The 72,089-nt window shown below is 41.6% G+C and overlaps 3 protein-coding genes across 11 annotated transcripts in view; 1 reads left to right on the forward strand and 2 right to left on the reverse strand.

Moving 5' to 3' along the window:
• The first annotated feature begins 2,496 nt into the window (after nt 1–2,496).
• rnf223 (ring finger protein 223) lies at nt 2,497–9,463 on the forward strand. Its single transcript, XM_072697146.1, has 2 exons — nt 2,497–2,667; nt 6,992–9,463. Exon 2 carries the CDS (start codon nt 7,038–7,040, stop codon nt 7,677–7,679), a length of 642 nt encoding a protein of 213 aa, XP_072553247.1. The 5' UTR covers nt 2,497–2,667; nt 6,992–7,037; the 3' UTR covers nt 7,680–9,463.
• A 2,137-nt stretch (nt 9,464–11,600) lies between these two features.
• Nucleotides 11,601–55,824, reverse strand: ptpn11b (protein tyrosine phosphatase non-receptor type 11b). 3 transcript variants are annotated; one of them, XM_072696629.1, is made up of 16 exons: nt 55,634–55,824; nt 38,151–38,273; nt 25,086–25,280; nt 22,778–22,970; nt 21,345–21,461; nt 21,095–21,208; nt 20,616–20,712; nt 20,407–20,486; nt 19,951–20,106; nt 19,464–19,595; nt 19,203–19,357; nt 18,322–18,389; nt 17,997–18,148; nt 16,330–16,430; nt 15,747–15,864; nt 11,601–14,322 (listed from the first exon to the last, which is right to left on the reverse strand). In XM_072696629.1, exons 1-15 carry the CDS (start codon nt 55,645–55,647, stop codon nt 15,780–15,782), a joined length of 1,782 nt encoding a protein of 593 aa, XP_072552730.1. In that variant the 5' UTR covers nt 55,648–55,824; the 3' UTR covers nt 11,601–14,322; nt 15,747–15,779. The 3 variants fall into 3 exon arrangements, with proteins under 3 accessions (XP_072552730.1, XP_072552731.1, XP_072552732.1); XM_072696630.1 differs by lacking the exon at nt 55,634–55,824 and adding an exon at nt 45,150–45,172; XM_072696631.1 differs by lacking the exon at nt 38,151–38,273.
• A 6,934-nt stretch (nt 55,825–62,758) lies between these two features.
• Nucleotides 62,759–72,089, reverse strand: part of agrn (agrin) — a 292,247-nt gene continuing 282,916 nt past the window's right edge. For all 7 annotated transcript variants that reach the window (XM_072656450.1, XM_072656453.1, XM_072656449.1 and 4 more), the window contains 3 exons: nt 70,186–70,410; nt 69,056–69,159; nt 62,759–65,686 (listed from right to left, as the gene is read on the reverse strand). In XM_072656450.1, the coding sequence (XP_072512551.1) occupies nt 65,529–65,686; nt 69,056–69,159; nt 70,186–70,410 (487 nt within the window). In that variant the 3' untranslated portion in view covers nt 62,759–65,528. The remainder of the gene's footprint in view (nt 65,687–69,055; nt 69,160–70,185; nt 70,411–72,089) is intronic.

A 72,089-nucleotide genomic window follows, 5' to 3' on the forward strand; every position in this document is an offset into this window, starting at 1 on the left:
ATTCACCAAAACCTGATTGATTTGGTTGTAAACTTATTTGTCCTCTATGTCGTCACGTCAGTGTCCTACGAGTGACCATGTGGGCTTTCATGTGTTAGATCATGCATGACTTCCAGAGTATCGGCGAGGCATACTTCACATTCTTGTGAAATGAGATTCGGGGCAGTGAAGGGTAACCTGAAACTGAGTGGCCTGTCATTAGACTAAAAGGCTGGATTATATTGGATTAACCGATTATGACCTGTTTGGCCTGCTTAGTTGCCTATTTACAGTCACTTTGTTTACATCCTGAACCGGCTGATTCAGTTTTAACGGAAGAGTGGAGAGACTGAGGTTTTTATGGCTGTTGATCAGAGGTTGAGGGGGAGTGGTGCTCTGTGCTAGTCTTTGTTACCCTGCTTACCGTATGTCTCTCTCTCTTTCTCTCTCTCTCTCCCACATGTGCACCATGTAGCTTCCTTATTTGACTAACTGACAGTGCTGGCAGTTTAACATCCTCCCAATGTCTCATCGGTGTGTAATCACTCAATCACATAGTCTATTCTGTGAGTAAAGAAGTAGGAATAATGGCAAGGTGGTCGTCCACCTCCTCAGTGGCTCCTCGCGTCCCTTCATTGCTCGATAAATGTCACGGCTAATATGATACTGCAGTATTTGTGCTGGAGTTACTCAGTAACCCACGCTGAGCAGCAGTTGATATCAGCAGTCGCTGGTGTTGTTAATGCTTCCAGCTCAGTCTGTCATAAAACACGTAAACAAACAGAGTAGGCTTGTGATTCCTGGCTTAGAATGAGGGAGTTCCAACCAGTGATGAGTGACTTCAAGGTCAAGTACAATTATGTCTGGCTTATAGGTTGTCTTAGAAGTGGACCGCCCATGGAGTACTGGGGAGGGATTGCGAAAAAAGGAAGGAAAAGATATTGAGATATTAAGATCATATACTGTGTTCTCGAACAAACGAACAAAGAAAGTAAACACCATTTACGTAGAAAAGACAAAAGGCTGGTTTATAGATCTTCTCTCCATCTTCTCCGCTTTAGATCTTGCCGATGATTGGACTGGAAAGATACAAACAGTTGACCTATTCTTCTTCTACCCTACTAAAGCATACAGGCACCGAATGGGAGTTCTTTTCCACAGAAGAACCACTTTTCCCCTATAAATATATGGTTCAATAAAGGGTTCTTTAAAATATCATCTGTGGAAAAATTAAGGAACCTGTTCTACTACAGCATTTCTCAGAGAACCCTTTGTGGATTAACTGGTGCACTGTGGCACTTCACTTGCTCTGTACCACTCACTGGAGTTATCACTCCCCTCTGGCAGCAATGACTCATGGGGCACCACTGTTATGTGGTTGCAAGGCACTCAATGTGCGATCATCTCAGAAAATGCAAATTTTAGGATGTTCTAGAGCCGCCGTAGCGAAGGTGTACCTAGAATGGACTTATCGCACATTGAGCGCCTCCCAACAGCACAATAGTGGTTCCTATGGGCTACTGATGTTAGAGAGGGGAACAACGACCCTTGGTTGGTTCTTTGAACTAAAAATGTTCTTAGATCAACATAAATAATTCTGTGGAAAGGATCTTTAAGGAACCTGTAGGTGCTCCTGTATCTTCACTCCGAAGAACATTTTGTGGCAGTTGCTCAACCAACACATGTTTGATTCCTGATGTTTGCTTCCAGTTTAGCACAAGGATAAGCTAACTGCACGGCTGAATGAAAGGTTTCTAAATAGTTCTAGTCTTAAACATATGGTTCTAGACAGAAACGCAACATTTTTGTTGTGTGGACATTCTTACAATTCTTACAAACAATTCTTGAATGAAGCATCTGTTTTAAAAGTGGATCTTCTGTAGCATCCCTCCAAGGAACCGTCCTGGTTAAAAAAATAAAAAAAACATAGACAAACTTTTAAACTTTTAAAACAGACTTTTAAAGGCTGGAACTTGACTGTTTGCATGTTGGTACGCACCAACTGTCCATGTGGCTTTACTTTGGATAGGCAAACTTCCTTTGTGTCCTCAATGTTTGCTCAGACAGCGCTTGCAGCTCCTGGCTTGTCAGTTCAGGTTTGCATACTGAAGCGACAGCAGCACCTTTGCAGTCAAAGAGAGAAGGAATGGCATCTACATGTACGTTTCAATTTGCCTAAAACGGGTGATGGAGGAGCTCTAATCAGAAAAGTAATAAATAAAAAGAAAAGCAAGGCCATTTTACCCAGAACAGACTGACCACGAAATGGGGAAAAGAAAGAAAAGGAAAAGAGGGATAGGGATAGACCAGAGAGAGGGATTGGAAATGTTACACTCTAAAATTCCCCTGTCCTTCATCCTGGCCCTCCACCTCTCCAACCCTCCCCCCCCCCACCCAACACTCCCTCAAGGCTACGTTATTGTTCCTGCCTATCAGTGTCATTTCCACAGGCAGCGCTGACTGAAAAGGGAGAGAGGAAAGTGAGGCAGGTGAGAGAGGAGACGAGATAGGGGCAGAGCAGGAACGTGAAGGGCAGACGGAACAGCCTTTGTACCTTCAGCCCAGCTTGAGCTTTACTTCACATAAGAGGACACTGCACTGTAGAATCTGTAGATCTGAGAATGCCATCCCGTACCACAAGGGGCTAAAACAGGAGGTGGAGAACTGAACTCAGCACAGTACACACAGGTGAGTGCTGCTACAACCTGTACTGCTCTGGAACAGTGTGTGGGACTGATGTCTCTTACAGCTGGGACAGGAAGGAAAGGAAAGATAGACGAGGACACAAAACCTGAACAGAAAGCGTTGACATTACGACTTTGCAGTAAGACTAGTCTGACATGTTGGACGACTGTTGGACGACCGTTAGAGATCACACAGACCAAACATTCAAGAATTACCTGTGCTGAACAGGTAGGGTACACAGTTCCTTATGGACCTGAAGTTAACTCCTTAAACACTAAAAACCTTCACAGTAGGTATATTCTATTCTAGTTTCATAAAGAAACAATCAGGTTTAGGGTTAGTAACTGTAAGTTAAGTAATTATTAACTTTTCTCTGAAAAATTTCCCCTAAATGGTTCTTGGTTTGGATGTATGGTTCTAGACATGTTCTAGACACTTTTTAATACTGAAATAACCCTCACATCATGTAAAAGCTCTGGAAAGAACCCTTAACTTTCAATAGAAACCTTTTGATGGGTAGTTCTTTAATAATCTGATGATTGTTCAAAGAACCTTCACATCATGTAAAGGTTCTGGGGAGAACCCTTAACTGTCAATAGAAACCTTTTGATGGATGGTTCTTTGATAATCTGGTGATTGTTCAAAGAACCTCCACATCATGTAAAGGTTCTGGGAAGAACCCCTAACTTTCAATAGAAACCTTTTGATGGATGGTTCTTTAATAATCTGATGATTGTTCAAAGAACCTTCACATCATGTAAAGGTTCTGGGGAGAACCCTTAACTTTCAATAGAAACCTTTTGAGGGATGGTTCTTTGATAATCTGGTGATTGTTCAAAGAATCTCCACATCATGTAAAGGTTCTATTTCTAAACTGTATTGTATTAGGTTTAGGTTCGTTAAACATTAAACAGTAAGGTTCTCCACTCTCACTCATCAAACACACTCAAACACATGGTTTGTCAGGAAACCAAAGGTGGTTCTTCCATATCTTCACTCCAAATAACTCTTTAGTGGAACCTATTTAAGAGTATGTGGAGGTTATTTACACTTAATAAAATGTTCTTTACACTAAATGTTACATTAAATGAACCATCCTCTGACATGTTCTTAAATGTTCCTGAAGATGTTCTTCTGCATCTCTACACTGATAGCTGATTGTAATTAATGGGGTATGTATGTATGGGTGATGTGTATTGCTGGGGAGCTAACCCATAAAATTAGGCATGTTTCCCACATTTCTTTTCAGCCTAGGATTTTAATCAAGCAAATCATTTACAAAATACAGTACGTTATGGTTAGGATCTGGTTCGGAGATTAGGAGAGCGTCTCAGCACTGGTGTGGGGGAATCAGGTCACGTGCACTGTTTTACCCATAGCATGGGTCAGAGATTGGAGGAACTCCAAGGCAGTTGGGTTAATGTGTAGCATACATGGCCAAGCGCCATGCTCCTCAGGCTGAGGCAGAGTAATGCTGAGTGTGAGAGAGCTGCAGGTGCTGTTAGAGGATCTGTTCCCAACCCCGCAGGCTCTGTCTGTCATTGTGCTGCCCGGGCACCGGCCTGCTGTCCAGGAATGCCAAGGGGAGAGTAATAAGACTGAGAACAAACAGGAGCATTGTGCACTGGAGGCAAGAGTGAGAGGAGCACACAGCCAGACAGACAGACGTACATACACACACATGGGTTTGTTTTCATACAGTGTCAGGATTTGGAGTATATATAGTATATGTATACTTATACATAGTTTTTGACTTTTGACGTAATATGAATCTGGCAGTTGTTCTTTACATTGTATCCAAATAAAGGACCAACAGAAATGCTCCAAAATGACTTGGAATAAAGTCTTTTTACATTGACATGGGGTTTTCTTCTCCTGTAATATTTGGCCTTTATGAGAAACTGGGTTTTTCCTTCACCTTCCCGTCTATCATTTCCATTCAAAATGTACTAAACATATATTTATCAGGAAATGACAAAGGCCTCCACAACTAAATTTGATGCATCAGCGTTTAGCTTTATTACAGCAGGGAGATGTTTCCACACCTCCAAAATTCTTCAAAAGTCTTAGAAGTTGGAGCATTTGGGTTGAGCCTATTGATCTGAGAGCAGTAGAAGCTCCTTAATCAGCTCCAAAACCTCTAAGAACCACAGCATTGAGAAGTCTTCTCACAGTGGAAAGATGGAGAGACACAACTGAACACATGGAGAATTTGTTAGCTCTCATTGGCTGTCTAATTAAATTCAATGTTGTGTGCAAAAAGCATTAACTGATACCAGATCAGCAGTGTTGCTCTCAGGCGTTTGATAAATATGGGCCATTGTTTCTGGAGATCTGGCATGAGAGTAAAGCTTGATCTTCTCTTGATCCTCTCTCTCAAATATGAAGGTCTATCAGGTCTTGCACGGTTGTTAGGAGTCCCCTTTTCTGAGTATCTTTCGATTATTTTATAAACTTCAGTTTTAGAAGCACCTCTTTTTTCTTTTTGTTTTCTTTGACGTTCTCCTTTCTTCTGCAGGTGGACTGTATTAAGTCTAACCTCCTCAGAAAAATCCTGGGTGGTCTCTGACTTATGCACAGTACTGTATGTCCAGTATTTACATACTCAGTCAGCCCTTATTTGCTGCTACAGACATAGTAGGTTAATAAAACAGTCCTGAAAATGTATGAAAACAAACACAAACACACACAGAGGTGATCCCTACAGGCCTGTGTGAATAGGCCATCTGCTCTCAGACAAATCCTTGGTCTTATCCTTGGTCTGCAAATACGTACACACACACACACACACACAGACACACACTTTTATACACATAGGTTCGGAAAATGGATTCAGTGCAAACACTAAGGATTCTTTGTAGTAGAATAAACATACACACAGTACAGGGCAGGGCAGTATGATCAGACGGCCCAGATCCGCAGCGTTCAAAGCCGGACTTAAACTTTTAAAACTTTGTGTTTAAACTGATAACCTACCATTTCACTGCCACCTTTGTTCCACAGCATTCATGTGCTGGTTATTAAAGCCCTGTTGCTCATATCTAGTTGTTTTAGACACCCTACTTTAGCTTTACAGCTACCCGCACTTAAAGGTCATCATTGCGGCCTATCTGTGCGGCAGGTCTAGTAAGGCGGAGACTCTGAGAGTGTGCGAGCGTGCTGAGAAGGTTTCTGAAGGGCACTCATGCTGACAGCGCTGCAAAAACAGTGACAACAAAGCCGTCTGTGTCTGTGCCATGCTGTTAGCGAGAGAAACCCACAGAACCAGCCCACATGCTACAGCATGATGACCAAGACGCTGAAATGACTCAGCATAAAGCGCCGTAATGTGAGACTGATGACACGGGAGAATGTTCCAACGCGCATCAGTGGTTTCGAAGCTTTTGTGGAAATGTTAACATGTCAAGTGAAAGCAGCTGTAGTAGCTAGTTGCAGGATTTGTCCTTCTCTTCAGCAGAACACTAGATATTCTGTATAATGAAAGAAGAACTAGCATCAACTTCTGCCAGAACCCTAAACCTTTTCCTTTGGCATGGTCAGACCCTGTGTACCGTTGCTATAGTCACTTGGCCAGTCATGTCAACACCAGTGTGTGTCCTTAGAGCTGGTGCAGAGTGCTACACAGAGTCATAAATCCAGAACACAGCACATTTAACCTCACATTTAACCAGGCCAGCCTAGTTTTGCAGGTCCGCCACTGGCTGCATAGAATCCCAGTTTGGACAGCTTAGCGGACATAGGTATTGAACCCACAACCCTGTGATCAATAACCAAGGACTTTATCCCCTTAGACAATTACAGTATATTATTTTTCATTAGGATTAAAAGAGGATTAAGTGCTCTGCTCAAGGGTCCAACAGAAGCAGCTTGGCTGACATGGGTATTGAACCCACAACCCTGTAAACAAGAATCCAGGGAAAACAGTGACAGCTTAGCAGACATGGGTATTGAACCCACAACCCCATGATTAGTAACCCAGGACTTTAACCCCTGAGCCAATTACAGTACATTATTTATCATTAGGATGGAAAAAAAGCCCAAGAGTGGCAGCTTTAGCGCATGTGGGTATTAAACCCATAACCATGTGATTAGTAACCAGGCCCTCTAGCTTCTAGTTGCCAATTACAGCATATAATTTATCTTTTAGTAGCTACTTGGTGTTATTAATAAAGATACAATGTTTAGTGTGATCAACCAATTAGATATTTAAGCTTCACAAGCTGTAAAGGTTCTGTAATGGTGACTAAAACATCATCCACAACCCATGATGTTGTAAAGTATGAATTTAAAGCTAAAGTCTGATCATCTGTTACTTTTCTCTTCTCAGCCTGTTGGACATCAAAAAGGTAAAAACGAGAGGACGTACCAGCAAAATGGACTCTGGTCCGACAGTGTGGCACACCCAGGTGGCTCCGCTGGAAGCAGACGTGGAGAAGGGCCCTGAGCTGCAGTGCTCCATTTGCTTCACCACTTACGACAACGTCTTCAAAACTCCCAAGCAGCTGGACTGCACCCACACCTTCTGCCTGGAGTGTCTGTCCCGCCTCATGGCCATCTCCATGGACCCTCAGGAGACCAAGATCTCCTGCCCGTTCTGCCGGCACCTCACGCCCATCCCCAAAAAGGGTCCCCCGGCCCTCACCACCAGTCAAGAGGTGCTGTGTCGCCTGCCCAGCCACCAGCAGCAGGAAGAGCCTGTGTGGCTTGACGGTGAGAAGCTGTGCTACAAGCGGCCGTTAGATACCGGCAAGACAGCCTTCTGCATCTGCATTGACATTGGAGCAAGCGGGCAGACCGGGGGCCCTCCTGTCCAAACCCGGCCCAGGCCGGGCCTTCTGGAGCGGCTGACTGACTGGAGGAAGCTGCTGCTCTTCATCATCATCATGGTGCTGCTGGTGGTGATCGTGCTTTGGCCCTTGCAGTGTATCGTAACAACGGGCTCCATGCGTTGTGTACCTCGGCCCCAGCGGCCCTCGACCAGCACAGTGACCCCTTTCACGCTGAACCAACCGTGAGAAAAACGCAAGTAACCAAAAGAACATCAAGAACATTCTCATAATGACCAGACAGTACGAGAAATCCCCACTGAAACTGCTCATCTCACACTCCTAAGACTTCGACCCTAAACCAGTCATGGACAAAGTATAAACTGTGGGTATTGAGAGAAGGCTTTTGGTGCTACGTTCTAAAGGTATCTGTCATGTCAAGGTGTTTTCTAGAGAACCTAAGCTGTGATGACCCAATATGGTATCTCATAAGTACTTGTTGTATCATACTGGCTGCTGTAACCCAACAACCTTCCCATCATGAGACACTATACAACCAATGGACTTACTTGTGTGTACATGAAGACATGGACTCCTGGAGAGCAGACTGGGAACAAACCAGACTTAGTTGATAACATAGGACAAATGAGATGATGTCTGATAGGAGTTCTTTTCTGAGAGATGTACACTAGGCTATGAACATATGATGAGAAGGTGGCCTAAGAATAATGCTAATTTACGATCTACACACCAATGAACTTTTGCACTTTCCAAAAGTATTCATGTTTCTTTATGACTAAATCATACTGCTTGATTTAAAAAATGAATGTGACTTAGGTGGCACAGTTGCAAAATTGTCTGACCATTATACCAGGGGTCTCTGGTAGCTAAGTGATTATTTTTACACACTTTTAGAAATATAGTAGCTACAGTATTCAACAAGTGGCTCTTTAAAATGGAAATCGGTAAGACTTTGTTTTGAGTGGTCCCATGTAATCAGTAACACATCAACACCAGTACATATCCTGGAGATGCTCTGTTGATGCTTTACTGACATTAAGTAGATTTACCATTCCATTGATTTACCATACATTAAGTAGACTTGATATGTTACTTCCGTTAAGAACAACCAAACCCAGCCTTACCCCAAACCTAACCCTAACCCTGACTCAAAACCTAATCCTAACCCTGATTGTGGTCCTGATTTCGGACCCTAACCTCAACCTAAATCTTAATCTTTATCCTACATCCTGTCCCTAATCCAAATGCAAACCTTAACCTTAATTTATTCCCAACCCTTAACCTCGCCCTAATCCTAACCTTAACCAACATCCAGGCCATAGTCTTAACCTTAACCTCAACCCGAAACCTATTATCAACCCTCAACCTGGCCCTGGCCCTAGTCCTAACCTTGACCTCAACCCGAAATCTATCCCTAACCATCACCCTGGCCATAGTCTTAACCTTAACCTCAACCCAAAACCTAATCCCAGCTCTCATCCTGGTCCTAATCCAAACCTTAACCTTAACCTCAACCCAAAACCTATTATCAACCCTCAACCTGGCCCTAGTCCTAACCTTAAACTCCCTAACCTTAAACCCAAAATCTATCCCTAACCATCATCCTGGCCACAGTCTTAACCTTAACCTCAACCCAAAACCTAACCCCAACACTAACCATCATCCCGGTCTGTATTAGACCAAGATATACTGAAGATAGTCATTTCTAATCTACTGAATGGTCAGATGATACTACGTCACTGAGAGGTTGTTGAGACGGTACGGAGAGTCGGATGAGTGTTATTTTAATCTAAAAAAGGACCACTCTGAATGATGTGTCACCAGGAAATCTATGCCAACATCTGTTAAAAAGTTATATTAACTTTTTAGTAACTATTCTATGAATGTCTTAACATGCAGTTTTTTGATAAACCAATTGTGATCCCCTTTTTTATTGTATATATCTTGTATATAGTGTATTGGGCTGCTCTGTCTTATGGAACACATTCTATTTTTTTTTACAAAAAATAAAAGCTGAGTAAATATGAACCCCTTCAGGAAGTTTCACATTACTGAAATCTCCGACTGGGGAGTTTCCTCTGATTCCTGATGGTGAAATATTAACATCACTGCAGATAATCACAGGTGACGCAGACGCTATGACGGAAAACCTAGACATTTTCTTTTACAACTTCCCGCTGCACTGTAGTTATGGGAGCAGGACCCCAACAAGTGTTGTCCAGCTGAAACCTTAAGCTTGAGGCAGCTACAGGCTGAAAACATGAGCGCACACCCATGTAAACCAATCTGCCCCTGCCTGAATGACAGTGCAAAACCAAAGTGTTTGTGGGGATTAACCACCTGCCCCCTTCCTCCTGGGCATTTTTACCATCCATGAGACACCAATTAAAGTAGTTCATTACAAAAAAAAAACCTGCTGTGGGAATGAGGTTAAAAGTCAAAGAACAGTGTAACTGTATCCGCCCCCTTGTATGCAGTCTCAAACACGGTATGTTCATGAGGAAATTTAGGAACCTTCACCATTTCCCGTTCCAAAAAGTTGGCCACACACACAAGGAAGCTCGCCGAAAAAGAGAGGTCAAATTTCCCAGAAGCATTGTAGTGAGAAGATGATCATACTGCAGGAGGGAGATCTTTTCAGATCTAACCGTTCAGATAGCTTTAAGTGTTTTTGTTGGGACGCCTGTAACTGAGGTGATGAGGACACAAAGGGCTGTAGCGATACAGCCAGCTCTTCATTCTGGAATAAAGGAAATGATGCTGCATCCATGCCATTGTTCATTAAACCATTAAAACCCCCTGCCTAATTAAATATATTGCATTGCAATATACACTGACCTGGACAAATGATTAAAACCACCTTCTTGTTTCTACACTCAGCTCCTCTTAACATATAGGAGCACTCCATAGTTCTAGAATTGCAGACCGTAGGCCATCTGTTTCTCTGCATTCTTAATTAGCTTCCATTCAGCCTGTTTGTCAGTGGTCAGGACCCCACAGATTGTAATTTGTTGTTTTTGGGTGGTGAGTCATTCTCAGCACTGCACTGTGGTGGTCAGTCCTGTGAGGTGCTGACCATTGATGAACAGGGTGAAAGGAGGCTAACAAAGTATGCAGAGAACTACCAAGTACGCCTGTAACTGAGGTGATGAGGACGCAAAGGGTTGTAGCGATACAGCCAGCTCTTAATTCTGGAATAAAGGAAATGATACTGCATTAATGCTATTGTTCAATAAACCATTACAACCACCTGCCTAATAGTCCAAACAGTTCTGACCTGTTGAAGCATGGACTCCACATGACCTTTAAAAACATTGTCATGTGGAATCAGGAACCAAGATGTTCTGGCCAAGCAGATGCATGGATTGCATCAATGAGACTTGGGCACTCATTAACCACCGGTTGTCTTTCTATAGAGTACTTTTGGTAGGTTCTAAGCACTGCACACCACGAACACCCCACAAGACCTGCCGTTTTTAGATGCTCTGACCCAGTCATCTAGACATAACAGTTTAAATCATCCCAATATCCAAAACATCAACTGCTATGCAATGCTATTCACTTCACCCTTGTGTTTTAATGTCATAGCTGATTGGTGTGATAATGTGTATGAAACTGTGGGGTGCCCCCTAGAGGAGTGTAAAGAAATTACACTCATTCACATACATGTACCATGCACTATACATACATCACCATCATCTCCATGATACACATTGTCACACTGTTGCATTGCATTATACACTGACCGGTAAATTATTAAAACTACCTTCTTGTTTCTACACTCAGCTTCTCTTACCATATAGGAGCACTCCATAGTTCTAGCATTCCAGACCGTAGCCCATCTGTTTCTCTGCATACTTAATTAGCTTCCTTTCAGCCTGTTTGTCAGTGGTCAGGACCCCACAGGACCACCACAGATTGTAATTTGTCGTTTTTTTGGGTGGTGAGTCATTCTCAGCACTGCACTGTGGTGGTCAGTCCTGTGAGGGGCTGACCATCGATGAACAGGGTGAAAGGAGGCTAACAAAGTATGCAGAGAACTACCAAGTGCTCCGACGTGAGAAGTGGAGCTGAATATAGCATGGAGCAAGTGGCTGATTGGCGTATAGTGTCACAAAAGTGTTAGGAAAGAAAATCAGCATTGACATGTTTGTCTTTTATCATCACTTTATTATTATTATCATTTGAGACAGTCATCGCATCAGCTGTGTTTGCCAGGACAGAAGGCTTTTTAGGCTGAGCCAGTGCAAGAGGGTAAACAGTCTTCACACAAGGACAGTCAGCACACACCACTACTCAGATCAGGCATAGTTCATCCACCAGAGAAACAGGGATAAAAAAAAAAATCGAATAAAAATAATAGACCAAAGTAATGTTCAAGTACATTGAAAAAGCAAAATAACATTTCTGATATACCTTACAATAATCAACACCATAATAATAATAATAATAATAATAATAATAATAATCAACAGTGAATAGCCAATAAATTCTAAAACAAAATACAAAAGCCATCAGTGAATATGTCAATATTTCATCACAGATTTGAAACATAAAATTTAAAATGAATCAAAAATGTAAAATCCAACACTGATGGCAAAACATCTAAAACGACAAAAACAAAGTCATGTACTCGTCAACACTCACAGGACATTCTGACACTAGCCTGCCGCTAGGATTCAGCAGTTCATACAGAAGTTCAAGTATTAAAAGTCTCAGTATCTCAGCAAATCGCCAAAGATTGACCCCTTAGCAAAGTGAGGAAACAAACAAACAACAAATTCAACAAGAGATAAACCATCTTCCATCCTAAAAGAATTAAGATACAATAAATAGAGCTCTATTCATTCAGTGTGGTACAGGACAGGGAAGAAGCGTGAGCACTGCAACAGGATTTCTAGCATTCTAACTTCAGTGTTCAGTTATTTGTAGCACAGGACGCTAATCTCCACCCACACTCTAAAAGCCCCACATGCTTAGTGACACAATTTTGGGCTTTGAAAGTCATTCAAAGGACAGCAAATTCACAGGTTAATGACCCCTAAAAACAGAGAGCAACCTTTAGACTGCTGCCTAATTGTTGACGTGAGGGGGATCAACTCTGCAACATCTGTCCGATCACAGTAAAAAAAAAAAAAATCAGGGTGGATCAGCCTTAAACACTGAAAACCACAGTGGAGTCGCGCCCAAATAAAGCACATACCCTCGGTTCTTCCACTCATGACATCGCACGCTCCTGATTTAGCCCTGGGTAAAACCACATTCACGCTCATAGACAGTGATTAATCAGACCCATCGTGACCTGGGTTATTTTCAGCCCGTCGCATATGTCCGACCATGCCGTCTACGCAAGATCGCCTGTCTTCTGACATCACCAGTGATGCTGCCTTCTTCCAATCATCATGTCTGGATTAAAGCCGTCTTTCAAATTGCTTTTTTTTTTCCTAGACAAATCTATTCTTTAATCTTGGGCTGGGGCCATCTGGCCTGCTGCTGTTTAGCTTAAGTCTGCGCTGAAGGCTGTTCACGTCAATGACACGGGCCAGCACGCCAAGTCGGCCTCTGTGCCTGGACGCATTTAGCAACATGACGACTTTCATCTACCAATCTATAATACCCAGATAAAAAAAATCTCAATCTGCGCTTGAAACGTAAAGTAGAGCGCCATCCCTGAATGTCTGTTTGCAGTTCACAAATCACCCTGAATATCGATCAAAGAAGGTTCTACATTCCTCCTCTGAGGAACACGTGGAATAACACAAAACGCACATCTTCTCAACCCTGGTCAGCGATTTCACACGTTCATCAAAAACCTGCATATGTGCTGTACACCGTAAAACCACATCCACAAAGATCACAAGAGAGAAAACGCTGAAGGAATCATAGATGTTGGAAATAAAAACACCTCTAGTCCTGAAGGCGTGCCCGTTGTTCAGGAAGGAGAAGAGGCCTAAGCTCTAGTGGGGAAGAGCCCACTGTGCACGCAGGCTGATTGGTCGACGAGCCCGCCAGTAGCCGTAACATGCGACCCCGTACGTCTCTGTAAAGGGTGAAGCTTCTGTAAAGCAGCAGCGAAGCAGACACATCTGCACGAAGCACAAAAATGCAGGCTGCTCATTGGCACGAATGAATCTTGCTGCGCTCTAATTTCTATTGCAGACCTACAGCACACGTCCCACTCACTACTACCCGTTTAGCACTGTTAGCTACCAATAAACAGCAGGAGAGAGTCAGCTAACGGGACATATCTTCGCTAATCCCCGAGGCCCGGCACAGGTGCTGCAGTTCTACCTGTTGTTCTGGTGTACGTCTTTTCTAAGATCCCCCGTTGAGATCCAGATTGCTTCAGTGTGCCGCGCTCGCTCATCCCTCAGCGAAGCACAGATTACTGCCGCTAGTGAGAAATATGAAATACAGTGAGAAATATACAAAAAGTCTTTGGTTACAGTAGACCACATCCGGCGGACAGCAGGCGTAGATTGGAAAGAACGCGGCATTGCCCTGCTGAAGCTTGCATCGCTTAGCGCAGAGAAGTCCTGTTTCAACAGACATGGTGTAGAAGTGTGTAGGATTGTGTAGCTGAGTGGTGTACTGTGCAGGCTTATCATCAGACTGGAGGGAGAAGCACCATGTCAGGTGTGCTCTGGCTGTTTCGCTGCACATCAGGCACTTGGACTGTGAGTAAGATACTCACGGAGAGTCAGTCAGTCAGTCAGTCAGTGAGTGAGTGAGTGAGTGAGTGAGTGAGGAAGGAGTGGAGGAGCTGGCCAGGGCCGGTCCAGGGCCAGAGGCCAGGGCCAGCACACAGGCGTCCACTCAATGCCAAAGCTCCAGAGCCAAACCCAAAGCCAAACACTTCCGCACAGCGCCTCTGTGGAAGTGAAAGAAAATGAAGACATAAGGGGAAGAAAGAAAACAGTGGTCTGCAATTACTGGAAAACCCTACCTTGTTGGTCCACCCCACTGGGGCATAGTTAGAGATCCCAGGTTATGTAAGATTTTTTCACCCATTTTCGCCAATTACCCAACCTGTTCGCACTCTCCTCCTCCACTGAACGTGATGCCCCCAACACTAGTGAGGACAGACCAACACACGCCCCCTATGGCGCATGAGCCTCATACCTGGCTTCAACGCTCCAGTCCGCAGACGCCAGTGGTGGCCGGCACCGCAGCAAAGCAATGTGGGGAGAGAGCGCCATCTACCCACCCTAGAGAGAGCAAGGCCAATTGTGTTCTCTCGGGCCTCGGCTGCCGATGGCTAAATTCAAACCAGCGACAACCAACAACAGCGCATTAGTCTGCTGGACCTCTCTTGGCCCCTTAGATGGATCTTTTTGAATGGAAGGCCTCTTTCCACTCAGTAGTGACACTGATAGGCATCACACTGTACCCAGTTCATTTCACTGCTATGTCCATCACCCAAAAACTCTACATAATAATACAGTTTTGTTATGTATATAAAATATACATATTCATATCAATATTCATTGTGTTGTTTGGTGCAGGGGATAGTGACTAGGGCACAGTTTTGCTTTGGATTCTGTTTTAGATTCTGTTGTTTTTTAAACAACTCTGGTAATCACATATGTCTAATGTTCATATGCCCAGTAAAAAAATCTACCTCAAGTTATGCAGTAATAATTTTAAATATTTATACTAGGCTATCCTATACTATACTGTACTACATAACACCATTCAATTGACAAAAGTATCTGAACACCTGCTCATTTTTCTAAAATCAAGTGCACTCAGAAAGTGTCCAGTGAAAGGCTTCTGGAGCATTGCTGTGAGGATTTTTTATGGCAAAAACAGCATTAGTGGCATCAAGATTTCTTTTTCTTTACTAAACTCAGGCACCGTCTTTAAGTGGTTAGCAGTTGCCAACAGCACCAACTAGTGGATATATTAGTAGAGTAGAATTATCCAACTAGACATACATTATATGACATGGTTTACCACTGTTTGATGTTCATAGAAAAGTCAAGGCCAAGCTCTACATAACCAATTCTGTATCTTCTCAGTAGACCAGAACTTACTGGGGGCATCCAGCTAAAGCTCCTTTGTCTTGGTAAGTCAATACTAATGCTTTGTATCAGACAAAGGCTTTGAAGACTTAGACAAAAGGCACAGTCCCTCCACATCCTCTCACTCTCTTTCTATTTTGCAGCTTTCCAGTTTTCACACCCCTGACACCACCACCTGTGCAAGCACCTGTGTGTATGTGTGCATGCTGCAAACTGCAGCGCAGCGTGTAGTACAGTGTGTGTGTGTGCGTAAACAGAAAAGCAAACTCACACAGAGACAGTGTGAGGCTGCAGCCCACATGGTCTATCTCCTGGTGTTGGTGCAGGCGGAGCTCTTTGGGTTTTTGATGTTTAGGTTCTCGTACACACCGGATGAGTCGTCATTCATTCTGGTGAAACAGGACAGGATGTTTCAGGCGGGGTGAACAGTCACAGAGTTATAGGCCAAACACATCTCCGCAGTAAACTAACAGAGATAGCGTCCGGTTTACAATACACTATTGCCTAACGTACGTTTCACAACCGAGCGGAGGAACCGCCTGTGACCTCACGTTTTACGTCATAGATTCAAACAGTAAACAGTGTCACGTAAGTCAACCATACGTCTGAGTCACGCACAGTTTACATAGACTAAAAAAAAAACCTCATTAGACCCCACAGTGTCCTCAAACAGTATGGAAAATCACTCCTCCTGGCTCATTTGACTCATGCAGTTGCTCAAGGTCTTCTCACTAGGACAAGTAAATTCACTACGGGAACTCAAAAGTGCCAAAGCAATTACTCCATGTCTCATAAACCGTGTGCATACATTAAACGTCTTTGCGTGTGATGGGAAGAAGTTAAGCAGTACTCACACAGATGAAGAGCGAGAGGAGCTCATGTTGGGATTGGCTCTAGCATTCGTCATCTGAGGGTACTTGATATTGGAGTACTCTCTTTCCTTTGTCTTATTCCTCTGCAAATGGTAATAAACAGCATGACAAACGCCCACCAGCAACATAAAGGCTGTACTGTGAAACAGGCCTGTTATGATAATAGTGTTGATTTGTTGAAGTGTATGCATCAATAATTAAAAACAATAGTATTGCATACTGTCTGAACACCAACTGTTTACTGGATTGTACAAATAAATGTATTTTTTACAGCTTAATTAAAATTTTAAAATTAAAATTACCTTTAAAAGTAATGTAATCAACTATTGACAGTATTGTCCAGGGATGTCCCGGTCAGGTTACATTGTCCTCCATTCCAATCAATTTTCACAGACTCAAAAGTAAATGGACAAACTACCAAATTCTTCCTGCTACTTCTATTAGCAGTCACAGCACCAGTGACTCAGTTCCATTTGCAGTCATACATGCCCATGCTGTAACCCAGTGCCTTCACTGTGTTTGACAGATGATGGCGGATGGATCGTGAACCACCAAGCAGTTTAATCCGGCCTTTCTTTTCATGCGTGCTACCAGTCTTGAAGTAAACCTACTGTATTTACATTCCTGACGGTGTCTCTTGGTTGTACTTTGACAAGGACATGCCCACCTCCTCGGGAGTGTTCTTGACACCAAAGAAAACATTTTTACTCATCTACTTTAGTTATCTTCTGTGTTCGTTCAGGCCTTTCTCTCCCAGCATTAACTTGTTGGAAAGATGACCTTGCACAATTGTTATTTGGTGAAAAGGCGCCTTTTTCAGACCGACGAAAAGATGTCTAGAAAAACAGTCCCTCTACGTTTAGATGAAACATGCTGCATTCGATGGCGGTCCTTCACTGCCGCACGAGCAACCATCAAAAGCTTGTATTAAATTTCATAAGTATTATGGTTTGAACAGCAGCGATTATGTTCACTGACTGGTTTGGGTTTCATCAAATGATTTTCATGGCTATATTGGGGCTATACGTGGAAAAAAAGGGCTGTAAAAAGTCCTATTTGAGTTGAATTTGGACCAAATCAGGTTTTAAATCACACAGCCCAATACACAATTGATGTAACTTTTTGGGCTAAATGAAGTCCAGGACAGGCCACTGAGAAAACAACGTGCTGGGTGGCTTTGGTGTTGCTGAGCTTGCCAGTGCATTCCTTTTTTTATCAAATGTACCAAACTGTTGAATTTGCCTTTTTTTTTTTTCATTTTTCAACTATTCATTTAATTTAATAAAAATATAAAAAGCACTGCAAAAACTGTCTCATCTTTAAATGTGGCATTGAAATATTAAACTTGGGCTTAGAAACAGAATTTCTAAGTTTGTCTCAGTGAGCTACAAGAGAGAAACACTTCATATCCAAATGCACTATGGTAACTGCAACTTCTAAGGGTTATCCTCAAAGCGCCAGACTGCCCTGGATGGTAATACTACGGCAATGGAACAACATTTAGACCACATTTATAGTGGGGTGAGCCCATGAAACACAATGTAGTACAATCTCATCAACTGTGCTCTATTAATAGTCCTGAAATCCTTCGTCCTTTGTAATTCCCTTACTGTTTGTGATTGTAAGATAAATCCCGTCTGTGTGCGTACCTGCTCCTCCTCCAGTCTCTTCTGCGCTGTGTCGATATACTGCTGCACAGCCATGTAGATAAACTTGTACTGCGCTTCAGTCTGGACCATGCCTGACCGCTGCTGACGCACTCTCTGAATGGTCTTTGGGATATCAATGTCACAGTCGAGCCCTAAAGGGAATAGATTTACATAGGAATAAAACAGATACACTGTATGTTGCCCTTTCCAATTACAGCTTTGCAATCCCTTTCAGTCATCTAAAAAAGGAAATCATAGGTCATTGACAAAAAAAGCAAGGAAAATTATATAAATATCTAAGTCATGAGGTGATGGAAGAGCATACCTTGTCTGTTTATGATGTCAATGAGGATGTCGATCACAATTATTGTGCCTGTCCTTCCTATCCCTGCACTGTAAAAAAGCAAAAAAAAAAAAAAAAAAACTATGAAGAACACAGGAAACGCTAAACAACAGGATGAGCTTCTTGAATTATGCCAGGAATAAAATAAAAAATGACCTAATAAAAATAATAAAAGGTGAATTATGATAAAGCCCAACAAAAAGATTAGTAGAATGCATCATACACAGATAATACTATACGCTATACACAACAGAGATGTCACTAAGTTGAGCACGGCCAATTGCGCTCTCTCAGACTCCAGACACTGATGGCAAAGTTGCACAGCTTGGGATTTGAACTTGTGACCTCCAGGCCATAGTGGTAGCACATCAGACCGCTGAGCCCATAGAAAAAAAAAACCTTCTTAACTTTCAATAAAAGTCAATGTAAAAAAATTATTCCAGGTCATTGTTAACATTTCTATTGGTCCAATTATCATGAACTTTTTGCACAATGTAAAGAACAAATAAGAACAATCAATAAGTAAAAAACGAAAATGTAAAAAAAGAACACAACACAAGAACTATTTATTTAGTCTAAATTTGTATGTATTTATAAGCTGTAGGTTACATATCTGTAACGAATCAAAAACAACCTGTGTTTTTCTACGTAAAGCTGATGGTATCATACAACACCCAACTGTTCAGTTTACAGTCTCAGCACTGCCATCTTTAATATCGTCACTGTCATGCAAAGAGACCTTGTATCTCCATTTTTAGAATCTTTTTACACTGACTTCCTTTTAGCGTAAAGATGGATTCCACACCATATGTTTTATGTAGTTGTGTACCATATATGAGCAGCTGAGTTGCACTGTGTACTACCTGCAGTGGACCACAACAGGTCCAGTATCTGGAATGGCACTCTGTGTTCTGTTGACCTGTTCCAGAAAGTTGAGAACTCCCCCTGGTTCATTGGGCACACCGTGGTCAGGCCAGCTCAGGTACTGGTAGTGCCAAATATACCTGGTATGCTCTTTCTACGAACAGCCACACCAAACACACATTCAGTGATGACGTCAGTAAATACTGCTGGTTTCAAATGGTAGAAAAATTGTAGCAAAACAATTATGTGGAGGGTCTTACCCGATCTGTACATGTCACCTCCAGCTCTCTGAGAATGTAGTCCTGAGCAGTGTGCTCCTCAATGTTCCTCACGCACACCTTCCCAAACTCCTTCGTTGCACCAATGTCTGGCCAGTACCGCACACACTTATTCTGTGGACAGGCAGAATTCAATTCAAGATCCGAAAAAAAGCCCATATTAATTAAGCTACCAGGACACAATGTACTGCAATTCCGGGCACGGCAGTCAAGTCAGTGTGGTTCACTACACCAGATGTAACTCACAAAGGGCCCGCTATGTAGCTGATGAGTTCAAGCAGTTGTGTTAGACCAGGCAATACGCTAAAGTATGCAGTGCAGGACTGTGAAGAGCGCCGCTGTACTGCGCAATATCTGTAGGCCTCCCATGAGCAGAATAAAGCCTGATTGTGCTCTGAACTCATGATCTGAACGGTTTCTGTACAGCAGCTGAAAATAAAGCGCAGAGGCCTCTAGGGCCAGCCCTTACCCTGCCCCGTTCCATCTCCTTGGTCGTCATGACGATAACATGAGTGTTTTCTTGGTAGACCATTTTCCAGAAGTCTAGCACTGTGTTCTGAAGGCAGCCCTGAGTAGCGATGAACACTTTGCCTTCGTCCACATGACGACCCTCTTCATGCTTACTCTGTGGAAGAACAAACTTTTCATAATCAGTTAAGCTAAATGCACAGAGGCAACTCTGAGTAATTACACTCGTTTATGAACATTTTAACTGTAACTGCTTCAACCCGCAATTATCATTGGCGATAATAAAGAAACATGGAAATTTTGTATCAATTACTTTTTCATTTAAAGCTAAAGTGGAGAAATTCTGTTAAAACAACATCCAGGGTTAACTGCCATGTTAACACTAGTGGCTCAAGATACACTGTTGCTAACCTCAGTATCTATCCAGTATGTGTTAGCAGCAGAGAAGTGGACTCACTCTGATATAGTTGGCGTTGATGTAGTCAGAGCCAGGCACATCCGGATCTGCTTCTCTGATCTCCACTCGAGTGGTGTCAACTGAAACACACAGGATCTAAGATCAGTCTACAGGTAACGTGTAGGATCTAATTCTCAGCTGATGAAAAAAATAGAAGAAGAAGGTGGTGGTGGCTGCATGTGGATGTGGAGGTGTTGGTGTGAACTCACAGGGTAGAATGTTTTTGTATCTGTTTTTGCTCTTATTCTCGGCTCTCTGACCCTCTTTCCTGGGGTAGAGGAGTTTACATTCCTGCTGCTGTAACACCTAAGATAAAAAACATTGGAGAAGAGAAAGGTCTGTAAGAGGACTAATAGAAGATGTAAGATATGATATAACCCTGTTATGGAAGGGAAACTGTACTCATAGACGTATTTAAAGACAAAATGGCTCAGCCATGGCTTTGTGTCCAGCCTGCGCCCCCTGGAGGATGGGCACTGATACTTGACACCCAGTCATGCAGGAAGCCTTCTGTTCAAACCTCTCTTAACAAACAGAGATTTCAACAAACTAGAGAGTTAATATGTAAAAGTACAGACAAGTGAAATGCTCAGCATTCTTGGCCCCAATGAAAAAGAAATAATCTTGTCTGCAGGGTATTGCAACATTCCACAGTGAAAAGAAAGCGAATGACTAGGTGGTCTACTACCTCAAATTCTTCCCAGAAGCCTTGCTTGGGTTTCTCTGAGTTGTCTGCCACTTTGTTTAATTCTCGCACCCTGTTCTCAATGTTGGCTGCATTTATCCGGGTGGCATTGAACGGCTGCCATTTGTAAAGAGAGAAAACACATCAGTCACGATGCTTCGATACAAACAGAAGAAAGCAGCTGCTCTGAAAATCAGAGTCAGGTTAAGGTCGCAATCATCGGGAAAGACAGTGAAGCCGTTACGTAACTGACCTGTTTAAGGTGCACTACAATCCCACTCTTCTCCACCATTGGGTTTTTTTTATAGTGCTCCACTAAGTCTGCCAGTGTGTCAAACCTCTCCCCTCCACCCACATCATACTTTCCATCCTGCAGAAATAAAAAAACACAAACAAAATGTCATGTCACAGAAATACAGCAAGACCATCATTTTCTCAGGTGTCTGGGTGCATTCACACACCACTGTTAAAACTTCAACTTCAAGTTCCTTAAAGTTACAGCTGGGCAATATGACGATATTTTATCGTATTGTGATAAATTGTATTATCGTGATATGCAATATGCTTTTCTAAGCATATCGAGGATACTGTTAGCGCTTAATAAACACTAATCAGCTGCAGGTTTCATCACTAACAGTGTCATTAGACTGGTTTAATGAGATGAAGTGCAGCAGATATTAAATATAAATCACTGTATTCAGTACAGGGGAGGATCTGAATAGCAGTTTATAAGAATCTGTCGCTACTGATGTATTTAGTCTGTGATTACATTTATTGTTATAAATATTGTGTATCACGAAAAAGTCTTATAGTATACCATATTGCCCAGCCCTACTTGAGTTTTTTTTAAGGGGTTCTTCAATTTGAAACCTCTTAAGGTTTTTTACGGAACCTTCAAGTAACCTTTTTTCGAAGGATTCTCAAAGCACTTTAACCCCTTAACACTTACTTTGAGACTTATGACACACTATGATGTATTACTCAGTAACTACAAGGACTTCTGTACAAACTGGTGGGGCTATTCTTTGGTAATGGAGGTTTGTAGGTTAGGTTCTAGGTGTTTCAAGGGGTTAAGAGGTTCCTCCACAGTTTTAAAGTAAAGAACCTCCAGAAGCTGCCTGCATCACATTTAAAACTCTTGTGACGTTGGTCACAAAGCCAAGAATGGACCAGCCCCTCCATACTTGATGGCAATGGTCGAAAGCCAATCTGTACCAAGAGGCCTTTGAGCTTCAAGTACGGCTCGGCTTGAGCCGCCATCCTTTAAGATCCATGGAAGACAAGCGTCCAGGCTTTTTTTTTTGTCCCGGCACTGAAGTGGTGAAACGAACTTCCCCAGGGGGTTCGACTGGCCGTCTTCAAATGCTGACTGAAGACCCAGCTCTTTCAAGAGTATGTAAATCAGCACTTACTAAGGCTACGATTGTACTCATGTCTTACTTGACACTACACTCAGACAAAGTGTAGGATATGGTGCGTGTTGTGTATCTAGGTGTCCACATTGACGTTTATATTTGGCAGCATCCAGCTGGAGCTATCTTGGATTCTAGCCTATACAAACTAGCTAAAGGTATTTTCTGAGTAAACAGTGAAGCTCTTTCGGAAGTCACTCTGGATAAGAGTGTCTGCTAAATGCTAAATGTAAATAAATACTAATCAAATTCATTTTTTTACTCTATTCCATACCTGGAATCGGATCATGACGTGGGTGACTTTCGTCTTGCGGTCCACATTTTCATGCTTCTCCTCATTAGTGAGAACAGACAGCACAAAATCTCCAGGCTTGCTCTGACTCTCTCTCACCAGAAAGCTGCCAGGTTTGCCCTTGTCCGTGAGGAGCTTCTCAGCATCCCTCCCTGAGAGATGCCCATGGTACCACCTGAAAGAACAGGTAACAGGGTAGAGGTATGGATGGATCTATTCTATAAGGCCATGTAGACAACCCGTTTCACTCACAGTTATGCCAACATAAGATTAGGGTCATTAAATTAACATATTGATTATGTTATTATTGAGTAATCTATTGATTTTTTTGAGGACTAATTTAGGTAATACATTTTTTAAAGGCCAGACAAAAATGGACTTAACAGAACAATAACAAACCATATATGGACAGATTTCTTTAACAATTTATTAAAAAATAACATACACTACCGGTCAAAAGTTTTAAGACACCCCCAATGTTTTTAGGCTGTACATAACGAGGCTTCAGCTTATATTACCGAGCTTTTATGTCCACTTAATAATGTAAGATCACTGAGGTCCTCCACTCAAGGGTTATTGATTGTTCCACAAATTAAACTAAAGTTAAAGGGTGATCAGGCTTTTGCAGCTTATGCTCCCAGACTGTGGAAAGATCTCCCTACTGACATCAGACTTTTTAAAGAAACGTTTAAAGACTCATTTTCATTCTCTTGCTTTTAGTAGTGTCTGAGTTTGTGATATTGACTTTTTGATTCCCTGATCTTGTTTTTGATTATTTTATGTACTTTTATACATGTATTTATTTTATTTTGCCTGTAAAGCACTTTGTGAGATGCTCTGGAAAAGTGCTATATAAATAAAGATGACTTACTTTAGTAGCCCACTGGCAGCGTTTAATGGCTATGGCAAGCCTGCTTTTCTTTTTTTGCCGTTTTAGCAATGGCTTTCTTACTGATACTCCACCTGTCAAACCTGCAAGTCCTCTCTTCACAATGGAAACTGGACATGGTCCAGTGTTAATCTGTGCTACAAGATGTTGCCATGTGAGCCGCCTATCACACAAGCTGTCTTAAACGTATCTTCTGATGCTGTTGTGGATTTGGGTCAGTAAGACGTCACATTTCTTTTTTGATGGTGTATGATGGTGGGTTCACAACGCTCTGGCTTTATCTGGAATTTCTCTAAAGGAAAGAGCTCCACCTTTAAGAGTAAGAATGCTCTATCTGTGTTTCTTGGTTAATTGATTTTGCCAGTCAGTATGACAGAAGTTCAGACATGTAGTGCTGTGTAAATACTGCAGTAAAGAGAGCAGTAACACAGTCTGTTCCAACACTGCTTTTCCACAGACCCCTAAAATGAAAGGAACCCTTTTTTTTTACAGTTTACAGTATTTTCAGTTTGTAGTTATTTGCACCCCCAGCAGTTTACGGCTTACATTTGTACCATCTAAGGTCACTGGACTTTGTACCATCAGAGGTTAGAAACTTCACTTGAAGAGCTTATATGTCAACAAAATCTGGAAAATAAGGGTGTTCAGACTCAGGTAAACAGGTAATTTGTAATAAGTAAGTTTATTCAAGTAATTCTGAGAAATGTTGAGGGCAAACAACTGAGAACTGGTTCTCATAAATACACAGTGAATACTGTACACCCATGAGAACCAACCTCAAGCCTATTCTTTTCAGTGGATTAAGAGAAGGCTGAAGAGCTTTGCCATGCGGTGTACATTTCAGCCGTGCACGGTGGTGAATATACGTTTGTGGTTGGAAAACTGACAAGTGTTTGTAGACAGCTCGCCTACATTATGCGACAGATTTGTTCATGCGGAAAAGTGAATGTATGTGTGGGTGGCTGGCCTGGTTGTTTTCATTTAAAGGAAAAACCACAAAACCCGAGCTACCATAAATTGTGAGCATTTTAGACCAGAAAGAAAAGATAACCGAGGCACCTCCGGGGCTTAGAAGCAAACCCAAACATTTCTGCATGCTAGTGGAAGTCACTCAGAGCAGAGATTCTGAAGTAAAAATAGCCGGCCTACATGTAAACATGGCATGCAAACACTCTGAAATGCAGATAAGTACAAGCTTGAAGGGAGCTCAGTCTTATTTCGTGGACAAGCACAGAAACAGACAAGGAAGAGCCAGATGTTACTGCCTGTAGGTGCTTTTCAACTGTTCTAGCACTGTTCCAGGCAGTGGCCTTCTGCTTGGTTTGTGCACTAGAGGGCAGGGTTTCATATGTCCACAATATGTGTGTGTGTACGTGTGCAAACCTACTGCTGCTGTTCTACCTCTCAGATGTGGGGTCTTTGCAGTTGAGGGGGTATTTGAGCTCGATGATGTCTCCGTTCCTCTCCCGCAGAAGGTCATGCTGCTCTGTGTAGTACTGCACCAGCTCGGCCAGGGTGGCAAACTTCTCCCCTCCGTAAAGGTCATAGTAATCCCCGGAATTCTGGATCTTAATGTGGGTGACCTCATCGTTCCGTCTAATCGAGCGAAGGCGATGTGGTGGCAGTGTGGTAAATGAGACAAGGGGGAGGGTATTGATAGAAAAGACAGATAGGTTACAGTTCATAGCTGGGAAACAGAACCCACATCCAAAAACAGTGAAGAGGAAACCCATACCATTAATGGGTGCATTTACAGTTCAAACAAAGCTTGACTGCAGGCTAATAGACTGCGAACTGTTCAACATCTGCTACACTGTCTCCAATAAAATGCCATTATCTGCGCAATAAAATACACATGAATATACTCTACTGTTCAAAAGCTGGAATCAATTTTCATATATATTTTTTTTACCATGCAGCATTAAATGGTTTCTATTACACAAAAGATACTGTAGATGCATTCAATATTTCACACATTTGACAGCAATGAAAATGTATTTAAGTTTAAATATCATGATGTAATCATTTTTTTATATTGTTAATGCAGTATAATGCAGTTATTTGTCTCTAGGTGTGGTGCTTTTGGAATAGAGTGTATTATGGATATATATATTTTTTAAATTATATATTTATTATATATAATTCTTTTTTAATTTACTCAATTTAACACAACACCATCTTATTAAAACTTATGAACAATTATGAAAATCAGGACACCTCAACAAATTTGTCTTTTTTAACATAAACATTTGATCTTCATTTGAACAATATTGAGAGGTAATATACCTAAACACATACAACTGAAGAAAATCATTTATAAAATATAATTTATGGAAATGCAGTTTTCTTATGAGGAAAAAGTTGGGACACCATATGCTCTAATAGTTGGTATTTCCCTCTCTGACTGAAATAATAAATAATATGACTGTGTAAAAGTTTTTCCCGCTGCAGAATTCTTTTAGCTGTGTGATGTTTAAAGGGTTTCTTGCATGCAAATCACCCCACAGCATCTTAATAGGACTTGGCCATTCTAGAATTGTGTATTTCTTGTTAGTTTTACTGGATTTTGGGTCATCATTATGTTGCATGGTCCACCTCGCTTCATTTTTGGACACCCTCTGACACAATTAATAATTCATAGCACATTCTATGATGGAGAGCTTGCCAGGCCTTGCTGCAGCAAAGCAGCCCCAAACCATCATATTTCCACCTCATTGCTTCACAGTTGGTGTTCTGTTTTTCATTTGCGGCAAACATGTCTTCTGCTTCTATGGCCAAATACTTAAACTTTGTCCAAAGCACACTGTTCCAGACGTCCTGGGCATTGTCTAAACGTTCTCTGGCAAACTTTAGTCGTGCCCTGATGTTTTCTGTCTGCCAAAAAGGCTTTCCTCCTTGCACACCTCCCATGAAAATCTGGATTGTTCAGTTTGTACTTTGACATCAACTGTGGCAGGCGCTACCTGTAGGTCTCGTGATGAGCTTAACGTCTAAACACTTGCTAATGTCCTAAATGTCCTAGGATGACCTGACCTGGCCATGTTGCCAGTTGTTTTGAATGTTCTCCGCTTTTTAATTATTATTATTAAATGACTGTTCAGAGATCTTTTTAAACCCCTTCTCAGACTCATCTGTATCTTCGCTCTGACCAAAAGCAAACCAAACTAAATGTCTGAGGTTTAATTAAGACCGGCTCATCCAGAATCACCTCTAACCATGTTCTAGTCATCTGCTGCTGATGTGCTGCAGCTGAGAGGATCATCAGTGATTCTCTGCCAGAACATCCTTACAGACTGGTTACAACCTCTATCAGCTGCTCCCGTCTGGCAGACGCTACAGAACTATGTCCACTAAGACTGTCAGACACAAGAACAGTTTTTACCCTCAGGCCATCACCTTCCTCAACAGCTGATTACCGTAATCAGTTACAGGCCATAGATACTACTAATAAACTCGTGTTGCTCTTATCCTACAGTTACTGCACTACTGCACCATTACTCATTTCATGTTTACACTGCTGTGGTTGCACAATATTTAACCTGTATAGTGTTGCACACTGCTATTTTGCTACACTGTATAGAAATGTCCTTGTATAGTATATGTATTCTGTGTATACTATTGTTCTCTGTATGTTGTGTATTGTCTGTAAATTATATGTAAAGTAGCTGTATATTATTACCACTAGACAGTCACTAACAGCACAAACAAATTCCTTGTGTGTATGAACATACTTGGCCAATAAACCTGATTCTGATTCTAAGGTTGGACATTTTAACCAGTAACTAATGTGGTGGACAATAAAAGCAAAGACAAAGGACATGGGGTGTCGTAGCACATCACGAACACATCGCTGTACATATCTCACATAAGGGTTGACAGGTCTCCTTTGTGCTGGCATAATCAAACGCAGCACATAGCAGGAAGGAACCAACACGAGAGATGCACTTTACCTTTGCACTGCGAGTTTCAATGTGCTGAGAACATGCTGAAGCTTCAAATGCCAACGTATGGAAAAAGTGAAAGAGAACACCTGCGCAGATAATATCAGCTGGGCTCAGGCACCAAGCTACAAGCTCTTGCGCTGAGCTCTGATCATATCTAGCATGAGGAAACGTCAGTTCAGCAAATACATGACCTCTTGTTTAGGCGCAATAAGCCAGTGCTGCAGATTGATTATGAGGACAGAGTGCTATGAAAGTGGAATAAATCCAATCTGTCTCCTCCTCATCTCTCTCTTGCCTCGTCCATCCATCTCTATATGGGCTTGGCTCATAAATCGGCACTCTCTCCTGGGTGTAATTGCATTATAGCGGGAGCGGTGGAGCCAGGGCACGGCAGGCTCTCAGCGCCGGGGCCTAATGGCCGGAGGACTGCTGCAAATGAGCGGCCCATGCTGCTTGTCTGCGCGCTGTTCTAATGCAATCACGGGGGCACGCGGCCAGACATGCCAAAAAGCCCCACCTGATCTCATCTACCTCTCTGTGCTCCCGTCTCTTCCACTCACATTTGCCTTAAAGTTAATAAACAACAAGAGAAGGAAGGACCGTCATGGCCATATGAAATGAATGAATCTGTTAGAGACATGATGCATGACAAAGTCACCAAGGCAACTGGCTGCACTACAGATATTCCAGTCCTCTGGGTTTGCACGATATGCACAAAACACTAAGCTCTCTCTATACCCAGCTCAATGTAGGGACTGCCATTTGCCTTGGACCATATTAGAACGCACTGGTGGATCAGTAATTTGACATGCAAAAAATAGTCTGTATTGTTGTTATTATTATCAGCATAGTTTACTTCTGAGGAATCAAGGTGTTTCGAAAATTCGTCAGAACGGGAACAATAGGCCACTCATCTGGGCCGGTGACTGGTCAGGAGACGGCTTATAGAATTTGGTTATTTTGGGCATTTGCATATAGTGCTGTCTGTTATCCCTGTATTGCAAATTAGATGTTGTGAAGGTTTAAGGCTGGGATGATGTTCTAGATGATGTTCTGGGCTGAGGCTCAACGGAATTTGACTTTGGTAGATACAGTGCACAAAAGTAGGCTTGGGACACCCACTAAATACAATGTAGGTCTTGTTTACTAGCTAAAGCTAAAGTTAGCATTCATACATATCCAGTATTAACAGTAATAACAACAAGAAAGGATGACCAGATTTCCAAACTGGAACCGAAAGATCCCAGCAATTAACAGAACACGTATGTAAAGCTTGAAGAAGCAATCAAATATCAGTGGAACAGGCTTTAGTGCCTCTTTAGAGTCCTTTATGTAGAGCAGTATTTACATTTAAGCCATTCAACTGACTCTCTAATTTAAAGTGACTTACATTTGAATGATATTATGAAGGTAGGAGAATGGAGCATTATGAGGCTTTCATTTTTTATATCAATTTTGTAGGTCGAATTGTCTCTTTTTCTCCCAGTTTGGTACTGCCAGTCAACCCACCCCTTCGTAGCTCCCCCTAGCTCTAGCAATACTACAGACATTAGGAGGTAAGGCCTTTTTAAACTTGCAGGGGCAGCTGACATGCTCTGAGGAAAGCGTTGGGTTCCCAGCTCCACCGCACTAGCTAACAGATGCCTGTGCTGGCTTTAACATATATTAAAGAATGACAAGGGGAGAGAGCACCATCTATGCACCTGGAGAAAGCAGGGCCAGTTGTGTACTTTCCCAGCTGGGGAATCAAACCGAAGTCTGCCACAGGGAGGGCGGTGGTGTTACCCACTACACTATACCAATAGGTACTATTTATGCTGCTCTTTAATCTGGGGTTTTTATCCAAAGCCAATTTACATTTGATCATGTTACACAGGTAGATTTAGGAGTCTTGTCCAATGACTGCCTGTTACTGGTATAGGGTGGTGTGCTTGCCTGGCCAAGGAATCATCAACGTCAGTCTGGGGAGGGCAGTGTTGTTACCTACTACACTACACTACACCAATCGCACTTCTCTAGTTTGCTTTTGTTAATTTGAACCAAAAGTAGTGATTTACATTAACGTTTACATGTACGACATTTAGCAGACGTTTTTATCTAGCTCAAAAACTGCCTAATCATTCGCTCTGAATATCCAAAACTAGTATCAATAGACTGAGAATTCAGGTCACTGCCTGAAATGAGCCACCCAATAACTCTAGTACAACCATTTGCAAGCATAACACAAATCCTAGAACCTAAATGTAGAGATGACTAAACTATGCAAAACCTCTAAAGACAAACAAGACAAGTACAAATACTATATTTAGAAGGTACTAGTGAATTATTATTATTAGGTGTGCTTGACTCTTGATAGTAGTGCCTGTGGTGGCTGGTGGGCTCTGGAATTGTCAATCTACAGTACAGAAGGCAGATTTCATCACAGCTCTCATTTATACTCAGGCCTAGAGCTGAGCGATATGGAAACAAATTGGTATCACGATATTTAAAGACATTTTTTATGATACAATATTTAGCGCAATATTTCATCATGTAGACAAAATGTACCAACAGTGTAAAATAAAAAAAAATATTCAAATATCAAAATATGCTGCATTTAATGAAATAAAACTGATTACATTCTTGGTAACAAACTTGCAGTTAATCGGTGTTCTTTAAGCACTGATGATATTCACAATACACTCATAAAATCATATTGTGTACCACGGTAACAAAATTTCTAACGATACAATTAAATATTGTCATATTACCCAGCTCTACTCAGGCCCTCAACCTTCTGAATCGCTCCTGAGAACTAGATTCTGCTAGTCCTAATTTGTAAGGCCAGGTGCCTTGGTACTCGGTTTGAATATGTGTAAATTGATCAGTTGCCAGAACCGGGTTCACTAGTCAGTAGTCACCTTTGCCTTCTAGTTCTGCTTTTCTACTTCAATCAACACAGGAACCATCAATCTGGGCTAAGTATTATCAACTATTAATTTCACTTCCTTTTTTGCTCTTATCTACATTATGTGCTTGTCAATTACTGTGGGTACCTCCCACAGCTTTCCTGATGCAGAAAACATACGTCTAGTGACCATCTCCCCTCCACTTTCAAACCACTGACCTGCTGTGGTGGCTGGTGGGCTCTGAAATTGCTTCATCACAGACTCCATCACAGCCCTCACATCTACTCAGGCCCTCAACAGTCTGGCCCTGACAGAGACTTGGATCACTCCTGAGTACTCGGCAACTGAGAACTGCCCTTTCATTCTCTCATTCTCTCAACATGTGAAGTTTGCCACAGACTTAAAGAACTCGAAAATGTGCCAGTGGCTCCTTGAGTGCCTCTATACATGAGAAAAAGCACGAAAAACTGCTTTTCCATGGATGTTGGAATAGTTACCCACATGTGGATTTGTATAGGATTAATCTAAACAGTGCACTAAAGTAGGCTTGGGACACCCACTAAATACAATGTAGGTCTTGTTTACTAGCTAAAGCTAAAGTTAGCATTCATTCATATCCAGTATTAACAGTAATAACAACAAGAAAGGATGACCAGATTTCCAAACTGGAACCGAAAGATCCCAGCAATTAACAGAACACGTATGTAAAGCTTGAAGAAGCAATCAAATATCAGTGGAACAGGCTTTAGTGCCTCTTTAGAGTCCTTTATGTAGAGCAGTATTTACATTTAAGCCATTCAACTGACTCTCTAATTTAAAGTGACTTACATTTGAATTATATTATGAAGGTAGGAGAATGGAGTATTATGAGGCTTTAATTTTTTATATTAATTTTGTAGGTCGAATTGTCTCTTTTTCTCCCAGTTTGGTACTGCCAGTCAACCCACCCCTTCGTAGCTCCCCCTAGCTCTAGCAATACTCCAGACATTAGGAGGTAAGGCCTCTTTTCAAACTTGCCGGGCAGCTGACATGCTCTGAGGAAAGTGTTGGGTTTACCACTTTTGAATAAGGTAACAAAGGAATAATTATTCTTAAGAACAACCGATGACGGCGTGAGGTGTCCTAAGTTTTACCTGAAATGTAACTGAATGACAATCCAAGCATCTGTAAAGCATCTGTAAAGCATCTACAGCGGACAAACCAAGAATTAAAAAAAAAACTGAACATTCACACTCTGATCTAGCTGGCCTTTAGGCCTGAGAGAAGACAGACAGGCCTATCTAGCTCTGGCACTCTGAACCAAGGACGCCTGCTCACTAATTTTATCTTTACAGCAACATGAGTTCATCATTGATTTTACTGCCAGAGCCAGGCTCGGCAGAAATGAGAGGAGAGGAACACAATAACGCTATTGAGTCACTCCACATGTCCCTGTTTAACCGTTTCCTTCCTCAGCGCATAAAACGTCCTGCACATCCACACATACACACACACACACACAGGCCTGGCTGCCTGGAGGGCCATCCATTTCACACCACCGTCCTGTCTGCTCGGGTCTGGTCTGGTCTAGCCTAGCTGCAACAGTGCTGACTTAGAGAGAGTTAGGGAGAGTTTAGGTTTGCACAATGCATTTTCTCTCCGAGTCGATTTCTAAAAATCCATAAACAGACACAGCACTCCGCTAGCTGAGGCAATCCCACATTACATAATGCACAGCTGAAAAAAAACAGCAAAAGAAAATCCATACACACCACCCGAGCAACGTTCACTTCACATCGCTGGTGCTGAGCGGGAAACACCATCAAACTTTAACCAGAAGTGACATATCGAAGCTGAAAACATTAACCAGAGGTAACATGTTTAGCCTGCTTTTCCACTGTGGATTGAAAACAGGTTCACAAGGTCATTTCCTTCAGCTCTGCTGTGTTAGCCCGAACACCATCACCTGGCCCTGATACATGACACATGTAAAAAAAAAACTGCACTTTTAGCGTGCAAGCTGTTTGTCTGACTCCACGCTCGGCTACATCCTCTCTGAACGTGCTCCTGAGCTGTTAACAATAGAGCAAAGCCGGGACTGCAGTCTCCACCCAGGAAAAGCAGAGGGAAGGAGATAAGATAGAGTGAGATGCATGGAGGAGAAGATAATGCTCTGCTGGAATCCCCCAGTGTCCATTTGGGCCTCAAAAAAACACCAGGCCCTTATCTAATAATGCTCTTTTAAGGCGAGACTTTCCTAATGCCTTTGTAATTACCTTCTCCTCTCCCGCTTGAAAGAAGCTTACTTGCTTTTCGATTGAAACTAATTGTCTATGGCAGTGATAGCTTAGCAGGGTAGTGTTTTACTTCTGGATGGCTGTAGACTGTAGAGAGACATGGAAATAGCTAGAAGTAGCAGGCCTACATCATGCTTTTACAGTCTTTTCAATGTCATTCAATGTCAACAGTTAGCTAACGGTCTATTCTCCACAACTTAGTAGAACAAGCTGTACTAGCATAAAGCATCAGAAACAAGTTTATTAATCGTCTTTCATCAATAACGACAGAATTGCCTCTTTGTGAAACCCTTAAATAAACCTTTCACTCATTAGGAAGTCTTGTTTTTCACTTATGTCATTTTCTAGTATTGTGTTTTTAGTAGATTTTAGTCTCCAACCTATTTGCACTGGTAAGAGATCCATTCTTTGTGTGGACAACCAAGCACAACTATAAGACAGTATGTGTTTCTTTCGTTTTTTAATGTTTATCATTATCAAAAAAAGAAAAAAAGAAAGAAAAGAAAGAAAACCTTAATTTTTTAATTATTTACAACAAGTAATTAACATTAGTGATGTCCGGATCAGGGTACTTCCCTTACGTTCTACAGAAATGACGCTAAAACTGTCCGCCATGTTGTCAAACTTGCAACCAGAGTCTGATACATAGAGACCAGAGGCAGCGCCAGACTCAACTGGTACTCAATTGGTAAATCTGCGCCCTTCACCCAGAACAAGTGTAGTTCAGACCACCTTCATTGAGCTTACAGCACAGAAGCAAAACGGATACTCCTCTGGATTCCCAGTTTGTCCAGTGGGTGCAGTGTTTTGACAGTAAAAGTGCAGTTCACTACAGCTCAGCTACGGCATGTACTGAACAAAAAGGGCGCCATGCAGGTCCTGCTCCAGCTAAGGCTGTCAGTCACTTCATTTCTAGGTGCAACCCTGCATTCTTGTGATACGACACAAGACAAAAATGATTTCTATATATAGATACAGATAAAAATGTGCCAGTATTAGAGCAGGGAAACCTAAGTGTTGAGAAAAATGAGGTGGGCTGTTTTGTCATTGAATGGTCAGAGCTACACATCCTACATATACTGCAACCAGCCAGCAGAGGCGCTAGACCTGTGGTTTGTTCCCTTTTGACAGACATTGTGCTGTTCGTGCTTTCTATAGTCATTGTTTTTATGAGAAATGCACAGTTTGACTTCTATTAGAATCCTGGGAGTGTCATGTAAGATGTGTTTTTACGTTCACATTGAAGTAGTAAGTAGAAGCAGTGTTTACAGGAGCTATGCAGAACTGTTTGTTGAATTTTTCAGTTTTCTCCCAATCTGGTACCGCCAATTAACCCACCCTTTTGTAGCCACACCCAGCACCATCAACGCTCCCAACTCGTCCTAACACGTCTCCTCCGATACATGGAAAGCCAGCCACCGCCTCTTTTGAACTGCCATCAATGGGGCACTGCGGGGAAGCCGACATGTTCAGAGGAAAGTGCCGGGTTCCCAGCTCCACCACACCAGCTAACAGACTCCTGTGCCATCCAATATTGCTGGTGATGAGCGACGAGGTGAAAGAGCGCCTTCTACCCACCCAGTGAGACACGGTTCATATAAATTACAGCATGTTTTTGTTAGCACTGAAAATAACTGACTTCTAAAATAAGCCTGTACAATATTTGGACATGACCGTACATTTTTTTTAGCTGACTTTAATATTGAATATTGTGTTTACTTAGTGAGGAGAGCCCATAAATGAGAACAAGCTGGAATGTTGACTTGTTTAAAAGCAGTGGTTTTATTTATCTAGGATAAAAAAATGTAATTCTAATTTTAATTATTTTATTTTTAACTATTTAATTTATTATGCTATTATGTTATCAATATATCAGTGGTGTAAAATGACATTAATATAACTGATCTCAATTATTTCTGGGATGATATATCGCAGATAATCCCCCCCCCCCCCCCCCAAAAAAAAAAAAAAAATTAATCGTGACAGGCCTTCTCTAAAATAATAAATAAATTAGACTGAATGAAAGCTCTGTCCTTTTCTGTGCCCGGCTTCCTTTCTGGCTAAATCTGAAAATGAGAGTGAACTGGAAAGTTCAACTGATTATGTAAATTCTTATGTCCCGGTCGGCACAGAGGACTGTCCAAACAATGCCCGTTTGGTAAGAATTATTGGAGCAGAACGTAAATGCTTGGAGAGGATCCAGCGTGGCAAAGATTAACTTTTTCCATCGCTGATTGATCTTAAAAGCCACTAATAATCTTACATGTGGACGATCTGAGCTGTGGAGTCCTGTATGTATGACCAAATTAAAACTGTAAATTATGATTCCTCCATTACCGATACTGAGCACACAAGCACCTAATTACGCAACTGCCCCTGCCACAGTAAAGCCACTCCACTGCTCCATACCCAGTTCAGAGATTCTGTTCACCGCACAGTTATTACATCATCTTTTCAATCCTTTTCAATGGCCTTACACAAGCCAGTGTGTCCTTGCCTCCTATTCAGGAGAAAATTAGAGTGTATAAATCAGGCAGAGAGTAGCCAGGACAGAGCTGTGGTGGAGCCGTGCCACGTGGTGCCAATCTCCTGGGAGCATTACACACAGCGCGAAGCTTCACCGCCACAGCCACAGGCCGCAGGTCAGGGGTTCTGCGGGCTCCTCAGCTTAAAGCTATTAAGGGCTACCACTGCTGCTTCCCTGCCAGCAGCCCGAGCACACAGACTTCTCCCTCTTGCCTGCTCTCTGTTGCTCTTTCTTCCTCTCCATTCACTCTTCAGTCTAACAGCTGCCATAGCACGTAGCACTGTCCACTTAACCGAACTCAACTGGAACGCTTCCTCTGACATCCTGGAAAGTGTGAAACAGTCAACTGGTGACAGAGTTAAGCCAAAATGTAAATGGACATAATTTTCGCCTTACCTCAACCACAGTCAATCAGCCAAGAAGCCAAGAAGTTGGTCCTTTTTGGAACCAAAAGTGGTTCTAAGGCCTCTCTCAAAGAACCACTCCATGCCTTAAACCAAGTACTCACACACATGCCTTAAACCATCCTGATTTGTTCAGTTATCTTAAACAGGTATGCTAAGTCAGTCCTGAAGCGGTATGGTGGAAAATGGAGTACCTCATTTAAATAAACAATCAACAACCTATTTAAACAAATATAGAAAAAGTACATTATAATTCAAAGAAATGAAAACATGCACAAATGGGCATTATGCCAACAAGGAAACCAAGGCCAAACCCTCACTCTAACCAAACCTGAAGTGAGAAACCCAGGTGCCATAGCTGACACTTGACCTTTCTTCACAGGGTACAATGCCAGCATACTGATCCATGCTTTTTGCTTTTCTTCGCTCTTACTGTGGCATTTTTACCAGGTTACCTAAATTACTACTGATAACACAACTTCAACCTCCAGCTTCCAGAGAATTAAGAAGATCTTCAAAGAAAGAGCCCATTAACACTGATTCTACAATCATTCAGTCGACTGTAAAGTTCTTAAAGGGCACTACATGAATAAAAGTATTGGGACACCTGCCATTCCACCATTCCTTGTTTCCTCTTAAATCAAGAGTATTAAAAGGGTTTATCCTGCTATTGCTGGAGTAACTGAAGACTTTCTACTAGATTGTGGGGCATTAACATGAGGATTTGATTGCATTCAGTGACAAGAGCATTAGTCAGGTCAGGACGTTGGATGATCACCACCCCACCTCATACTCAACTCCCCAACTCATCCCAAAAGTATTGGATGGAGCACCACCATCAATTCAGAGAACACAGCTCAATGCTGGGGAGCGTTATACCCTCTAGCCTGCTCCTGGCTCTGCAGGGACTAGACAAGCAGGATGTGTGTGCATTTGTGTCACATCTGTGTCAGCAATAGGTGCAACTTAGGGATAGCTGAATGCATTCATTAGAAGTAGTGTCCACAAACATTTGGACATATATTTGGACATATAGTGTACTTCAGTAGGTTAGGATTTCAGGTGGTTCTTCTCATAATCATGACTGTTTTACCCAATTTCTTGCTTCTTGCTCTTTTCTTGCTTTTAGGACATGTTAGCTTTCCTTCTTTGTGGTCAGAAGCTTAGCTTATACTTGTCCTCCTTTTTTCTGCTCATTTTCTGTTCTTCTGCGTAGATACGATGGTGTATAGGTTATTTTTACTGTCATATTTTTAATTAATTCTAATTATGTTCAACGTATCAGGGTAACTAAGTTGTTTCGATACACCTTTTAAAAAGGGGGTACTTCAAGGGTTCTTCCCTAAAGACAATGCTTGTATATAGAACAATAAGAGTCCCCTAAAACAGCTGAATGCCCAAAAGGTTCTCTGCCATATATTAAGTGGTTCCTTATATCTAACGAAACCCCCTGTATGGTTCTACGGCTTTCCGAATGGGGCAGTAATCAAATTATTATCGAGAGTTTGGTAGTTTGGTCAAGGGTGATGCCTCAGCTTTGTTCTCTCTGAGTGGGTAAGTCCTCCCATCACTACAGGTGAGATGCTGGCCAGAGTGGGCATCTGCAGTTAGCATTCTCTTCCAAGCGCATTGAGCTGTCCAATCACGTTGCATTAACAGCTTTTTGGAAAGACGAAGTTGTGCTGGATTCATGTGACTCAGAGGAAGCACATGCCCTGGCCTAACCCTTTCCTAAGCCTATCTAACCCCCCCCCCCCCCCCCCCCCCCAAGTGCTGGTACTTGATATGATAGGGGGAGTCCTATCTAATAGGTAGGAACTGGACAATATGAAATTATGGCGAAAATTGTATCGCACCTAAAAGGGTTCCACTATTGTTACTGGTTATAGACCAGTATATGTATTCAGTATATGTATGTGTTCTTTCATATGTATTCAGCCAGTCAATCAATCAAACCAATTATCCAATCAAATAAAACTACAATCCTTAAAAGTACTTAAACGTATGGCTGAGCGTCCAGAGCCTCAGAGCCTGTCTCTGTTGCTGTTGACACACGCTCCTCGTGCATTGCTTAAGACAAGCATATTCTTCTATGCGCTGCATGGAGCAAGAGCAAGAGAAGTTCTATGAAAGCAATGACCACACAAATGTTTCAACAGGCCTGCAAGTGTTCAGAGAAACCACAGAGCTCACTCTGAGAAATCGATAAGCCCGCGGACAAATGTTCCCACCGCCTAGCTGGAGAGCCATGGATCAAGTTCAGCCTGACCAATTGCAGCGGAGGGAACAAACCACTTGTCTCATGTGATCTGTTACCAGATTAACTGGCCTGAGGACGGAGCACTTTGGCCTGGATTTGTGCAAGGGCAGGACTGGGCGAGGGCAGGAGGAGCATGGAGCACAGAAAAATGAGCTAACGAGCCACACCTGACAGACAGAGTGAAATCTCCTGGGTTGCTCTTGCTGGGTCTGGCTAGGAAGCTGCCGTGGACACCTCGCGTCAGGAGGAGGTGTTCTGCCTCTATGCCAGTGATGTTCGGGTGGAACCACCTGGACCAAAAATGACAGAGAGTGGAGTTAGCACATTTGGAAACAAGCAAACCCCCCCCAAAAAACCCTTCAATATTAAGCCATGTTGCATGAAATCAGAAACGAAGACACCCTCTGCAGCATTCACTTGACCATGTAAACTTCTCAGAACCACTGGTGGTTCCTGGCTTTTTCCCTCACTGTTATACCTTAGGAACAACTGAGCCAGTGCACTGCTTCGCATGTAGTTACCGATTAGCAGTCCTTAGTTTGTAATAAAAGTCACAGAACATAAGGGGTTAAAACTGTGAAAGTCTAAGGGCAAATCTAGCCAACACTTTTGCCCAAAACCTGCATTTCATAAACTGCTTTTGAGCTACTATGAGAGTCTACCAACTGGAAAGTCCACTGCTCATCACCAAACTACATTAGCTGACTACTAACAGCTCAACTGACCAACTGTAGCCTTCCCCTTTTCCTTTGTAGACCCGATGGGGTGCTACACATTTAAATAAGGGGTTGAGCAGTGGCAACTGGCAACATGTGATCAGTAAATTAAAGCTAAATAGCAGTAACGAACACATTCCAGCAGACGTCAATAGCATTATTTCATTACGATAATGGCCTACTGGACTGATCAGCAGTGGCACGTTGGCTCACTGCATAATAGATTTGTGGTTGGGCACAATCACGAATCGGATCGAAGCATAAAACCGAAAACCTGTTCAAAAACACATTAACAGGCAACGTGGGCAGTTCGAAGTGGAGAGTGGAAAAGAGGCCTCACTGTGACAGGTAAGTAATGGCTTATTCTTGTAGCAGCGGTGAATCATTGTCTATGTTTAGAGAGCAGAGTGAAACGCTCGAGTCAGATTTGTTTTTCTTCTTTATCTGGATGGATTTGGGGGGGTTTAGAAGCCTAACCAGCTTGTGATCTTTTGCTGAAATGACTGCTTCTCTAAATAGATGTAGTACAAACCACAGATTCCATTAGTTTTTAGCCACATCTTTTACAGAATATTAAAAAAAAACCCAAGGACCTTCTTTCAGTACTACATTGAACCCTTTTTGCTTGAAATGTATAGGCCAAATAGATCAAACTTTGACCAAACTGCAGCACTATGTTGTGCTAAATATTATATAAACATATGACAAATATATAACACTACATTGTATTATATGTGAGCTACAGTTTTTATATCTTTGTCTAGAATAAAGCTTAATCTGAGTATGAGATTCCCTTAGAATTCCCTTATTTACAATATATAGGCAAAAGTATTGGGACACCTGCTCATTCACTGTTTCCTCTGAATTTAAGGATATTAGAAAGAGTTTATAATGCATCTGTTGAAGTAACTGCCTCTACTGTTCAGGGAATTATTTCTTCTAGATTGTGGAGCTGTGAGGATTTGATTGCATTCAGCAACAGCCGTGTTGGTGTGGTCAGGATGTTGGATCATCACCATCCCAACTCATCCCTGAAATATTGAATGGTGCACCAACATCATTCCAGAGAGCACAGTTCCACTGCTCCACAGCTCAATGCTGGGGGCTTTATATCCCTCTAGTCCACGCCTGGCCAACAGGTTCATGCTTATCTGCTCCTGTTCTAGTCCTATTCTATTGGCAGTACAGGGACTAGACAAGTTGTGTGAGCGTGCATTTGCACATCTGTTGTTTGGCAATAACTGGGTTGATTATTTTAATCATTTAAACAAATTATGTAAACATGAAGTAGAGTAATCAAATTTTCTACTGGAGCTGACCTCACATACCAAACCTGTCCAGGCTACATTCTAGGGTCAGAGGAAAACTCTTCACCAAACCATTCCTATAAACTGTGTCCTTTTTCCACAACCTGAACTTTCATATCCACCTTGAGCCTCGCTGCCTCGCTGCCTCTGGTTTAGTGAACTACTGTGCACACCCCCCACCACCACCACCGTGTGTAATATCACCAAGCTTATCCAATTCCCTCTACACATATATTCGTGTCTAATCTCCTGGTGAATGCCAGCTGTAATCGGTTACGATTTGCAGTGTTTGAAAAGTTATTTTCTAATCCCCTGAGGGAATGAGAAGCTGCAGTTACGGAGGATAAGAGGGTCAGGTGCAATCTGGGCCAGTGTTGGGCCCCAGATGTCTGGCTGCCTGTGGTCCGTCTGCCCATATCCCACTGCCCCCTCACTTGACACTGCTTTATGAAAGGCAGTGCAGGAGTTAAGGAGGTTAAAGACATAATTCCACTTAAGGCTGGGGTAGTGGTCTCTTTAACAGTCAACCCAAAGATTTATTTGTATTTATCTTGAAAGACTGATTTTTCTGGAAAGTTATCCTACCCTCAAAAAAAATTGTAATAAAAAAAAGGCCTAACATTTATGTAATATTCTGCACTATATTTGTTACATATTTGTACATATCCATCTTTCTTTCTGTCTATCAAAGGGTTTTTAATAATATATTGTCACTGTCTGAAGAAAATCGTGTATCTGCAAAACTTTAAAGGAAGTCAATGTAAAGAAATTTTATATATTTAATTTTGAAGCATTTCTGTCAGCCAACCCAAATATGTATCTTAAAAGCTAATTTTGTTTTTGGAGAATTTGTATAAAAAATAAAAAAAAAATCTGTAAAATATCAATAATACCCCTTAATAATATTTCACACTCTATATTTATTTACACAGATTGTCTCTGTCAGAACAAAACCTTGTATTTGCAAAACAATAACTTTATAGAAAAAGCAAAAAACAGTCCCAACTTTCAATGGAAGTCAATGGAAAATAAAAATTATATATTTCATTTTGGAGCATTTCTGTCAGACCATTGATCATGAAATTCTGACACACTGTAACTTCCACTCTGAACTGGCTGAACTCTGCCATGCACTCATTAATATAAGCCCACTACATATATCACTGCTACTGACATACAAATACTTTACTTTACTTTTTTTTACTTTTGTAGTTGTGCATGCAACTCTACTCCCACAACTTCCATATGCATCCATACTGTACTGTACTGTATATATATATATATATAAAACATACGTATATCTTTTTATTATACTTATATTCTGTTTCTCTCTTTTTGATATTGATATTTATTATTAACATTATGTTGGTAAATGGAGGAACTGCAAAGTAAGAATTTCATTGTACAGTTGAATCTGTAAAGATCAGTGAGCTGTAACAAAATATGTCAAAAAGTAAAAAATACCAAAAATACATTAGACAATGAATCTGCTCTGTGTGAATGATATAATTTCATTTGAATGTTTGAATAATATAATTTCATAGAAAGATTTAGTTTTGGAGACTATTTACTATTTACTTTTCTGTTTTCTGCAAACATGCTCCACTATAAATCTAATAAATAAATTTTCACAAAGAACAGAAGAGCAAACCAAACATTTACAGCAAAACATACGTGATAAAAATTATATATTAAAAAAAAAAAAATTCAAAAGAAAAAATATATAGAAAAAAATCTGAATCCACTGCTATTAATAATCACTGTGAAACTCGTGGGGAGATTTTTTGGCTCATCGTTCATCTGCTCCGTGACTCATATTGCATGATTCTATGTTCTTCAAAAGTCTCTATTTTCCCCTGATGTTGAATCATAGTTATTTACAGTCAGTAACTGCTCTGTTGTAGCTGAAGTGCGCATCACAACCGAAGCACTCTTCTTTAAATACATGTGGAAAGTGGATAAATGCTTCACTATTCACTCCACTGTCAGCAGCCTCTTTCCTCTTTATGACACCATGCCAACATTCACAAATAAGATATTTCCATTTGGCAACTTCCTGCCGTGGTACGTCTTCTAGCATGTACTGTACTGTACAGTAGCATGGACTGCAAAAGAGCTGGGTACTGTTCTCTCACCTGAACACTAGCTGCTATACTCAATCCTGCACTGTACACACTGTTCATGTACGTGATGCTGTTTACAACACCAGACTGGTTGATTTACACGCACAACACGTCACTGCTCTACATATTTATTCCATTTTACTATTAGTACAGTAATAAATCACCCTTCCTTCATGCACACATTTCTACATTCATATATTTGTATATTTTTGTGTATTTATTGTCTTTGCACTTAATGTCTGTGCACCTTTTCTCATGTTTTGTCCATTGTCCTTAAACCATAGTATCATGTCCTACCTATTCTATACTGGACACTTAGCCCAACACTGTTTGGTTGTATTGTACAACCCTGTATTAGTATGATGACAATAAAGTTAAATTGAATTGAATTATATTGAATTGAATATGGTGGAGGAAACAAAACACAGTGTAATACAAGTTGGGAACTTGAAAAGATACATTTGGAGATAACATTACAAATCTTCTAATGTACTTTTACTGTGTTTTTTTAGATTTTTGTTTAATTTAGTTAATTTAGTTATAATCGGATAACAATATGAGACAACATTTAGAAAGAATAATATTCAGATTTTCTTTATTTGTCTATACAAAAGTCTTCAAATGCAGCAAAATAAATAAATACATAAATAAATAAATATATTGTTAATATATATGTTGGCTTGGTGTTGGCTCATATAAATATAAAAAAGTATTAAAATTATATTAAAGTATTAAAAGTATTTAAAATCAAAGGGTATTTTCCAAACTGCAATATTTAGATAATGAATAAACTTTAAATACATGATACAACTGCAGTTTTGTCTTGTCCAATTTCCCTAACTTTGTTAAAAAAGTTTGATGTAGTACACAATCATATCAGAATATTATGACCACCAACCCAATTCTGGGAATAATCACCCTTGGCTCAGCTGACACTAGTGAGACGTCGGGGCATGGACTGTATCTGGAGACGGAAGGTGTTCATTATAGAGGTTAACTGCTCCACAGTGGCGTTCAATTGCTCTGTACCACTCTGTACTGAAGCCGCTGCTCCCCTCTGGCATCAGTGGCCCATGGGGCACCACTGTTGGGATGCTGTTGGGAGGCACTCAATGTGCAAAAAGTCTATTCTCAGGATACCTTGACTACAATAGATCTAGAGCCTAGCAGTTTGTGGTTTCTGAGATGCTACCACCCTTTGCTCGGTACCCTATTATCATGCTCTTTTGGACATTTCTGGACATCAATATGTAAATAAGAACAGAGCTTATTAACATACATTCAGAGGTCTGTTTAATAAAAAAGGAGTTGGAATGGTTGTATATGAGTGATTAATGACTGTTTTTTAGGATTTGAACACACAGAATGGTAAATAATGGTCCTTTAATGTATGAAAGTCGACCAGATCAGAAGTTCAGAAGTGGTTTTGGAAAATATTGCTTTTCTTCATCTAACATATTTGCTTTGCTTTGCGTTGCTTCATTCAAAGTATTTGAGTCTTCCTTGGTTATAGAAGTTTGTGTAATAACACTTAAGGCCCCACTGGCAGTTTATGGGTCTAAACTGCTCATTATCACAAGCACTTTTTCTGGCTGAATGAACATTTTTCAGAACAGAAGATTTGCCATATTGCCGCATGATACATTTATTTTCCCCCCGTGACACAACCATCTAGAGCAATTCTAAGACGCCACATATTTTCTGAGACGTCAAAGCGACATTTCAAAACATTGCATGGAAGACAAACAGCCATTATGCTTCACTCAGTGTGACATGATTGGTCTGATGTTTGCCCTGTCGCATCTTGTCTTCAATATTCTATACATTCACAGCTTTTAAATGTGACACTGGGAGGAACATCAGTCTTTCATCGAAGAAAGAAGAAAGCATGTGATACTAATCCCTTCTCCAGCTGCCTTTTGAGGCTCCACAGAAGTGCTGCCAGTCATGTATTCTTCTAAAACAGTGAGAGCAGACTGAGCCCTGTCTCTGAACCTGCTGCACAACCCTACAGGGGCTAAATGACTCAGAAGGTAAAGAGAAAGCGGGTAGCAATTAACAAAGAAATCTTGTTGAATCAGCGCTTGGATTTCTAATTGATTCAGAAGTCAAGTAAAGGTCCTTTACCAATCCGAAGGTTCTTCACACTACTTTTTTTATTTATTGAACCAAAAGTGGTTCTCCTAGGGCACTGTTCGGAGACCCTTTGTAGCACATTTAATTTGTGAGAGTGAACTATAACACTAGCACTGACTTTAGGCATTCTTCTAGAAGGATAGAGGGCAGCTTATCAGAGTATTTTCCAAATATACCATATTACAATGCCCTCAGGTGATGTTTAAGCTTGCATTAGTACAGTTAATGAGATCACGGTTCATGGGTACTGCTCCCTCACGCTAAAGAATGTCTGAAAATGTTTTTACTGGACTCCACTGTAAATCACACCAGTATTAGGTGTTTTTAACAATCTCAAGCACCTTTCAAATAACACACAACAGTTACCCGTATTTCCGCTATGCATCCCTTACTACGGCTAAGAACCAATGTCCTGTAAGCTGGTATACGTGACACATTGCCCTCCGAAGCACTGCACTGACTGCATCTGAGGTGTTCGTACACATTGAGAAAGTAGTGCATGCTGGTATAGTTTGCACACTGTGCAGATTCATGCTTCTGGGTGCGAGGATTGAGCCTTCACCCCGTTCAACCCCCTCTACCAGTATCCCTCACTAACGGCCTGCAGTAATCCTGACCCCATGGTGCTCTCCACCCAATGACACCAGCTCAGCTTCTTTCTGAAACGCCCTCTGTCTCTTCAGGAGCTTTCCAGCAACCTACACACACACACACACACACACACACACAGAGTTATACACTCTCGGGCTCTCTCACCATCCACCCGCTCAGTACAGCCTGCAGCTGCACTGGTTTCTGCACTGGACAATAACGCTTAGGACGACACGGCTAACAGAAAAGACAGATGGACGGAGCTATCGATAAGCAATCGCTCATGTTCCTACCTCACCATTTTGGCCGGAGCTTGTCAGAGCCCCCTGCTTCGCCTCAGAGCTTAGTAATCCACGCTCAGTACAGTTACACAAGGAGGAAAAGGGAGGGGGGGGGGGCAGGGACTTGTAGGAGTGCTGCTGGTTGGAAAGAGAGGCGGGGGAGTGTGTAGGGTGGTGGTGGTGGTGGTGGTGGGGGTGGGGGGTGTTTAATCTGGGATTTGGATGAGCGTGAGCCGCCCTGATAGGAGCGCCAGCCAGTACAATCAGCCGGCGAGCAACTGTCCATCCCTCACTCACTCCCTCTCGCTCTCTCGCTCCCCACCCACACACACATACACAAACTCACACACACTCAGCTCTGAGGCTGAACGTGACACGGCGTCAGCGCACTGCCCGTCTGCACTTGCACTCGCCTTCTCTTTATCTTCGTCTTCATTATGTGGAAATGGAGAGAAGCAGCTGGTGCCGCTTTTTAAAAAAGATCCCACTGAACACAGAGCAGCAGGGCACTGCAAAACTGTTAGTGTGTAACCCTTTATTTAGTCTTCAATCCTATGCTTATTTTTTTGGTTACTAGACTTAAAATGCATTACTTTGTGACTCTGGAAATGAACTGGAACTGGAACTGGAATGTTCCCCTCGCCACTGGCTGCAACACAAGCCCAATGCATGTTCATCCAACAGTTGGAGAGGTGTTCTTTACATGAAATTCTGCACCCTTTTTTTTTTACTTATGGGAGCCCAAGGCTGCTGCAGGTTGGGAAAGGTTTGAGGAATGAGAGTATTTGGCCTTTCCTAACAATGATTAATTGTAAACAAGCCATAGCTATAATGAGCTAATTAAGGTATAAGGCCTTTAGATTTGTCTGATATCCAAAACTAAATGATAGTTGAGGATATATATACAGAATGTTTAGGGGATACAGGGCCACAGCATTACATTTCATTTGATTTATTTTACTGCAGGAGTTGACCTCTACCCTTGATTATGAATTAATACCCCTGCTCAAAATGACTGAAAATTAAGGCTGGGAAATATGATAAAAATCATATCACCCAGCCATAGGAGAGGAGACATGTATTTCATATTTTACCAAAGTAAAAATCAATCTTCTACAGTTTTCATGAAATTCTGCCCCCTTTCCCCCCCAAAAGCCATATAGCCATATGCTTTCTAGGTTATTCATCAGTAATTTTAATGTTACGGGTGCTAGGCAGCTGCAAAGAGGAGTCAGCAGCTGAGGACTGTTCGGACCGGGTTTGAATATTTGTAAAGCTTAGAAATTTGCATCACCTTTCACTGCCTTTCCTACTGGCGACAGTGAACAAGCCATAGCCCTGATGACCTTGGCAAAAGTTACTTGAGAACTCAAATCTCTTGGGGTGTCCAAACTTTTGCATGGTTCTCCTTTCCTTTTTTCACCCTAAACTTGTACAAAACAAAAATAATATGATAATTTGTCTTGAAATGTTGAAAAACCTTGATTGTACTACTACTCATTCACCTATACACAGTAACAGACTTTTCTGACCAAATTTTGCACGCCAGTGTATGCCCTACAATAAAGCAGTGGTTCTCAAACAGGTCCTTGCCTTTGCACCGTTAATCAATAAGCCCTGCAAAAAACACTAAACAAATACTTCCCTTCACACACATTAACACTATTGTTAGACATGTAGAATACCTGCATCCTCGGCCCATGAGTGATTTGTGAATACAAGCTGGTTATGTGAGGAGCTAATTGAGCTCATCCACATTTCTATTGATTGCTGCTTAATGCTGGAGGAAGTTAAAATATATAGTAATCGCCTTCTATAAATGGAAGTGTTCATCTAAATACTGTCACTGATGCAGACTTACCTTCTAGGATGAGCTACATCTACCGTCAAAGCTGATGCTGCTTTCACGAGCGAGCGGAGGGGAGCTTTCTATGAGGACCGTCTCATTTATCTCATTTGTACGTTTATGTGGTTTATGTGGGAGGTTAGTAAAACATGGAGGTTGTGAAATGGTTTTTGCAGTCTATTATCTAGCTGGCATCTGAGCTGAGAGAAAGGTGGGTTCATCATTTTGTACAGTACATGTTCTTCGTTTTTTATAGACGGGCTGGTCGCCTCTTTCCTCAGCAACTGCAAAAGAAGACTGATATCCCAGCTCAGACAGCCTGTGGTGCTTTGAAAATGTCAATGAACCCGACCTCAGCTTCCAAATATGAAGGCCGAGACAACTCGCAAGCAGCAAAAGTTCCTGTGACCTAAAACTAACCTTTATTGACTAAATGACAGCCACTTATGTTCTCCACAGATTATCAAATGATCGGTTATTGAAACTGATTTGTGATAAAGTCAGCTAGCAAAGCTAGCAGTGAAGAAATACCACAGGTTCCTACTGATTAGCCTAAACCTGGCAGCCACATCTAGCTCACTTTGCCAGAACTACCGCTGCAAAGTTTAGCTAATGCTAGCTTGTACATATGCTCCACACATCAGTTTGTGAGTACTACGACTACAACGACAAAACTAGCAAGCTAGTATCTAAGTTAGCAAACAGTTAGCTTAACACTTCATCTTATATTAAAACTAGTGTTGCACCGATACCGATACCGCATTGGTATCGATGCCGATACTGATGCTTACACACAGTATCGGTTATGGCAATACTTTGCATACTTTGTTATGAAACCCAATGTTTAAACAACCAGTACAATCCAAAAGTCATAAATAGGTATTACTATTAAACAGACGTTTAATGGAACTTTTACATTACAACCTTTTATTTAGTTCTCAAACCAAACACTGAGTTTCAGCAGCTTGCTGAAGGCCACACACTGCAGTTTAGTAGCTTTTTACATGACCTTAAGAGACGTGTAACTGAAAGTGAAATTGCTGAATTTGCACTTTTTGTTTCTAAACCCTTTTTTGTGGATTTTAAACACCCAAAAAAGCTTTTTGGTGAAGCTTAGCAAGATTATGCTTCCCTACCTGCATGTTTCTGCATTGTACAATTTTTATTTTTTCACTTTTAAAGCATATTACATCTTATTTGGGATATATAAAAAAGATATTAAAAAGTACAACCTTTAAAAAAAGTTTAACACTATAAATATCAGGATTTATAGTCATCTATCAAGTATTTAAGTCAAAGTTGGTATCGGTATCGGTACTCACTATCGGCAGATACTGGATAATCTGGTATCATATCGGAAAGGAAATAGTGGCATTGGTGCATTTCAGTCAGTACAGTTACCAATCCATCTTCAAAAACCCACTGAGCTTTAAAATGAGCTATTTTAAATTGAAGCACTTCAGGTCTAGATGTCGGCTATCATGCTCAGACAGGATGGACAGGAAGACAGGAAGAAACCTACAGTCAACAGGTAGTAGATCAGTGCTATCTGAGGTAATGAAGCTAGCTAACGAAGAATGTCTAGGTGAGTATTAGCACAGACAGCTAGATGACAAGTTACTGACTAGCTAGTTAATGCTGTGTTATGCTTCATGTATCTACATGACATATATTGCAAATGCATTTTAACCGAACCTCTCAACTCTCTCAACATTCAGAATTCAATCTTTGCCCTGCCGAGCTTCTGTAAAACTAGCATCTTTTGGTCCAGCACCCTTTGTCTGTCTTTAAGTAAGTGGGTGTGACCACAGGAGCTGCACTATGTGGTCAGTACCGCTTGCACCTAGGTCTAAGTTGACACTTCTAAGAATACACCAGCTACTGATACATCATGTGCTTCTAGATTAAGGGGTTAAACCTAAGTAAGCGCTCCTAAGGGCCAGATAAATTCATGCCGTCCCATGACATCATTTTTTCATGCCATAAGATGACCACTTAGACATTGATATCCGCAGACACATCCTCAACCCCCTTAACAGAAAACAGGTGGAAACCCCTGCGACGAACACTGAACGTGAAGCGCAGTCATTACAGCAGTGTGACAGCAAGTTTCCACTCTCAGGGGTGATAATGAGCCACTGATACAGTGATCTAATGAGATAAGCAGGTCAGGTTTCATAGAGTCAAGAAAGCAACACGCTTTTTCCAAAAAAGCAGTACGCAAGTACACAAGGCCAGCATGGGGCCGGAGAGAAAAGTCAGGGAAGTGGCTTATTTAGAGTTTACTTTGTCAGGCCTCTCTTTCTGTGTGTGTGTTTCTCAACAAGTTATCTTAATAAGTTCATCTTCAGTCACACAGGTTCATTTGAACTCATATTCAATCATGAATATGAATCATCTTTTTAAAAATTAGGCCTAATATTTATTATAACACGTTCACTAAAGAAACAGGAATGTACCACTCACTATATATTCGCTGTATATATATATATATATATATATATATATATATATATATATATATAGTATTTTATATGGATGCCCCAATCTAATCCAGTGGATCGAGACTGGGGCCGATCTAGGCATACTTTAATGGATCGGATATTGGCTATTTTAATCCAATATCTAAAACCTTATAAAACAATTGGAGAAACACTCTGCTTTACCAGCAGGAGAACCGCCCATCTTTCTTAGTGTTTAAACCAGAACTGAAGAGCACATTCAGAACCGAGTGGAGGCTAACGCTAATGCTAATACACAAACGCTATAGAACCCAAATCACAGCGCATTCACCGCCATTGTCAGTAGCTGGAAGCTGATTGGTCAGGGAATTAAAAGATATTAAACACTATAAAACAGTAATTTTAAGAAAAGTCTCTACTAAACTAAATTAATCAGTCCAGAATGGATCATTACAGACACTGCATATATATGTATATATATTTGATATTTATTTAATAACAGGTAATAACATAACATGTTCACAGATATGAGGCTTTGTGTGAAAATATTTACTGTATGAAGTGTGAGGAAAGAGCGATAGACCATGACAGAAACAGAGAGTGAGAAAGGAAGAGCGTGAGGGAGAAAGGGAAAAATGAGATTGTAAGAGAAAACAAAAACAGATTGAAGAGAAAAGAAGAGAGAGAGAGAGAGAGAGAGAGAGAGAGAGAGAGAGAGAGAGAGAGAAAGAAGGAGAGTGTAAGAGAAAACAGAGAGAGCAAGAGAGGGAGAGAGAGAGGGGGGAAGAAGGACAATGTAAGACGAAAGAGAAAGAGATAGGAAGGAAGAGAGAGAATGAGAGTGTAAGTGGATAGAGAAAAGAAAGAGAGAGAGAGAGAGAGAGAGAGAGAGAGAGAGAGAGAGAGAGAATGAGAATGAGAGAGAAAGTGGAAAGAGAAAAGAGAGAGGAAGAGAGAGAGAGAATAAGAGAGAATGAGAATGTAAGTGGAAAGAGAAAAGAGAGAGAGAATGAGAGAGAGAGAAAGAGAATGAGAGAGAGTGAGAGAGAGAGAATGAAAGAGAGTGAGAGAGAGAGAGAGAGAGAGAGCTGCAGAGCTGTGACAGGAGAAACAGAGGGGGCCCACGTGCACACACACACACACACACACACACACACACAGACACACACACACAGCGCTGTTTCTATCCTCTTACATAATGTCTCAAGTTCAATACAGACAGCTATTTAAAGAGGCAGGCCTGGTGACAAAAAGGTGATATTCTTAGAGCCCCCTGCTCCGCTTCAAAGCCCTCCAAGGCTATATCGGTCACAGACGCACCACGCTGGGTGGATTTTGGTACTGTTACTGATATTTTTAGAAGAGCTGATCATGCTACTGCACACAGGACTAACAAAGCCCCCACTGCCCCCACCGGCCCAAGTCCCACACTGTATCAGACACACTCCGCTGTGGAAGGACGTTTGGTTACCAGCGGGATATCCACTGTTTTCATACAAAATACAAACGAAAAGAAAAGAACAGCCTGAGCTCTGAAGCTGAAGTATGCGTGCTGCTTAAAACTCGAGAAGAATGACTGTAGCTTGAGTTACGAAGGGTCTGAAGCCCCTAAACGCGTGCTTAAATCAGTTGATACACATACATGGAATAGCACAGGCCTGCCCGGACACCAACCCTTCTCTGTCCTTTACTGGGGGGAGAAATATGTTGCCATTTCTGAACGTCTCGGCGCGCACAGACCAAGGGCATATGAAACGAAATCTGACGTCCCTGATCACGTTCAGATTCTCGGCAGCTGATAACAGTCCATCCAATGGAAATAGCTCTATGGAATGGGATCAAGTATTAGCGGTGACCCCCTATTAGGGAATTTCTAAATGAGCTATTAAAGCTACACTGAGCTACCAGAAAAACATGAACTGGAGGAAAGAGCACAGAAAGTCCACACTGGTAAGTCCACACCATGTCCTGCAGCGTGAGCGAGTGAACCTGACATTAAAGGTAAAATCATAAAGTCTATGATTAATAAGCTGCAAAATTTACATAAATTAGCCAACAGCAGCTTAGCCCCTATTTAAGGGCCCATATCCCTGAACTTTTATTCATGGACCTTTTAATAGGGTCCAAACTAACATCAAAGGGGCCATATCATAGAACATTGACCCCACCTTATGTTTTGAATAAGGGGTTTAGAGGTAGTGTGTAAATTTAATGAAATGACATAGAATAAATGTCCTTACTTTTGGTTTTCATTGTTTTATGATTTGGGCCCTTTAATTGGGCTACACTAACATTAAAGGGTCCATATCATAGAAAATGATATGGACATTTTGCGTTTAATAAGGGCTTTTGAGGTAGTTTGTAAACTTAACGAATGCGTCAGAGTATACCATTCAGTCCTTAATCCAAGCAGTCCATGGTAAGTGATAAGTTTTCAATTTACTGTTTTTTTGGTGATCAAGGTAAAATCTTAGCCTACAGCAGTTTAGTCCCCATATTGCATAAAAAGGTCCTTACTTTTAGTTTTCAGTCATTTTTCTATATAGGCCCTTTAATGTGGGCTACACTAACATTAAAGGGCCCATATCATAGAAAATTTACAAAAAGCATTTACATACATCCACTTATTCAGCCTATAGCAGCTTAGCCCTGCTCGTTGAATTTAAAGCTTTAAGAAGTGTTGCATCTTGGACTGCTTCTTGAATGAGGCACAACACTGGGCATCCAATCAGAACAGAGATCATTTACACACACACACACACACACACACACACATATATATATATATATATATATATATATATATATATATATATATATATATAATGGTTGTAACGCAACAAAAGTACCACAGAAAAAAACAAAAAAAGAAACACTATCCAATCAGAACACAGAGCATTTCCATATACGAGTCTTAAAGGCACAGTAACAAAAACAGCCTGAGCGGAGGTGCAGGAAAATAGTAAAATACAGGAAGAATGTAGGATATACGCTCTTTAAATAAACAGCCCTGAGCTGTAGTAGCTGACTCTGGGAATCAACAAGGGGACCGGTGTGCTCTCTATGTGGGTTTGGTTACACTTTATTTTAAGGGTACATTTATAAAGTGATAAGTGCTTATCACCCGGATAAGAATCATCCCCTCGTGAGGTAAAGCATACATGCAAGACTAAAACCACGTCAACAAGTCGAGCATGGCTGTTACAGTACGGATCAAGTGGACGGGACGTACACAGGGAATGACACCTACTAATAAAATACCGCAACAACACGGCCTTGGTCACAGCCAGTACCGTGTCAATTCCTGGAAATTTTGGAGGGACTATCTCTTCTCTCCACGTTGGCAGCTTTCCTGGCTTCACAGCTATCAAAAATGGTTTCAGGGCTGACTCACAAGTCCTGTCCCTCCTGCTTTCACGCCGACACGTCAACAGCGGCTCTCAGACAAAAATAGTGAGCGAGAACACACATTCAAAACGATAGGATCTGACCCGAGCACCAGAACTTAACGTATTCTGAAAATTGACCCAGTTCCTGGAGTCGGGAACACCTCGCAGCATTCACGGCTAAATGGAAAGCACTCAAATGTTATGATGACACCTAGCAACAGGGAAGCTGTGACCCGCTGTCTAGCGGAAAGGGGAACACCAGAATGGACAAAGCCTGGAAGTAGATGGCAGCTTTAACCCATGTGTCGTATCATGATCTCAATCGTGATGACAGAGCGCTGACTGGAATTCACTCGAACGGCAGAAAAGTACTCTTCATTATTGGGATGGCTGAGCAGATAAATATTTGGAGCTCCAACTTCCTTCCTCTTAGGAGTACAAGCTCATCTAATATCAGTCCAGGATTGTCTGAGTAATGCGTTCAAGGTTGAGGCCCCTTTTTAAAACAGGGGGCTCTTCAAGGGTTATTCACTAACAGAACCATTAGAATCCTTGAATGATGCTTTTTTAAATACAAGGAAAGTCTCAGAGGAACATGTCGGATCATTTTTAGGGGATTGAATTGACCCTGGCATAATTGAACAATGAGCGTTTAAGTGACATACCGTAACCCTCAAACACTGCTGTGTCCTCTATTAAAAATAAAACCCCCTGTAAGTTAAACAGAGCTGTAAAACAGGCCAATTCCCAAACCCCAGCTTCACCCACTAGTCCACTAGCGAAAGCCTTTTGAGGCTAAATGCAACGCCTTCTTCAGGAGAATATGGAAGCAAGGCTAAAAAGGCTAAAAGCTGATGCTAGCTGATCAGGTAAAGCACGGCTTAGGGAAGGGTCAACTACAGAAAGTGCTGCTGCAGGTCTCAGAGCGGTGGCCGGGGGAGTCGTAACGGAAAGCCGGTACTAGGCTAAAAGCTAACCCTAAAAGACCCTACTGCAATCACTACAGCTAGCTAACAGCATGCTGTGCTGACTGGACACTGAGAGGACCCAGAGAGGACAGCAACACTATCCAGTAAGCCTTAGGAATAATTACAAACAATAATTACAGTGTTCTTGTTACAGTGCTAAAACAGAGCTAAGCTATGTGAGCCATGATGGTGCCATACATCAGCCAATAAGAGCAGGGCTTGTTTCAGTACTACACTTTTGTTGTTAAAGAGTGCTTGGCCTACAAAAATCTTAATAAATGTATCATTTTTTTCAGTTTTCAATAGAAGATTTTAGTTGAAGAGAAAAACAAGCATGATGTCTATCATCATTATCATATCATCCCCGTTCCAACTCTTTTTATTAGATTAAACCTCGTCAGACCAGAACATGGATGATCCTTGATGGTCCTCGCATTTTCTAAACTCCTGAGCTGAACAATTTCTCTGTATTCCATATTTTTATTTACATATTTTACTTTACAAATTAGCCAGGATGTAGAAAACACTCCTTTCTCAGGGTTAGCTTTACACCTCGCAAGCCAGCCTGCAGTCCGCACCGGCCTGTAGATTTCTACACTTGTCGCTGCATTTACAGTGCAAACGTATGGATGCCCTGTTGGCTTGTCACACGCAGACAGCGCTGTCCCCATGGTCCTGTCCTACTGTTTACCCAAGACCAAGGCAGGCCACCTGTCCAAACACACGGCCTCTCAGATTAAACGGTCAGCGGCACAGCCCTCTGTTTAGGTGTATTAACACCACTGCATAGTATTTTGTGTGTTTTGGGTTTTTGGGGTTTTTTTTTTTTTTGCTTACACAGAAGCTATTAAACACTGATAAGAAGAGGTACAGTCGTTGGCACAAGTTTGTAACCAATGAAGTAACAGAAGTTCGTAAGCTGAAATCAACAGTTTGCCATGCTGTTACTGTACCCTCCCTGCTCCCTGTATAGTGCACTTAGTTAAGTGTGTTAAACTACGGCTTCTACATAATCTAATAGTGGACTAAATGTGCAGGAGGGAGTTGGTCAGCCTAGCAGCTAAATCCCCCGTGTCTTTCTGTTTACCATATAATGCACTATTTGGACCCATAAAGTTCAGTACTTACATGTGCACTACAAAGGGAGTAGGGAGCTATTTGGGACTCACCCTACAGTACTATAGGCACCTACAATGGGTTTTCTCTACTTAGATACACACTTTTCAGTGCAACAATGCAAGCCCAGGTTTCATAACATCTCCATGTCTGTGATGCCCATTTCATCACTGTTTCCTCTGGTGTGATAATCCTCACATTGTGTTGTAACTTTTGTCTAGTCTGATCAGACTCAGAGCGGCTGTCTACAGTAACAACACTCTTCCCAATAAAACCCTTAGATGCTACTGTAAGAGTAAGAGTGAGCCCAACAGCCCACATTAACAAGGGTCCCACTGACAGAAAGGCTTCTGGCCATGTCCCTGTACAAATATGCAGGTGTGATCTCAGCTGTAATCAGCACTTCATCAGAGCAAGGTTAACCCTGCGTTACAGCAGGAGCTATAAGTAACGGTGAGGGTAACGGTAACGGTAGATAACCGTCCAGCCGTTGCTGGCACGTCCAAAAAACATCCACACATGGTTATAAACTTTCCCCACAGAGAGACAAACACGCAGCCACGGCAATAATCCACAGTAAAAGAGCGCCCGGAGTACTGAGAGCAACCCCGGCCAGAAGTAGCTTAGCGTGTCCGCCTCACGAAGCAACACCCCCGGCTACTGCGAGCCGACAGAGCCCGGTCTACCCCCGTCCTTATCGCCAGCGTTAACTTACCTACGAGACGTCATAGCGGTTTAAGCGGCTGTCAGAGGTCGGTGAATGGAAGGGGAAAGTCAGGTGGAGAGAGCCTACCCCCCTTGTATGTGTGTGTGTGTGTGTGTGTATGTGTGTGTGTGTATTGTATATGTGTGTGAGCTGAGGGAGGGCGTTTAGAGGAGCTGAAGCACTGCAGCTCACTCCGCCTCTCCTGCTGCCACACTCACTTTCACAGCGAATGGCAGTCTACCCGCTCTCAGCTCCAACACTGGGAGGTATCAGGTTCTTCTGAGAGCATGACAGCTCAGGGATGATGAGTCTTTTAACCTCCAAGGAATCAAGGAAAATAGTATCTTGCTATTTAGTCGAGAGATAGACAGACAGATAGACAGAGATACATAGACAGACAAAAAGATAGACAGGCAGACAGACAGACAGATAGATAGATAGATAGATAGATAGATAGATAGATAGATAGATAGATAGATAGATAGACAGGCAGACAGACAGACAGACAGACCGATCGATAGATAGATAGATAGATAGATAGATAGATAGATAGATAGATAGAAAGACAGCCAGACAGACAGACAGACAGACAGACAGACAGACAGATAGATAGGCAGGCAGGCAGACAGACAGACAGACCGATCGATAGATAGATAGATAGATAGATAGACAGACAGACAGACAGACAGACAGATAGATAGATAGATAGATAGATAGATAGATAGATAGATAGATAGATAGATAGATAGATAGATAGGCAGACAGACAGACAGACAGACAGATAGACAGACAGACGGATGGATGGATGGATGGATGGATGGATAGATAGATAGATAGATAGATAGATAGATAGATAGATAGGCAGACAGACAGACAGACAGACAGATAGACAGACAGACAGATAGATAGATAGATAGATAGATAGATAGATAGATAGATAGATAGATAGATTAATTTGCACCCATCACTGATATAGATGTGCAAATGCAACGCACAGCTTGTCTAAGCCCTGTTAAAAAATCTTGCTAATAGAATAGGATTTTCTGAATCAGATATCCACCTGTTGGCACCATGCCTAATGCCAGACGTAGGCTACAGGTGTATGGAGCCCCCCAGCACTGAGCTGTGGAGAACTGTGCTCTCTGGAATGATGGATGGTGCTCCATCCAGTACTTTTGGGATGAGTTGGGGAGTTGGTGATGAGGTAGGATGTACCTTTCAAAGAGGGAGCTTTTGGAGGCATTTAACCACCCCTGTAAGCATTCTGACTTGGTAAGTGGAGAGCTCGACACTCTCAATTACTTATTTGCGTCTTAATTTAAGGTAATGAAGGTAGTTGAAAGCTTTCCAGCTCGCAAATTCCCCTTATTTAAATATCATTAAGACATGGCAGTGAAGGGCAAATGTGGCAAGATCTGGAGGACCAACACAACTCTCCAATTTTCCAACAGAACTGCTCACATGCTTTGATGATTTTAGTAAAAATCTGCAAATTCAGCAAAATAATAAGCATTCAAGAAACTGAAACTGAAAAGCCTGGCTTTCACAACACGGCAATGATCTAAAACACCTCACGATTCACAGAGAACTGCATCAAGAAGAGCAGCATGAAGCTTTTGGGATGGCTCTCACACTCCCCTGCCTTGAACATCTGAGAGTAGATATTAAGCATGCTGTGCAGCAAGGCAACCCAGAAGCGTCCTGTATGGAAGAGCGGGTGAAATTCTTAAAACAAGAACAGGATGACTCCTAACCTTCTTTTTTTTAATCAAATGCAAAGTATCTGTGCTTAGATATTAAAAGTGTTAAAGTGTTGTTTGTGGTGCTGAAGTTTACTTGTGTTTACTTAAAAAACACAGTGTTGAATTTAGCCAAAGGTGCCGAAAAACCTTTGCACACACCGTTGCACACAACCTGTATAGATGCATAGATAGTAGTAGATAGTAGGGATATAGTATCAGTAGGTAGATTGGTAGTACACAACTATTTAATGGTTTAAAGTGGATTTCATATTAATGATCTTATTGGTGGTGCAAAATTAATCTCTGAGCACAGATAATGGCTATTCATTCATTCATTTATTCATCCAAAAAGGCAAAAAAATGCATCCTTTGTTACCATGACCCTATGTTTATTGCTGCATCATCATTTTGGATTTCTATGTGTAATGTAACACTCCAGATATCCTCCTACAATGACCATTCAAGTAACTCCACCATGGAATGGCTCAAAGAAAGTAATGGTGAGTTCTTGAAAGGCCTGTACATGCAAGAAACCCCTAGATTTCACACGGCTGAAAGAATTCTGCATGGAGGAGTGGGGAAAAACTATAGGAAACTTCTAAATTAGGTTATTTCAGCCAAACAGGGTCACACCGGGTATTAAGGCATGGGGTGTCCAAACATTTTCCTCATTAGGAATTAGAAGACTTCTTCCACAGCAGGGACCTGCAGTCCCAGCTTTCTCCTCAGTAGGGATTATGATGCAGTTACGTCACATTTATCTTTAGAAATTGTTTCTAAGGAAATCAAATACTGAGATGTTCATATTTCTTAACCTGTTAAACTCTGTATGTAGGCCCACACTTCATTATTATCATAACTTGCATCAATTCCATAGGCCCTAAAATAGAACCCTGTGGTACTCCACAAAAATAAACTGCTGCTAACTGCAGCGACTAATGCTGCTCTAAATCTTTAACCTAGGGTTTGAGGGGTTAATGAAGAACAGTTAAATTATTTAATACAACATATTCTATATTCATTTCATCTGTTTCCAATCAGGCTGGATCCCGTTTGTTTGAGAGCGATTTGCAGGTGGCAGCTGTGGACGCAGGATTGTAGACCATGAGGCATTGCACTGATGCCATGGCAGTGCTCACGTCACTGGCCCCCTCCGAGCTTAATCTGCCCAGGGGATGGGGTTATGCAATTGTCTCAAACAGCCAGCTTTCATCTATGGATTTCTCTTTCTCTCTCTCTCTCTCTCTCTCTCTCTCTCTCTCTCTCTCTCTCTCTCTCTCTCTCTCTGCTTCTCTCTCCCCCTCTCCTCCTCCCCATCTGTCCGTCTGTCTGTCCACTGATAGGACCTAACCTGCTACTCTGCTCTCTATATTGAGGTGAGAGTGCCAACTCACACAGTGTATTAGTCACTGTTCGCTCCACTGGCCTACTGCTTTATACAGCTGCATCCAAGGCCTACTACCAGCTTACCACATCTGATCTGCAAACTAACTACTTGACTGTGATTGGAAGACTGGAATTGGTATGAAATGCTGTATATATACTGCTACACATTGAGACAGTGATTTTCTTTCCAATACATTAAATCAGTAACGCAATGGTTAAAAAGTGGGTCTGTTTTCATTTTGACCAAAGTTATTTAGATATTTGAACACATTGATTCATCAGACCAACCACGGAAAACACTGTGATTAATAAAGCTAGTATAAATTTGCATAAACTCCCACATAAAGTCACCTGGAACATTTGAGCTCACATCTTACACACACACACACACACACACACACACACACACACACACACACACACACACACACACACAAAACCTAGTTAAAGGGCTTCTATGCATATTCTGAAATATCAGTAATGAATGACAAATATTATATGCAGCAATGTGGAATCTATCACTGTAAATATGTAGTAAATTACTGGTAGTTATGTTAAAAGTGAATATCAGTCAAATTTACTGACAGACTTCACTTTCACCTGGACCACAGCTCTATTCTGCTATACAGTCACAGTAATAAGCTATAAAAAAATTACAGTAATATTCTTTATTTTCTGTAAATAGATCAAACAGATTACCCCTTTGTTTCCCTTTGCTTTCATTCACAGCACATATTTAATATATTTTATGGTAGAATATTATATATATATATGTAAACATATTAAACAGAAAATAACAAAGAACCCCCAATAACTACATTACTTTGACCATTAAGCTTTTCAGAAAAGAGGACAGTGGGGACATACAGGCGTCCTTCGTGGTCAGGATGTCGTGGCTGGGGGGTGTTTAATATCTTCTAAAATAGAAGAGTTAAATATCTTTAAAATCACGCAACAATGTTCATTAATGTTTACATATTTACTAATTTACTGTTTAACTAATAAATAGCCTTAATTGCCTATATTGCTAAATAATTTCATTTTAATTTATTTAGTGTGTCATAAAGTAAAATATGTGCTCTAGGTGGTTGCTAGGTAGTTGCTATGTTGCTATGGTCCTAAAGGTGGTTTTTATGGAGTTGTCAGGTGGTTTCTATGGTGTCCTGTGTTTGGCTGCTATGTGATTGCTGTGGTGTCCCAAATGGTAACATTTGGGCTGTAACATCCCAGGTGGTTGCTGTTGCTAGGGGGTTGCTGACTCTAATAGAGACAATAGTGTCTCATATTTGTGACTCTACCTCCTCAGTCCACATGCTTCTTTCACTTCAGATGCCAGTCCTGTGTCTCCCAGATTTCCAGAAATGTAAAGTATTTTCTTCAGGATAAGCTTAAAGAGCAATATGCTGCTTTACTGGAGATGCGTAAAAGTGAATTACATCTCCCACCTGTAGGGGGAGCCCAGGAGCAAAAAAACAAAAAAAAGTAGCTAAATTAAATATAAATTAAATATAAATTAATTAATATTTTAGCATGTATTTCCTGAAATGTGATAATGAGTCATAATCAATCCAGTGTTGATTGGCAGTGTTAGCTAGCCTGGCATCTTCCACTGTAGACAAAAGAACACATCAGATGTCAACCATTTTGCTAAATGTTACTATTCCCATAACTCCCATTTTGCATCTGAAGATGAGTTGATTTCACAATAAAATGAGGAGTGCAGTTTGAGTATTTTACAGTGAAACAGTGTAAAATCGTGGCAGCACTGAATAGCGAGTTCTGCTGTTCGCCACAAATGATCTCCTACCCGTCGGCTTTGTACAGACAGTTCTGGTGCAGTAAGGAATGCTCTGGCATGGGAAGGGGGGAGAGGCCGGACCCTAGCCAGGATGTGCCTAAGATTTCAGTGCCTAAGGAGTCTCTGGACCAAACTTACTTGTGTAAAAAAAAAAACACACACACACACACACACACACACACACAGAAGAAACAATGGAAGGCACAGAGCTGCTGATGTGGCCAGACAGCTGAGGCCTTGTTACAAGCTGTAAAAAGGCCCCTTTATTACACCAGTGGGAGCATAAAAACACAGAGAGAGGCCTCTGCTCATCTACGGACAGATAATTTCATCCTTATTTCCCATCCAATAGAATCCAATGGGTTTTTCCATTACTTGTCACAAGACTCAGCTCTTTGATAGGATCTTGTCCTTGAGCGTGTTTAGGCAACCCTGAGCTTACCATATTGGATTACGTTTTATTTGACCTTAGGAGGGCGATAGCTGGGGCGTAATTCAGAAGTGCATTTGTCAGGAGCTTTAGTGTCACTTATATTTGAACAGAAGAATCTTTAAATTCCTGCATAAAGTAATACATTTGATCGAGCCAGGTTCAAATGTCTAACACCACAACTGGTGCTTGAAAAACAGGGGTGTAAAAACTTCTTAGAAACTACTTAAAAGTAAAAGTATGGGCAGTGTATCAAAATCTTACTCAAAAAATACAAAAAATACTGAAGTAATTAAGTGGAAATAAAACAGCGCTGGTATTTCATAATTGTTTAAAATGATAACAGTGAAAATAAGGGCATTTTTGTGTTGCCTGGCCCAAGATGACCACAATCTGGCTTCCAACAAAACCACACAGGCTACTGCTGACCTATACAGAGTGCACTACTAATGGTGGTGTTCTACTGTTTAACAGGGAATACAGTCTCAACGCAACCCAGACTAGTGAGCCGTCTATGTTGGCCCAAACATTAGAAGATCACTAGTTTGATCCACAGTGTTGCCACAGCCATCCGTAGCCAGTCCATGAGTCCAAGACAGCATAAGCCTCCATCTCCCCCATTACTCAACACAATGCGAGTCAGTGCGGAAATCTGTTAGCTGACGAAACAGAACTGGCGCTTAGCGCTATCTCGGGTTCCATGTTGGCCCCACCTATGGATGCCCACCAGGGTCAGTGATGGGACCAGGAGGGGTTAAACATGGGCCCTATCCGGGTTGTACACTGCATATGGGGCATAGCTGGGACCCATGTGAAATTAAAGTGGGCTATAAAAATGGTGGCAATTTGGGAAGCCCCACTGCTCCCAGTGACAACACATGTACAAACCCACTCAGAGCCCACGCACACCTGGAACCCACCTAGCCTGCTTTCCACCCATGTGAGCCCCTAAAGAGCATGTTAGCTTTGTTTTCTCAAAAATAAAAATATTATGTTTTTTTGCACCAAAATGGTTATAATTTATTTCCCCCTGACCATTTCCAACCTCTCTATATCCCTTAGATTTATAATGACTACTAACCGTTACTAAGACTGAGTGAGGTAACTGAGCTCTGTTCTGATTGGCTGTATTGTGTTGTGCCTCATTCTAAAGTTAGTGTTGGCTGAAACACTCCTTATAACTTCAACCTGAATGGGCGGAGTTAAACTGCTGTAGGCTGAATAAACACATATACTGTATGCAAATATGTCGGTTTCATGACATCACAAAAACAACACATTTCAGAACAGACGAAGACTGAAGTTTTTGTAGTTTAGTTTCCAGATCACCAGTGTCGCGCAAAAACCTTGTATCTCCGCTCTTGTGTTTTTTACATTGTGTCTGACTTTCACAATGAATGGACCAATAGAAATGCTTCAAAATGACGTGGACACATTACATTGATGTCCATTGAAAGTGAAGAAAGTTTTTACCTTCTCCTGTAAAGTTGCCATTTCGGAGATATAAGGTGTTGACAGTGTGACAGTGACCATACATAGCAGTTCTATGCACCAGGAACATGAGCAGTACATTTATGATACTGTAACAGACTGTAGTGTTTACATACATCAAACTCTTACAAACCAGGGATCACTTTTCCAGGATGTCGGCCCTTTAGGCACAGTTACTATACATGTATTTTTCACCCCTGCTGAAAAGTCCTGCACCTCTCGGCCAAAAAGGAAGCATGGAATATCACACAAGCAAGCGAGCAAGCAGGGGAGGTAGCCAGGTCAGATGTTGTTTTACACTTTATTTCATGGTGGTAGGAACACAAGACACAAGTAATAAAGTTAGTAATGGTAACGTCATGCCACTCTCATTCTGAGCACTGCCCTTCTGGTATAGTTCGATCAAAAACAGTAGTTTACAAAGGCCAGTACGGGAATCCACTTAAATAAGATACTGAAAATAGTATTTTATACAGTAAATATTATATTTGTAGAGCCCAGAACCGCTATTTTTGAGGCATTCTGGAATATTCTCAACAGTATTAATACAATTATTAACAGGGATGTATTCAACTTACATGATGGGGATGGTGATGATGATGATGATAGGGCTAATGCACCGGCTAAAGTGAGAGCACAGAACGGTATGGGGTTTTAAGGCATTTCTCAGACAGATTGGGTCCAGACAGAGGTGTGTTTTTTTTTGTTTTTGTTTTTTTTTATTTTTCCGTCTGCCTGGTCCTCCTCATGAGCCCTGCACTTTGTCCTTTCAGCACCCTCCATGCATGCAGCGGGGTAGGGGGAAAGGTGGTCCCATTGAATGACGTTGAAAAAGAACCGGTAACAGTAAAAAAAAGAAAAAAGAAAAAGAAAAGAAAACAAAAAACAAACCAAAAACAAAACAACAGAAACAGACTGTCCTGTGTTTACTGGAGAAGAAATGGTGGATACTACACTATAGAGTGTGGCTAGTTGTCGGCTAAAGCAGAAAACAGAGGGTTTGGGGTCGCAACACTAGAAATCCCGCTCAGTGCGGGTCAATATATAGACCAGTAAATGCTCCTGCTCTCCCCCAAGACTATGTGTAGTATAGTGTAGTGAACAGACAAGCTCGACTCAGCTCCAGTGTATAATACTAAAACAAAAAGGTCCACAGATGCACATGAATCATTTACATTGGATAACTGCAGGGCTGTACATAATGGTCCTGGTTTGTTTGGAAAAAATGAGAAGAAGAAGAAGAAGAAGAAAAAAAAAAGAACCAAAAGAGGAAAATAAAACAATATAAAGATTTATTTCCACAGAAAAGATAACGATTCTATGAACAGGCATATTTTCATCTCGGATTATCGCAACTTAGTTCAGAACTCGTATTGAAACTAGGGTATCTCTTACAATGTTTGGGTCAGCAGTACAAACAGTTGCATCACATTTGTCTTCAAACAGGTTACAAAAAGAACGAATCATTTTCCAGAAAACAAACCCATGCATTATTATTATTATTATTATTATTATTATTATTATTTCATTGTTTGTTATTGTTATCGATACGTTTGCTTAGTCTAACCGCTGCTGAAGAGCCAGTCAGTAAATGCAAGGGCCTACACACATTACATCCCTTTAGTTTTCAAAGCAAGTGCTGACAGTGTTTGTGTTTTTTTAAAGCAACATTCTCATTCGAGCAGAATTATTATGCTGTCCCAAGCTGTCCGAACACTTTTCAGCGTTCTTGCATCCGTCTGCAGTCATCTGTAGTCTTCTGTCCCTTCTCCTTGTGCTACAGTGCCTCCCTGTGGCCAACATTGTAACAACCGTTCCTTTCTCCTCAGCTTTTGTTTCTTTCCCCGAAGTCCAACACAAACAGAAATTCCGACAAGCGACAAATATAAAAACAAGTCCATCACGTCTTCCAACTCCAAAACAAACAAAATAACAAACACAAGGAATCATATCTCAAATCAGAAGAAGAAACATTTACATTTCAACACAACCCACCTGAACTTGTTCATTTTTTGTTGTTGTTGTTGCCCTGAACAGAAGTAAGACCAAGAGAAATTAAAGAAAAACAAACAAACAAACAAACAAACCAAAAAAATCAACTGGACTGCATGCAGCAAGTGGTCATTTTGTAAAGTCACTGTCGATTAGATACGGTGCACGACACATGAGACGGACGAGAGTTGTTCTCGATATTCACAGTCTCCTGGATTTCTGTACTAGCTAGGTGTTCTATGAACATCTCGTGATGTTCGGTTCGGCGGGAGGAAGAGAGAGAGAGAGAAAGAGAGAGAGATGTTTCAGGGTTAGGACATGGAAATCGTCCCAGGAGGCTAAAGCAGTTCGTTCACTACAAGCTCAGTGTTAGCAGGGAGCTCGGTAGCGTATGCGATGTTAACATCACAGGCAGGAGGCCCGGGGCCCCAGTTAGTGTTGTGTGATGGGGGCTTGTACTTTTTTTTGTTTTTTACATCGCTCAACTTGGTTAACAGTGACAGTCCATCGTCGGTAAAGCAGGGAATTGCGGAAGCTTTGATCGTGGGACGCTGCTGTCGGAAGCGAACAGGCAATGATGATCTGCTGCAGCGGCTCAGTGGAATGTACTGTGGTGGCTGTACTACAGCGTCATGGGAATTATGGCACGGAGAGAAGGCAATCAAGAGAGGACAAACAGCACCAACCTTATTCGCCATTTCAAGTAATGAGCAAGGTAATGTTTCATATATTCATATTTATATCTATATATATATATCTATATATAGAGTTCTATTTTTTTGGTGCTGGCTAAAGACAACACCCAAAACAAATAATACGTGTTTCTCTGGTCTTGCGACACCATGTATAGGACTGCAATTTGAAGAAAGACTATGGATGGAGGCGCAGATAAAAACAAACCAAAAATATATATAAAGTGAAAACCAAACCAAACCAAAAAAATAATTAAAATAAAACAAAACAATGTTTCTGTTTTTTTTCCAATATAAAAAGCGATGAAAAGTATACAAAAATAGAAAATAATTACAGCAGTAGACATGGCGTTGGGAGGGAGGTGGTGCCAGGCTATTTGGCTGAACAGTGTAATATTTTGGGGCTGTTTAAGGCGTCCTCCACTAGATGCAGGTCCACCCCGTCCACTATCACATCTTTCACGCAGCCCACGAAGCCTGTACTGTAGGCCTTAGGCAGCCGACGGGCCACGGACAGCTCCTCCAGCCCACCTGAAGAGCGGAGAGAAAGAAAAGAGAGTGTGAACACCAAGCCTTAGAAATAGACTTCTTTATAAAGTAATCTTAACCAGACTAGATGATGTGGTTTCTGACAAATGGATATCTATACATACTCAGACTCAGGTTTGGCACATAATGTAACACATGGTAACATAATGATAATGTAACACTGACAGTAATGGTAACATAATGTTAATGTAACACTGATGGTAATGGTAACATAATGATAATGTAACACTGATGGTAATGGTAACATAATGTTAATGTAACACTGATGGTAATGGTAACATAATGATAATGTAACACTGATGGTAATAGTAACATAATGTTAATGTAACACTGATGGTAATGGTGACAATGATAATGTAACACTGACAGTAATGGTAACATAATGTTAATGTAACACTGATGGTAATGGTAACATAATGATAATGTAACACTGATGGTAATGGTAACATAATGTTAATGTAACACTGATGGTAATGGTGACAATGATAATATAACACTGACAGTAATGGCAACATAATGATAATGTAACACTGACGGTAATGGTAACAATGTTAATGTAACACTGATGGTAATGGTTACATACTAGTAATGTAACACTGACGTAATGGTAACATAATGATAATGTAACAGACAGTAATGTAACAATGGTAAAGAAACACTGATGTTAATGGTAACATAATGGTAATGAAAGACTGATGGTAATGGTAACAAAAAGGTAACAAATCACTGATGGTAATGGTAACATATGTCAATGTTATAAAGCAGGGTTTTAGTAAACTGTTTACTTTATCAACCACTGAATCAGATGTATACTAATACAGCCTGTATGATAGTTCCCACAGTCGAGTGTGTGATTCTGGAAGAAGGCTGATATGAGGTGCAAAAAACAAGGGATGACAGAAGGACCGAAAGAGAGCGGGGTGTTACGCTATAACAGGTGAGCAGATAAAACAGTGTTATTCCCCGGCCAGGCTGAGGGGATGCATTCTGACAGTCTGAGAGCGAGAGCTAAATTCCTCTCCCTCAGGGCCTCGCTGCGTTTGAAACTCTCTGACTTGTGCCTGTCTCTCTTGCCGCAGCACCGCAAGCAGCCGCTCCTTCCTTCCGCGCAACAAAAAAGGCCCTAGCAGCTCATCTACTCGCTCTGTTTTCTTCTACCCCCTGTCCTCTTTAATCAGCCGGCGTGCTTCGGAACAGGAGCATCAACAGGACTAATTTCATGCGAGTTACAGCTGAATAAGTAAATAAATAATGAGATACGAAAGAGGGGATTTTAAAAGCTGGCTCTTGATGTGCAGGGCTGCCTGAGGATAATGTATTCTAGCTGCGGGGCGTCCGCAGCACCTGTTCCACTGCTGTATAGAGCGGGGGTGGCGGGCCCTCTGCTGCCTCTTTGCGCAAACACACTCGGCCTGGCAAAGAATTTTAAACGAGTCACTTCAATATTTTAGCTTTATCAGTGAGTTTAACCTTTTTTAGGTGTGTGTGTGTGTGTGTGTGTTTTTCTCGCTAACCTCTCAAATTCCCAATTCAGAGTCTAATCTTTGTGAGTCGCTATGTTCCGCATGGCTGCGTTGGAAACATGGCAGAGCAACGGCTGCGCACTCCTGCCTCTGATGCATTTTACAGCTTTGGTGAAAAATTAATTGCTCCTGCAGTGGAACGCTGTGCTGTAGACTTTAGCATGCAACTATGCTGATGCTCAACTGCTGAAGCTCACAGAGAGAGAGAGAAAAGAGAATGGCCTGAACAGGGTAATATTCCCTAAACAAGAAAAGAACTGTCCCACATAAAGAGTAGGGGGTGTTTGGAAATACTGTTATAGTGAAGTATTGTTATATTATGTTCTGTAATACTTTAGTGATTTTCTAAAACACAGTATCGCTGTCCCAATTAACCCACCCACTCACTAAGACCCCTCTATCCCATGAAAAGACCCATGGGACCCATATCCTATGCCTCCTTCGATACATACATCAGTCAGCCACCACCTCTTTCTGAACTACTGCCAATGCCGCATCACAAGGCTGCCAACGCTTTCAGAGGGAAGTGCTGGATCCCTAGCTCTGATACAGTAGCCAACAGACGCCTGTGCCGGCCAGCATCACATTGGGAGTGATCAGGGGAGAGAGCGCCATCTACCCACTCAGAAAAAGCATGGCCAATTTTGCTCTCTTGGGCTCCAGCTCAGTACTGATTTTTAATTTAATAATATTTTTTACATGTAAAGCCTCACTGCAGTGGTTCATTTTGTATAGTGTTTAAACCCAACCACTAGATGTCAGTGTTGTACTTTTGTCTTCAGATTCCATTGTAATAAATTATTCTATTTTTTTTGCCTATTCATAAAGTGACAGTTTCCTAGAATTAGATACAGTTCCTAGCATTGCTTACAGTATCGCAATACATCTTAACGTATTGTATCCTGATATGTGTTGTATCGCCATGTGTTTGCTGATATACAGCCCTAAATAAAGACGAGAAACATCTCGTTTTTATGCTCTTTTATGTTCTTTGTGGCGTACCTGCTTAGGAAACCTCTTCCTACATTCTGTTCCATTATTTCTCACTTCATCTCATAGAAAAAGGCAGAGGAATTACAACGGAAGTGCAGATTCTGGGCTTTCTATCAATACCATGCTTGTGTTTGTACGTAGAAGGGAAAATATTTTATTATTTTAATTTGAATCTGATGAAAAGTTTAAGCAAGCAACTGTTATAAGCAGACTCAAGCTTTCCGATACAGAATATAAGCCAACTATGTACATGTAATTAGTTCATTACCGCACTAACTCTATAATCAATTACGTAATTACACTAAAATAATTATGTACTGTAAATTAAACAAGCAATAAAACAACAAAACCAGTGTTCATTCAGGCCTCTAATAAATTCTCACCCTTATTAAATACTGACCCCATGAAATAACATTCCACAGATCACCAAACTACAGCACTGTAAAATGAACAGCAGCGAGGGCCTGTTTAACTCTCCACACCCACTTCATTCTCAGTTCAAATTTTAGAGGAACCAGTGGAGCATGGCTAGGTGCTTGATTTTATACTCCTGTGGCAATGGGACTGAATGAAACACCTAAATGTATTGATTAAGAGGTGTGTCCCAATACTTTTGTCCATATAGTATATGTTCTGCAGATTACTAAAGCACAGACCTGCCTGTTCCCTGGTGTAGCCGCAAAATATATCAAGTTACAGATGAATATAGATAAAGATGCCTAGGAGGCCATTATTAGGCCAGATCTCTCAGTCCTACTGTGGTAAGATCTTTTGGACAGAGCAGATTTACAAGTGAGGAGGGAAGAAGCAAGTAATAGATTCAGGTGTGTCTTACCAAGCCAAAGGGCACCGTCTGTGTCCAGCTGAGTGGCAGCCAGAGGTGATGAGCCGGTGACAGCGGCCTCATTACCGACCTGCAGAGAACCGTCTCTCAGGGCTCTGATGAAAGAGAGGAAGGTTTAGGATGTATATAACAGGTTGAGCTTTACCACAGTGTAATGCTGTCTTTGTGGACTTGAGAATGATCATAAATATGAGCACTTTACCTAAAAAAATTGCACACAAACATTACGAAATGAGCACTGGACTTTATGAAATTAATAACCCCCAAACTCTTTCATTATACCGGCCGATGGAAGAATACATGGTTCCCCTCACTGATTAGGCCACATACGTTTTACATTGTTCTGTGGTTGCATTACTGAGACTAGGGCTGCATGAAATGAATATTCCACCATGATTACCATGGTGTATACCACAATTTAAATATGCCTTATAATGAAACTACATTAATGAACCACTGATTTGATATAAAAAGATCAGCCTGCATTATTTCGAGCATTAGTACTTCATTAAGTGCACTGTGTGAGCCGGTTCATTAAAACACTGACAGAAACACTCATCTGGAACATCTGGATTGGTCACGATGCTCACCGTGAACCATACTAATTCTTTGGGATTTGTTAACCCCTCAACACTCCAAGGCTAAGTAACACTAAGGTATTATTCAGTAACTACAGGGTGATCTGTACAAACTGGTGGGACTGTCATGTAGTAATAGACGTGTGTAAGAACACTTTCAGACTGGCAGCGGGCTACTGGCTTTTTATTTATTATTTAATTTTTTTTTTTTATGCAATATCGGTTTTACAAAGGTCAGTATCGCGATAACGATTATCATACAGCCCTGCGATATATTGTACAAACCCAAGACCTTTTGCAGTTTTTTTGCTGTTTGACATAATCCGAATCTGGCTGATGTTCTGTAGGTAATGGACCAATAGAAATGCTCCAAAATGACCTGAATTAACATATTTTTACAATGACTTCCATTCAAACTGAAGACGGTTTTCCCTTCTCCTGTAAAGAAGTTGCCATTTTGGAGAAACAAGTTTAACAAGGTGCATGAACGCGACCATATGGACGTCCCAGACAGCTCTAAAGCAGAAGAAGGCAGTGGCATACCTGCTGGCTTTAATGCGAATCCAGTGATTGGTGTTGACCCGCACAGAGGAGCGCAGGACCACGGGCTTGGAGCCCAGGTCGTAGGTCATCTGGACTCGGCCATCCACGATGGCCAGGGCGATGTAGTCGGAGCGCTCCACGCCCTTTCCGCTCCACAGGATCAGACCGTGAGTGGCCTCTGTTTTGATGCTCAGCTCAAATTTGTTCACCAGCAAGGCCTTCTCACTGCGCCGGGGAGAGAGAGGAACAAAAAAAAAGAACAACACAGAGATGAGTGGACTGAAATAAAACAGAGGTGAGCGGTCATGCTGTGATCAGAGGGTTGTATCCTACTTTCTTAACACAGATTCTGCACTCCTGCACTTGCACTCCGGTATTGCCGTGCTCCCCTGAGGATGTGTCTGCGTGAGGATCTAACAGCTTCCCTGCTGATTTAGCAACGGACTTCACTTAATGGAGAGTCCAACTTAATGTAGCTCAGGTCACAACAGTACAGTCATTATGCGAAAGCCTTGCTGCTTGGACCTTCATAACGTCTACAGATGACGCGCTGTTTGTAAGCAGGATAGTGGAGTAATGAGCGCATGTGTAGTAGAGCAGATTGCGAAGGTACTCAGATCCTGAGGGGTCTTCATGGTTCATCAGTAAACTAGGCCACACTGCAGGGAGGGTAGGGAGGGGGAGAGGAGGGGTGGGTTTGGCACGTGAACGTGCCAGCTAGAGCGAGCGAGATAGGGCTGGTGGTGACACACTTTAGGCTAGCAAGCAAGGAGTTAAGATGTTCTACTTCATCCTGTGCCCCCCCCCCAGGGTTAGCAGCGCCTTTCCTGCATGGGGGAGGGGCTAAGAAGGAAGGATGCTCATATTAGCTGCTGTCTGATCTGTTATTTGATCTGCTCCCTTGCTGCTTGCTCCCTTGATGTGGGTCTCTGGGTTGAGTGGTGGGGGTTGAAGGGGACAACCCCAAAGCAAGGGGGGTGACATCTACATCTAGCTACTTTAGGTTGCACCCTTTGCTGACACAGGCGTGCAAATGCACACATTCGCACCCACAGCTTGTCTAATGCCAGTAGTGAAGTACTGCCAATAGAGTAGAAAAGACATTCTGAAGCAGATACACACAAACCTATTGGCACTATGCCCAATGTCAGACATGGGCTAGAGGGGTATAAAGCCCCCAGCATTGAGCTGTGGAGCAGTGGAACTGTGTTCTGTGGAATGATGGATGGTGGTGCTTCATCCAATACTTCTGGGATGAGTTGGGGAGTTGGACATGAGGTGGGTTGGTAATTATCCAACATCCTGACCTCACTAACACTCTTGTTGCTGAATGCAATCAAACCTTCACAGCAATGCTCAAGCATCTAGTGAAAAAGCCTGCCCTACATCGCCCAACCCTATCTTGTAATGAGCTTGAAGAAGTAGGAGTTCTGTCGCTCGGGTCAGCAGGGACATGTTCATCGCCGCACGTACACACACCTCCCACTCCCTCATCACCAAACACACACCTCTTACTCCCTCGGCTTCGAGCACTCATACACACAATGGCTATTTTTAAACAACAGCTTCTTTGTTCTCTACAGTTATTGGCATCAAGAGAGCCACTACTGTGAGAGTGTAAGTGTGTGTGTGTGTTTGTGTCTATGTGTGACTCAGTGTGATGGTGTGTGGGCCCGGTCGCTGTAAACAGGTAACACAACAAACAGAAGCGGGACGAGTGACGACAACAACAGAAAAGGAAAAGACGGTACAAACAGGACACAGGACAAGACACGACATGACACAGATTAAACACAGAGGAACAAAGACAAAACGATGGACACGGAGACAGAGCAACACAAAGGTGGAGAGTGGACATGAATCTTCACACCACGCAGGAGACCTGGTCTGGCACGCTTCGCCAA

This window comes from Salminus brasiliensis, chromosome 14, assembly GCF_030463535.1.
Source record: "Salminus brasiliensis chromosome 14, fSalBra1.hap2, whole genome shotgun sequence".
NCBI lineage: Eukaryota > Metazoa > Chordata > Actinopteri > Characiformes > Bryconidae > Salminus > Salminus brasiliensis.

What these genes read in the sequence shown, in the direction of transcription:
- ptpn11b (XM_072696629.1), bottom strand. An exon ending in TTGTAGTGCACCTTAAACAG is followed by an intron (nt 21,209 to 21,344) that starts GTCAGTTACGTA and finishes TACAAATGGCAG; the next exon opens with CCGTTCAATGCCACCCGGAT. An exon ending in AGGAGATGGAACGGGGCAGG is followed by an intron (nt 19,596 to 19,950) that starts GTAAGGGCTGGC and finishes GCCTGTCCACAG; the next exon opens with AATAAGTGTGTGCGGTACTG.
- rnf223 (XM_072697146.1), top strand. Translation starts at nt 7,038, where the DNA reads ATGGACTCTGGTCCGACAGTGTGGCACACCCAGGTGGCTCCGCTGGAA.